At 36.8% G+C, this 72089-nt stretch overlaps 1 protein-coding gene, 1 long non-coding RNA gene and 1 pseudogene across 2 annotated transcripts in view; all 3 read left to right on the plus strand.

Annotated features, from left to right (window-relative positions):
* Positions 1–14697: 14697 nt before the first annotated feature.
* On the plus strand, positions 14698–55093 carry CD163 (CD163 molecule). Its single transcript, XM_037846541.1, has 17 exons — positions 14698–14840; positions 15862–15948; positions 16984–17304; positions 19869–20189; positions 21716–22036; positions 22543–22863; positions 41541–41855; positions 41953–42267; positions 43184–43273; positions 43355–43669; positions 44815–45135; positions 45921–46229; positions 46584–46619; positions 46823–46930; positions 48067–48162; positions 49142–49195; positions 54876–55093. The coding sequence occupies exons 1-16, from the start codon at positions 14795–14797 to the stop codon at positions 49162–49164; spliced, it is 3345 nt and encodes a 1114-aa protein (XP_037702469.1). The 5' UTR covers positions 14698–14794; the 3' UTR covers positions 49165–49195; positions 54876–55093.
* Positions 49173–52722, plus strand: LOC119542925 (annotated as a pseudogene).
* An 8160-nt stretch (positions 55094–63253) lies between the features above and the next one.
* The window catches only part of LOC119542056, an 8975-nt gene continuing 139 nt past the window's right edge, over positions 63254–72089 (plus strand). Inside the window, exons 1-2 of the long non-coding RNA XR_005218413.1 lie at positions 63254–63352; positions 68330–68402. This is a non-coding gene — a long non-coding RNA (uncharacterized LOC119542056). The remainder of the gene's footprint in view (positions 63353–68329; positions 68403–72089) is intronic.

Consider the following 72089-nt stretch of genomic DNA (forward strand, 5'->3'; position numbering starts at 1 on the left):
TTTTTTACTTCATTTAGCATATTTCTTTGAAAATCTTTAATGCATTGTTTCATTAAAGTGAAACAATATCTCAACTGTATCTTGATTAAGGTGCAAGTTTATTCCTTTGACTGGGCCATATCTTCATTTTTCCTAGTATAGATTGTAGTTTTCTGTTGTCTAGGCATCTGGTTCCCTTGGTTACCCCAGTCAGATTTTCCCAGAACAGAATGGGTTCAGGTCTCAGAATGGGGTTATATTCAGGGTGTATCTTAAAAGAATGGCAGGCTTTCCTGTGAGGCCTCTAGCTGCTGTGCTTTTCCTAACTTGCCTAGCAGGTGACACCTGTCAGCCTGTCACTCCTGACTGGTGTAAGGAGGTGTGGTCCCTTCAGTGTCTGTTTTGGTTGTTTTCCCCCAGGTTCTGGGGTCTGAGTTTGAAGGGAAAGCTGGGCTCCACCTCCTTCCTCTTAGGGAAGATACACCCCCTAGGGAATTTTCAACTGCATTTGAATTGTGGTCACTCTGACTCTGTTATCTCCTCCCCTGTCTGGGTCAGAGCACTGCAAACTGAAAATGGCTTTGGCTCTCTCTTCTGAGCCCCTCAGATTGAGAAATAAAAAGGGACAGAAAGCTCCCTTTTAGAGTCAGTACATGGCCCCCCAGTTTCACTCATCAACCAGAGGTAACACCCAGTCTTCTGGGCTCCCCCTCCCAGGACAGATGAGTCTTCTGGTTCAGTCATCACTAAAGCCTCTGTCTGCTTGTTGAGGGTTTGTAGCTTGTATTCAGCAGTCCACATTTGTTAATTAAAACCCTAGTTGGAGCTCAGCTGAGCTATATTTGCTTGCTCAGAGAGTGCTGTTAATTTCTACCACAGCGAGGTCTTGCAGCTCAGTCTGCCATGGGAAGAGTGGACTCCCAGCTCAGGTCCACAGTTTTTAATTACATATTCTATGCTGCAATCTCAGACATTCCTCCAAATCCAGGCTGGTGCATGATGTGTGGACAGTCATGGTTGTCCCCCAGCAGTTATTCCAAATTATTTACTAGTTGTTCCTTGATGTTTATTAGTTGTTCTAGGGGACTAACTAAATTCCACTTCTCTCTATGCCACCATCTTGCTCCTCCTGTTCATTTATTTTTGTCCCCATTTTTCTACTCATCTGTCTATACACTGGATAAAGTGAGTATGAGCCACAAGGGTGTTGCAGTCACACTGTCACATCATATAAGCTATATGGTTATATGATTGTCTTCAAGAATCAAGGATACTGGATGGCAGTTCAACAGTTTCAGGTATTTCCTTCTAGCTATTCTAATACACTAAAAACTAAAAAAGGATATCTATACAATACATAAGAATAGCCTCCAGAATGACCTCTCAACTCCGTTTGAGATCTCTCAGTCATGGAAACTTTATTTTGTTTAATTTCTCTTTCCCATTTTGGTCAGGAAGGCTTTCTCAATCTCACAATGCCAGGCACAGTCTCATCCCCAAGGAGTCATGTCCAATGATGCCAGGGAGACTTACACCCATGTATGGGGGAGGGCAGTGAGTTCACCTACTGAGTGGGCTTAGAGAGAGACAGGCCACATCTAAGCAAGAAAAGAGTTTCTCTGGGGGTGACCCTTAGGCACCATTATAAGTAGGCTTAGCCTCTCCTTTGCAGTCACAAGCTTCATAAGGGCAAGCCCCAAGATCAAGGACTTGGCCTACCACAATGGCAGTTCCCAATGCTTGCAAGAATATCAGAAATTCCCCAGGTGAGGAAATTTAATGTTTCCACATTTTTCCCAAGGGTCTCAAGGGGACTTTGCAAACACTTTTTATGCTCTGCCCAAATTACGCTGGGATGTATCAGGGTTTCACTCTAACCTGTACAAACCAACTGTATCTCACCCCCTGTTTAAGGTTCCATGTAATTACAGTGTTTGAATAAACTGAATTTAACTGAATTAAATTATAAAATGTGCTACAGAAAGTATAGATTTTGCACCAAATAAACATCTCTTTCTTTGGTCTTGCATAGAAGATGAGAGTTAAACCCAGTCAATATCATCTCTTTCCCTTTAGTCTGGTTTACCTTAGTTCTGATCAATTCCATTTCATTCATATCTCAAATTGAAATCTGATCTCTTTTTCAGTTTTTTTTAACATTTTTTGTATGGGATAATGCTGACATTCATAGCTGCTGAACTCTGACTCTGAGTCTCAGGTGTCACACAGATATCTGAAGTTACAGGGACTGACCACACTAAACACAACAGTTCAGCATCTCAGAATTTAGAGATAACCATTACAACTTATGAATAGATGTGACTGCTGTAAGAGCGTGCAGTCGAGGAACCTTTACCATAAACATTCCCCTGATAACCTATGCTCTTAGATTCAATTCTCAGAGTTTGCACATTATAAATAGTCCATATTAGTGAGGCATTAAAATATTTGTCTTTTTGATTCTGGCTTATTTCACTCAACATACTTTCCTCAAGATCCATTCACCTAGGTGCATATCTCACATCATTTCTTCTTGCCACCACTTGGTATTCCATTGTATGTATACACTCCAGTTCACCATTCTGTTTAACAGTTTATGTACCCTTAGGCCACCTCCATCCATTGCCAATCATGAATATGGATGCCATAAACACCAATGTTCAATGTCCACTCATGTCCCTGCTCTCAGTTCTTCCAAGAATGTACCCAATAGCAGGGTTGCAGGACCATATGGCAACCCCATAATTAGCTTCCTATGGAACCACCACACTGCCCTCCAGCTGGGCTGCACCATTCTACTTCCCTACCAGCAAGGAATAGATATATCACTTTCTCCACATTTTCTCCAGCACTTGTATCCCTCTGTTTATTTTGTTAACAGTTTTATTCACACGTCATACAATCCACCCTAAGTAAACAATAATCCCAGAGTAATCATATAATTATGCATTCACCACCGCAATCTATATGAGGATATGTCTATCTCTTCCCCAAAGAAAGAGGAAAAGGAGAAAAAAATTGAACAATAAAAATACAAAGGATAGAAGAAAAATAAAAATAACATACAATGAAAAGGTCATACAACATCACTACCACCAAGAATCCCATATCACTCCCTTATACTGCCCTCTTATAGACATTTAGCTTTGGTATATTGCCTTTGTGATAATTAATGGAAGCATCTTACAATGTTACCATTAACTATAGGCTCTAGTTTGCATTGCTTATATTTTTCCCCATACCTTTCAATTTTCAACACCTTGCAATGTTGACATTCATTTGTTCTCTCTCATTTAAAAACATTCTTATATTTACATATTTAATCACCATCATTGACTACTCTAAGTTTTGCTAAGTTATACAATACCAGTCTTAATCTTCTAACTTTCCTTCTGGTGTCATACATCCCCTTAGCCTTCCTCTTTCAATCATACTTACACTCATCTTTGTTCACAGTACTTACAATATTGTGTTACACATTATTATGCTATCCATTCCATTTCTGGATCTATACAACCCATCCTGTTGAACCTTCTATACTCATCAAATGCCTGATCCCTAACTTCTTGCTATCTACTGATAACCTGTGTTCTCAACTCTTAAATTGTGCTCATCAATGTTAGTCCATAGTAGTGAGATGATACAGTGTCTGTCCTTTTGTTTCTGGCCAATTTCACTCAACATAATGTCTACTATATACCATTTTGTCTTTTGGATTTTATTTGTTATATCTTATTTTATTTTTATTTTACTACTCTCTCTCTTTTTAACCTTACTGATAGTCTTCATTTCTACACTCTTCTCCAAACCTCTTTCTCCTGTCTTTTCTCATCTGCTTGTAGTGCTCCCTTTAGTATTTCTTGTAGAGCAGGTATCTTGTTCACAAACTCTTTCAGTGTCTGTTTGTCTGAAAATATTTTAAACTCTCTCTTATTATTGAAGGACAGTTTTGTCAGATATAGAATTCTTGGTTGGTGGTTTCTCTCTTTCAGTATATTAAATATATCATACATTGCCTTCTCACCTCCATGGTTTCTACTGAGAAACCCGCATATAGTCTTATTGAGCTTTTTTGTATGTGATGGATTGCTTTTCTCTTGTTGCTTTCAGAATTCTCTTTGTCTTTGACATTTTCCCCCTTTATCTACTCATTCATCCATACACTGGACAAAGGGGAGTGTAGTCCATATGGCTTCCCCAATCACATTGTCACCCCTCATAAGCTACATTTTTATACAATCATCTTCAAGATTCAAGGGTTCTGGGTTGTAGTTTGATAGTTTCAGGTATTTACTGCTAGCTATTCCAATTCAGTAGAACCTGAAAAGGGTTATCTATATTGTGCATAAGAGTTCCCATCAGAGTGACCTCTCCTGCCACTGAAGCTTATTTCATTTCATTTCACATCCCCCTTTTGGTCAAGAAGATGTTCTCCATCCCATGATGCTTGGTCTATATTCCTCCCCAGGAGTCATATTCCATGTTGCCAGGAGATTTACACCCCTGGGTGTCAGATCTCACGTAGTGGGGAGGGCAGTGATTTCACCTGCCAAGCTGGCTTAGCTAGAGAGAGAGCCACATCTGAGCAACAGAGGCATTCAGGAAGAGACTCTTAGGCATAATTATAGGCAGGCCTAGCCTCTCCTTTGCAGCAATAGCCTTGCCAAGGGCAAGTCCTGTGGTAGAGGGCTCAATCCATCAAACCACCAGTCCCCTATGTCTGTGAGCACATTAACAACCATCAAGGTGGGGAAGCCCAACTTACCTGCATTCTCCCCCAGTTCCTCAGGGGGGCTCTGCATATTTTTCCATTGTTTTTTTTAATTAACTCTTTTTTTAAAATAACTATTAACTATATAAAAAATTTTTTTTAAACTTACAAGAAAAAAACATTTCAAACAAACCATAACAAGGGAGTAAGAAAAAGACAACTAACCTAAAATAACTCCTTTACTTCCAATGTGTTCCTACTCTACCCCAAGAAAATAACCTAATATAGCAACATCTCTGTGAATTTCTTCCTACCATACCCATCAGAAATTAACAAACCATAGTCATTCCTGGGCATTCCTAGAGCATTAAATTCACCCATGATAGCTTATCTGTTCTTATTGGGTTATCATTTCTCCTTCATTAATTGCTCTCTATCACTAGTTCCCCTACATTCTACATTATAAACCATTTATTTTACATTTTTCAAAGTTCACATTAGTGGTAGCATATATTTCTCTTTCTGTGCCTAGCTTATTTCACTCAGCATTATGTCTTCAGGGTTCATTCATGATGCCATATGTTTCACATTGTTCCTTCTTACTGCCACATAATATTCCACCATGTGTATATACCACATTTTATTTATCCACTCATCTGTTGAAGGACATTTGGGTTGTTTCCATCTCTTGGCAATTGTGAATAATGCTGCTATGAACATTGGCTTGCAGATGTCTGTTCATGTCACTGCTTTCAGATCTTCCAGTTATATACTGAGAAGTGCAATTGCTGGATCAAAGGGTAACTCTATATCTAGATTCTAAGGAACTACCAGACTGACTTCCAGAGTGGCTGAACCATTATATAGTGCCACCAACAATGAATAAGAGTTCCAATTTCTCCACATCCTCTCCAGCATTTGTAGTTTCCTGTTTGTTTAGTGGCAGGCATTATATTTGGTGTGAGATGGTATCTCATTGTGGTCTTAATTTGCATCTCTCTAATAGCTAGTGAAGCTGAACATTTTTTCACGTGTTTCTTGGCCATTTGTATTTCCTCTTCAGAGAACTGTCTTTTCATATCTTTTGCTCATTTTATAATTGGGCTGTCTGTACTATTGTCATTGAGTTGTAGGATTTCTTTATATATGCAAGATAGCAGTCTTTTGTCAGATACATGGTTTCCAAAAATTTTTTCCCATTGAGTTGTCTGCCTCTACACCTCTTTGACAAATTCCTTTGAGGTACAGAAACTTCTAAGCTGGAGGAGTTCCCATTTATCTGTTTTTTCTTTTGTTGCTTGTGCTTTGGTTGTAAGGTCTAGGAAGTGGCCACCTAATACAAGGTTTTGAAGATGTTTCCCAACATTATCTTCTAGGAATTTTATGGCATTGTCTTTTATATTGAGGTCTTCGATCCTCTTTGGGTTAACTTTTCTGTAGGGTGTGAGATAGGAGTCCTCTTTCATTCTTTTAGATATGGATATCCAACTCTCCCAGCCTCATTAGTTGAAATGACTGTTATGTCCCAGTTCAGTGGCTTTGGGGGCCGTATCAAAGATCAGTCAGGCATAGATCTGGGGGTCTATCTCCATTTCTCAAGTCAATTCCATTGATCAATATGTCCATGTTTGTGCCAGTGGCATGCAGTTTTGACTACTGTGGCTTTATAATAAGCTTCAAAATCAGGGAGTATAAGTTCTCCCACTTCTTTTTTCTTTTTTAGAGTGTTTTTAGCAATTTGAGGCATCTTCACTTTCCAAATAAATTTGATAACTAGCTTTTCCAAGTCTGCAAAATAGGTTGTTAGAATTTTGATTGGGATTGCATTGAATCTGTAGATGAGTTTGGGTAGAATTGACATCTTAATGACATTTAGCCTTCCTATCGATGAACATGGAATATTTTTTCATCTTTTAAGGTCCCTTTCTATTTCTTTTAGCAGAGTTGTGTAGCTTTCTTTGTATAAGTCTTTTACATCTTTGGTTAGGATTATTCCCAGGTACTTGATTTGTTTAGTTGCTATTGAAAATGGTATCTTTTTCTTGAGTGTCTCTTCACTTTTCATTTCTAGCATATAGAAGCATTACTGACGTATGTGCATTAATCTTGTATCATGCTATTTTGCTAAATTTATTAGCTCTAGTAGCTGTATCATCAATTTCTCAGGGTTTTCCTGATATAAGATCAGATCCTCTGCAAATAAAGACAGTTTTAGTTCTTCCTTTCCAAATTGGATGCCTTTTATTTCTTTGGCTTACCAGATTGCCCTGACTAGCACTTCTAGCACAATGTTGAATAACAGTGGTGACAGCGGGCATCCTTGTCTCATTCCTCATCTTAGAGGGAAGGCTTTCAGTCTCTCACCATTGAGTATTATGCTGGTTGTGGGTTTCTCATATATGCTCTTTGTCATATTGAGGAAGTTTCCTTTAATTCCTACCTTTTGAAGTGTTTTTTATCAAAAAGGGATGTTGGATTTTGTTTAATGCTTTTTCAGCATCTATTGAGATGATCATTTGATTTTTCTCTTTTGATTTGCTAATGTGTTGTAATACATTGATTTTCTTATGTTGAACCATCCTTGCATGCCTGGAATGAAACCCACTTGGTCATGGTGCATGATTTTTTTAATGTGTCTTTGGATTCAATTTGCAAGTATTTTGTTGAGAATTTTTGCACCTGTATTCATTAGGGAGATTGGCCTGTAGTTTTCCTTTTTTGTAGCATCCTTGCCTGGTTTTGGTATTAGATTGATGTTAGCTTCATAAAATGTGTTAGGTAGTGTTCCATTTTCTTCGATGTTTTGAAAGAGTTTAAGTAAGATTGGTGTCAGTTTTTTTTGGAATTTTTGGTAGAATTCTGCTGTGAAGCCATCTGGCCCTGGGCATTTATTTGTGGGAAGCTCTTTTGATGACTGATTGGATCTCTTTACTTGTGATTGGCTGGTTGAGGTCTTCCATTTCTTCTCTGGTCAGTCTAGGTTGTTCATATGTTTCCAGGAAATTGTCCATTTCCTCTACATTATCCAGTTTGTTGGCATACAGTTGTTCATAGTATCCTCTTGTAATTTTCTTAAATTTCTTTGGGATCTTCAGTAATGTCACCTTTCTCATTCATTTTGTTTGTTTGTTTGTTTACATAGGTCTTCTCTCTTTTTGATTTTGTGAGTCTAGCTAGGGGCTTGTCAGTCTTGTTGATCTTCTCAAAGAACAGACTTTGGATGTTATTCATTCTCTCTATTATTTTTTTGTTGTTGTTCTCTGTGTCATTTATTTCTGCTTTAATCCTTGTTATTTCTTTTCTTCTACTTGGTTTAAGATTGGTTTGCTGTTCACTTTCTAGCTTCTTCAGTTGCTCCATTGGTTCTTTGATTTTAGTTCTTTCTTCCTTTTTGATGTATGTGTTCAGTGCTATAAATTTTCCCCTTGGTACTGCTTTTGCTGCATCCCATAAGTTTTGATATGCTGTGTTCTCATTTTCATTCATCTCTATATATTTAGCAATTTCTCTTGCTATTTCTTCTTTAACCCACTGATTGTTTAGGAGTGCATTGTTTAACCTTCAGGTATTTGCAAATTTTCTAAATCTCTGATGGTTATTGACTTCTAATTGTATTTCATTGTGGTCAGAGAATGTGCCTTGAATAATTTCAATTTTTTTAAATTTATTGAGGCTTGTTTTATGTCCCAGCATATGATCTATTCTGGAGAAAGTTCCATGAGCACTAGAGAAGAATGTATAACTTGGTGATTTGGGATGTAATGTTCTATATATGTCTGTTAAATCAAATTCATTTATCAGATAGTTTTGGTTTTCAATTTACTTATTGGTCTTCTGTCTGGTTGACCTATCTACAGGATAGTTATGTGTTTCAACCTCCCACAATTATTGTGGAAACATCAACTGCTTCCTTTAGTTTTGCCAGTATTTGTCTCATGTATTTTGTGGCACCTTGATTGGATGCATAAAAATTTATGATTGTTATTTTTTCTTGTTGAATTGCTCCTTTTATTAATATGTAGTGGTCTTCTTTGTCTCTCATAACATCCTTGCATTTAAAATCTATTTTATCTGAGATTAATATTACTACTCCTGCTTTCTTTTGGCTGTAGCTTGCATGAAATATTTTTCCATCCTTTCAATTTCAATTTCTTTGTGCCCCTGTGTCTAAGATGAGCCTCTTGTATCCAACATATTGATGGTTCATATTTTTTAATCCATTCTGCCAATCTCTATCTTTTAATTGGGGAGTTGAATCCATTTACATTCAACATTATTACTGTGAAGGCATTTCTTGAATCAGCCATCCTATCCTTTGGTTTATGTTTGTTGGATATATTTTTCCCTCTCTCTCTTAATGTCTTTTAATGTACCCATACTGAATCTCTTTAATTCTGAACCTTTCTCCATATCTTTCTCTCCTTTCTTTGTTTCTCCATCAGTAGGGCTCCCTTTAGTATCTCAAGTAGGGCAGGTCTCTTATTAGCAAATTCTCTCAGCATCTGTTTGCCTGTGAAAAACTTAAGCTCTCCCTCAAATTTGAAGGAGAGCTTTGCTGGATAAAGAAGTCTTGGTTGGCAATTTTTCTCTCTCAGAATTTTAAACATGTCATGCCACTGCTTTCTCACCTCCATGGTGGCTGCTGAGTAGTCACTACTTAGTCTTATGCTGTTTCCTGTGTAAGTGGTGAATTCCTTTTCATATCCTGTGCCATGCTGTCATTGTTTGTCTTTAGTTCTTTGATTAATTGCTCAAGTACTGTGTCTCCTCTGATCTTTTGATTTGGGTATTTGGGTTTGGGTTATCCATATCATCTAGTTTTTTTCCTATGCTTTAAAATTTTCTGTTGTTTTTGGCCTCTTGGCATTTGCTTAACTTGATAGGGTTCTTTTAAGATATGTACAGTGACTCAAACACTTATCTCTAATTTGTCAGATCTACAGCTTGGTTGAGTACACTTTGACTAACCAGGAGGGGATGTCTGCGAGCCACCTATTCCCCTCAGGCCAGTTCTCCCCAACTTTGTCTTTGTGGTGAGTGGGGGTCTGAGTCTTGTGGGGGTCCAATTGGAACACCAAGTTTGCATGTGTAGTTGGTGCTGCCCACTCTGAATGTGGGGCATGTGTCTGAGTGGTTAAAGAAGGAGGGTGGCTTTAATAATCAAATCTCCCAGGAGTCCCTGGAAATTTAAAGCTGCTGCAATAGTCTAATCCTTCAGTTCAGTCTTGCCACAGTTTGTCTCTGTCACTGACCCACACATCCTTGGTATTGCCATATGGTCCCTGGAACTTGCGAGTGGGTCCCTCTTCCAAGCTGTGCCCTCCTAGGTACTTTGCTGAGTGAAGACTGTGCTACATCACAGGTGAGCACCATCCCTCAGGGAATTTCTGGGCCACAGGGCCATGTAGGGGCATACCCAGCCTGCTGAAAGGATGGCTGTATGGGGCATGTTAATTTCCCCCTTTTCACACAACTCCACCTTCCTAGCTCCAGGACAATTAGCTGAAGGTGTGCAAAAGGCTATTGTCCACACCAGATATTGTGGCATGTGCACATGCTGCTGGAAACACTTCCTGTCACACTGGGTTGTTGGGCTGTGGCACTAGCACCAGGCAGGAGTGTTCCCAGCCCACCAGGAAGATGGCTGTAAGAGGATGCCCCCCTTTTCTTGGAAAGTTATGGTGTTTAGCAAATTTTCTCAGCCACTAGACTTACTGCTTTGCCTCTCAGAGCTATCTTAGCTCTGCTCTTGCATGGGCCCAAATTGCAAGTCTTTGAGGCTTTCTGTAATGCACTTTTTAGAGTAATTGCTTTTAGAAAAAGAAAAAAGATTTTAAAAAAGAAGGAAAGAAAAAGAAAAAGAAGGGCCCTCCTTGCAGATCTAATGGGCTGTTGAAATGCTAAGAGACAAGGAGTTTAGGGCCATTAAGGAACAATAAAAAGCAGAGAAAATGGCTCTTCAGACAAGGGGCTTTGCCCTCTGGATTTGCATATGTGCCTGATTCTGTTTGAGCCCTGCCCTTCTCCGTATTATATTCACCCAAACTCCAAAAAGTCTCTGTTTCCATTTTTGGGTTTTTTGTTTGTTTGTTTGTTTGTTTGCTGTGTTTGCTAGCCCTGTCTCCTCTCTGCTGGGCTGACTGCTCCCAGATTCTCTGGTGTCTGGTCTCAGTCTATCTATGCTTGGAGTTTTTGATCAGAAGTCTGAGTTTTCAATCAGAGCTGCAACAGTAGTTCTTCCTCCTGGTTCCCAGCACCGATGGCCCCTCCTCCCATGGGACTGTGAATGGCAGGGAGGGGTATGGGTCCCCTGGCCACAAGAACTTACAGATTTCACTGACCTCAACTGTTCCACAAATTCCTGAGTGTTGTATGAAGTATGCCCAAAGTCAAATTGCTCTGTGGTGTCTGGTCCATGCAGTTCCTGGCTTTCTACCTACTGCCCTGGAGGAATAACTAAAACCCACACCTCATTACCAATAAACAGGTTTTAAATGGCCTATCTTTGTCATTTGATAATCTGATTATTAAGTGTCATGGAGTCAGTCTACTCAGATCTATTCTGTTTGGAGTATGCTGCACTTCTTGGATCTATAATTTTATGTCTTTCATAACAGATGGGAAATTTTCTGTGATTATTTCCTCCAATATTCTTTCTGCCCCTTTTCCCTTCTCTTCTCCTTCTGGGATACCCAAGACATGTATATCCATGCACTTCATGTTGTCATTCAGTTTCCTGAGAATCTGCTCATTTTTTTTCCAATCTTTTCCCTATCTGTTCTTTTGTGTGTAAGATTTCAGATGTCCTGTCTTCTAGTTCACTGATCCTTTCTTCTGCCTCTTGAATGTCTCCATTGTGTTTTTCATCTCTTCTATTGTGCCTTTCATTCCCATAAGTTCTGCCAGTTGTTTTTTCAAACTTTCAAATTCTTCCTTATGTTTGTCCAATGTCTTCTTTATATCCTTCATCTCTTTTGCCATATCTTCCCTGAACTCCTTGATTTGATTTTGAATTGATTTAGGAGATCAGTTTAATTAATAGTTAGTTGTTTCAATTCCTCTATCTCATTTGAAGTGTAAGTTTGTTCCTTTGACTGGACTGTATCTTCATTTTTCTTAGTATGATTTGTAATTTTTTGTTGTCTAGTATTCTGGTTTCCTTGATTATCCTAATCAGATTTTCCCAAACCAGACGGGCCCAGATCTCAGAAAGAGGCTGTATTCACTATCATGTTTCCCTGAGGGTGAGACCCAGCAGAATGTCAGAGTTTCCTCTGAGGCATCTAACTCTGTGTTTTTCCTATCCTGCCTAGCAAGTGGTGCTTGTCAGCCCACAGACCCCCACGGGCATAAAGAGGTGCAGTGTATTTAATTCTCAGTGGGCCCTGTCCCAGCCAGGGGCCAAGGGTGTCAGAAGCCAAGCTTAAGCTGTTTCTATCCATTCCAACCGCATACCCTGAGGTCTGAGTTCTCTGAGGGAGTGCCACCACTTGAGCTGGGCCTCACTCCCCTTTTCTTAAGGAAGATAAGCCCTTTAGGGAATTTTCTCCTACATTTGAATTTTTCCTTTGACTCTATCTTAACTCTACCCTTGCCTGGGTCAGTGCTGACAACTGAAAATGCCTGAGGCTTTCTCAAATGAGATACTTAGAATGAGAGAAAAACAAAGGAAAAAAGCAAGAAGTGCCCTTTTCAGAGCCAGTCCCCAGCCCTCCAGTTCACCAGGCAAGAACTGGAATTGATTCCTGGTTCTGTGTGTCCTTTTTCTTGGGACACAGCCCTTTTCCAGTATTCTGATCTCAGCAGACCCCAAAAGCCTCTGTTTTTATTTATTTTTGTATTTTTTCCATCAGCCCCACCTCCCCTCTGCCAGGATAAACCTCCAGGTTCCTTTCCTGCTTACTCTGGGTTTATCTGTGTTCAAAGCATGTATTCAGTAGTCCAAATGTGTTACTTAAAACTGCAATTGGAGCTTGGTTGAGCTACATTCCCTTACTCCCTTCAGGAACTGCTTCTTTTTCCCACAGCAAAGTTTTGCAACTCAGCCTGCCATGCCAGTGGAGGAGTGGCACCTGAGACTCAGAGTTAGAGTTCTGCAGCTCTGAAAGTCAGCATTACTCTAGACAGCAACTGTTAAAGTAGCTGAAAAAGAGATCAGACTACAATTAGAGATATGAATGAAATGGAATTGGTTAGGACTAAGGTAAATTAGATACAGGGTAAAGGATGATATTGACTGTATTTTAAAACTCCAACTTCTGTGTGAGACCAAAGAAAAAGATGTTTATTTGGTACAAAATTTATATTTTCTGTAGCACACTATCTAATTTATCCTGTCTGTTCAGTTTATTTAAACAAAATAATTACGTGGAATCTAGAATAGGGAACTGTGAAAGAAGGGGAGCACACTCCGTCTTCAGTGTTCATGAAAAAGAAAGTTTTATTCTACTCATTTCTACAGGTCTTCATAGAATACAAGGTAGTTCCCTATGTGACTGTTTTCAGGTATTTCAGGGAGGGTACATTTTTTCTGAAGCCATAAGGTGTATTTACATATCTTAGTCTCAAGGGACAATTTCTTTGGGGGCTAGATGGGAAATGGCAGGGGTGGGAGACAGAAGCACGGAAGGAGCCCAGCAGGAGCTCAGAGACTATTCCCTCATCTAAACTGCAGTCTGCTTTATGCAAGGGTTTTGGCCTTTTCCTAGCCCAATGTCCACTTTCAGCTTTGGGAAGGCCCTGCTCTATAGTTTGTTAAGCCAGGGGAATTTCCATGTCTCCACAGGGAACGAGTTCTTGTTCTTCTCTACAGGCTAATATAATACATCTCAGAATATTTTGGGCAGAAAATAAAAATGTATTTGCAAATCCCCTTGTGTGGCTGGGAAGAAATTTGGAACTATTAAACTTCCCCACCTTTAGAATTCCTGCTATTCTCTTAAGTGACAGGGGCTCTCAATTTAATAAGCCAAGCCTTCAATCTAGAGACTTGCCCCTATGAAACTTATCTCTCTAAGGCAAAACTAAGCCTACTCATAACTATGCCTAAGAGTCATCCCCAGAATACCTCTTCTACTGCTTAGATGTGACCTTTATCTCTAAGTCAACTCTGCAAATAAACTCACTACCTTTCCCCTAGGTGGGACATGACTCCCAGGTGTGTAAGTCTCCCTGGCAACATGGGAATGACTCCCAAGGATGAATCTGGACCTGGCTTCATTGGATTGAAAAAGTTTCCTTGACCCAAAGGGGAGAATGAAATGTAACAAAATTTCAGTGGCCAAGAAAATTCAAACAGAGCCTAGCGGTTATTCTGGAGGTTATTCTAATGCATTATAGAGATATTCCTTTTTTGTTTCTAGTATATTAGAATAGCTAGAAGGAAATACCTGAAATCTCTGAAGTGTAATGCAGTAGCCTTGATTCTCGCTGATGACTGTATAACTATATAGCTTTTATCATGTGACCATGTGATTGTGAAAATCTTGTGACTGACAATCCCTAGATTCAATGTATGGGCAGATGAGAAATAAAAATAAAGACAAAAACTATAAAAATAATAGGGGGTGATAAAAGGTATGGGGCGTTTTGGGTATTCTTTTTTATTCTTTTTATTTTTATTATTTTTGAGGGGAGTAAAAAAAATTTTTTGTGGATATAGTGATAAAACATTATCTCATTATGTTTATGCCTATTTTATTTTAGCTTTTTGAAATAATTTAACTGCTTAACAATTACTACCTTTTTGAGTGCCTCATATATTAGTCCAAAACAAAGTGAAGAAATCAGAAATATTTAATTCAACAACAACAGTATGCAAGTTAATATTTTCACCTCTTCTTTGTTAATCTGTGAGGAATGTTTGTAAATTTCCTTTGGTTGTTTCATGTCCTTTATTACGGAAAACATGAGTATGACAGGGATCACAGCTCTTTTAGGAACTTCCCTTTTTGATTTGACTCCACCTCCATTATGTAGCCTTTTCATTTCTTGTGGGGTGAAGTGATTTTCAGAACTCTTTGAGTTCCTCTCCTTTTGGAAAGAAAATTTCCAGCCAAAAAAATACAGCAAGATTTGGGAATCACTGAAATCATAAACATTGGAATGGACAAACCCAGAATGGTGCTACATGAAGACTCCGGATTTTCTGGTAAATGCTTCTCATTTTTTCTATATTTACCCTTTAGTGGAATACAGAATTATTCTGTCAGTGGATATGAGTTAAAGGTGACTGGTATCAGGAAATTATGGAATGGGAAAATGTCATTAAGCTTATATGGCAGTTTCTTTCATCTGCCATAGATTTAAAATTGAAAATCTGAGAGACAGATCAGAGTTGGCATCAATTTAGTACAACTGCTGAGGTGAAACTAACTGAGGAACTGAAAGCAACTGAACTGTATTGGGTATAAAGAGAATAGTCTTTCAACATGATTGAAAATTGATCACCTACAAGAAATTTAGAATAACAACCCTGAGTGCTGAGGTCTGCTTCATGATGTTTACATGTTAAATTCTTGTGGCATTTTTACCCTTATATTAGTGTTGAGTTAGAGTAATCAGGGGGAATGAAATGAAAACAGCATTAAAGAGTGTTTTATGCTATCTCTGAAAATGATATGACCCAATATTTTGGTCTTTCAAATACAAATGTTGTCACTTTATTCCATGAATATGTTGTCCAGCTACTATTCAGCTACTGTACCACATACTGCTGAAACCATGGTGAACATAAAAGATATAATCCATCCCTCATGAAATTAACAGGGTGGACCAGGTGAGCTTGGAGATAAGGATATCTATAGTTGAATATTGAAGAATTAAGGGACTGTAGGAATCTCAAGGAAACTGCCCAATACTTGCAGGGAGAACTACCCATTCTAAGTTTCATTAGGTTTTAAGCAGTGTACTTGTAATTCTTGTTTTCCCCCAGTTTTCTTCTAATCTCCTACCCCTAAGTTGTCTATAAACATGAGCATTTTCAAGTCTATTTCATTGAGACTATACGATCTTGGATATGAATTTTTCCTGTCTGCCTTGCCATTTAAAAGGAAAGGTTTTCTGTCTTGGTTTGACCTTCTTTGTCAATCCCAAATCTCTGGAACAATCTGTCTTCTCCAAAATCTCTTTCTGGAAAAATTGTACTTCTGCATTCTTTTTTTGTCTCACAGACTTTAGAAGACGTTTTGTCCATTTGAGTCCTTTCACTATTGTTATGGTCTTACTTCTCAGTGACTGTTCCGTCACTGGTTCTCTTGGTGAGTACTTTGTGAAATTTACTTGCAACCGTAGCCCACTCTGACATTAATTATTAAAAAGCAGATAATCCTCCTAAAGTCTGGATAGATAACATGCACTATGGATTCAAAGGATCAGATATTAAAAACATACAATACGAACCTAACCATGTGACATTAATTAATGAGCAAAGTATTAGTATGGTTTCCCCCAATATAAAATAAGCTCTCACAGGGGGAAAAAAAAGCATTTTACTTAAAGAATGGAAATAATATCTAGGTGAAAAACAGGAAAGAATACACAGTAACAGAAACTTCAGAATTATTGGGGCAAAATGGACCTTTAGGAACACATCAATAAACTCAAGTGCAAAAATTTATCTCAAAATGTATTGAAAGAGAAATAAGACCAGGTATATATTGGTGGAACCACTATGTTCCTAAACCAAGTTAAAATAATGATGAAGAGGTAGCTGAGACTTTGAGGGGCAGAGAATAGGGATTATTTTATGATAAAAGACAGAAAAGTAACTACATATTAATTTCCATTTAAGTAGATAAGTCAGTCAGATTTCAACTAGTGTTTTTAAAAATCATGCTATGTTACCTATATGTGTGAAATGGTGTTAAATTACTTACAATTGTTCTTTTCATCCTCACAGATCCACTATCAGCCTTCAATCTATTGATCTCGGGGTTTGGGGGAAACTTATATAGCTCATTCCTATAAAATTTTGTTGTATCTTATTTAAATAGTAAACTCTCCATGGACATTATGTAAATTGCCTTTCACAAAGATTATCAGTCATAAAATGGAGATATCATTAGCATTGTATTACTTACCTTTACTGATTTTATGTTATTGTTTAATTTGAATACTCTGGTGCTGATGTTTACATTTAAATGCCTGTGAAATGTTATTATGAAATGGTGAATGGGGCCAAGAATGGTTCTTAAATCTGGGTTTGAAAGATAAATAAGTAATCTAAGGAGCAATAATTCTCTATTTGCTTTTTTGTGACTGTAACCAATTGCTGTCTTGACCAATTGTTGCAGGAGGAACAGACAAGGAGCTGAGGCTTGTGGCTGGTGAAAACAGGTGTACTGGGAGAGTGGAGGTGAAATTCCAGGAAGAGTGGGGAACAGTGTGCAATAACGGTTGGGACATGGGTGAGGTCTCTGTGATTTGTAGACAGCTGGGATGTCCAACTGCTATCATGTCCACTGGATGGGCTAATTTCAGTGCAGGTTCTGGAACAATTTGGATGGATCATGTTTCTTGTCAAGGCAATGAATCAGCTCTCTGGAATTGCAAACATGATGGATGGAAAAAGCAAAACTGTACTCACCAACAGGATGCTGGAGTGACCTGCTCAGGTGAGATTTGCATAAATCAAAGCTTCAACATGAAATATTTTGTGGGAAAAAATGTGCAGGTGGACTAAAGACCAAAAGGAACCCTTTTTTTGAAATAACCTAGTCTATGTATAAAATTACCTGATCCATTGCTAGGAAATCATAAAACACATAGCAGTCCCCAAATTGAAAAATTTTAAAAGTCAAAAATTCTGGACACTGATCAGTGAGGTGACTGGTCTGAATTTATATTCACTAACCCTCCTGTAACCTCCTACTCCTATGTAAAAATATCACATCTAAGTTAATTCCTTGTCTCCTTTCACAGTTACATGCTGCTTTTATGCATCAGCCCTTAAATCATTACCCTTTTGTACATTCATGTATAATCAATTTATTGAATCAAGAAACAAATGTTCCTGGGACTATTTCCTTCCTTTGCTGCAGGAAGGATGTTTTGCAAAGTATAGTTCCTTTTTCTGGACTTCAGTGCTGTTCATTTTATTTATACAGTGGTTTTAAAATACAAAGTATTTCATAAGTTTATCTCAGTTGACTTCACAATAATGCAGAGCGCTGAATTTCTGCTGACATATCCCAAAAGTCATGCCTCTGATCCTATTCAGACTTCTGGGCTCCCCATTTCTCCTTTGCTCATTTTATTGGCTATTACACAACCCTCTTGCTTTCCAACTTCTCTGTCTTACAAACTATCTCTCCCAGAAGACTGATTACAGGAAGTCTGATTCTCTGCAATATTGTGGTATAATAGGAACAACACAGACTAGTACCCAGAAAGATGCTGAATGCAATTCCAATGCAGCAATTCTTTAGTGCTATAATTTTCAGCAAGCTGTTAAATCTTTCTAAACTTCATTTTCTGAGGACTTAATGATATGATCCATGTAAAGCAATTGGTACACTGTCTGGTGTATAATAGGTATTGAAAAATATTAATTCGTTCATGGATTCCTGCTGACGACTCACAAAATGCATTCTCTTTCCCCTCCTCCCCTCCCCTTTCACTTCCTCCTTCTCCTCCTCCTTCTTCTTGGTTTTTATTGTTAATCATTATGGAGGGAAAAGATAGTGAAAATCAAAAGTAACATCCATGGCCAATCAAAAATCACAATAAATCTTGCCAGGCTGTTATCAAAATTATTGCTGTCTATAGAGCTGCGTGTTTAGCTTAAAACACCATTGTAGTACTTTTAGCTCTACTTTTCTGCCTTTTATACCTAAAGATGGAACTAATCAAACTTGCTTCCTACATCTGTACACCTAAAGCTCCAACTAGAGCATAATAATAGAAAGGAACTTATAGCCATTCAATGACTCATGACTTCCAGGAGGTTACAGAGTCTGCATTTCTGATTCTCCACACCATTTGACACTCAATCTTCCTAGCTTCTACCTCTTGGGAGATTTTATTATTATCACATGCATTGAGGCATTATAGCATAACAGTCAAGAGCATAGACTCTGGCACTACACTGCATTTTTTTTTCAACCTGGCTCTGAAATTTTCTAGCTGTTTTACCCTGGGCCAATTACTTAACCTCAGTTTTGTTATCTGTAAAGTGGAGATAATGATTATAGTACATGATGCTTAAAATACTTGTGAAGAATAAAATCATTAGCATATATGTTACATTTGGAACAACATGTGCATATTTGTATTGTGAGCTATTATTATTAGTCTATAATCCAAAAACTTGTTAAGTGGAGGTTTTTTACTGTTAAGTTTAGAGCCTTCAAATTCAATTACATTTTCAAGGAAGAGTTCTAAACATTTTGTTCAACTACAAAGAGGTTTTGTTTTTCAGGTATAGCAAAATCACAGCCAAAATTTCTTTTTCCTATGTATTTTAGTCCTCATAGACAATCTAAGGGATAATGTATAGAAATCATTTTATTTATGAAAAAGTTATTTGTTGCTGACAGTGGCTTTTTTGGGGGAGAGCTTTGATTGAAACAAAAAATTGGTAAGAAATGAATTATTTTGATTGATATTTTTCCCTAATTTGTTAAGAATTTGGTGTACCGCAGGGTGCTTTTGCAAACTATTATGTATGTTTATGCATTTCTATGTTTGCTTTCTTCTATTTTCTAATTTCTAATTCTACTTCAAGCAATTATTCATACTCTTGTATGTAATAGAAAAAGATCAAAGTAGAAATTTTAAATGTTCAACAAATTACTAGTTTGTCATTTTTACTATTTTGTTGTAACAACCAATTTTACTTTTTCCTAGATTTTTCAATAAATAATGTTAGTCCAGTTATCTATTTGTACTTGAAAGAGTGTTTACTGCTGTCCCTGAAGTGGAAGGAAACAAACAAAAAACCCAGAAACATATTTAATCTGTAGTCATTGTCCTTGTTAAGTAAATAGTGATGAAAGTCCCAATTGTTTATTGGGTGGCAACAGATTAAAATTCTCCAATACATGGAGCTGGACCACATCCAAAATCAGGACACCCTTCAAAGGATAACACCAAGTCCCAAATATACAGGGAACTTTATTTTGTAAAATAACTTCTGAATGAATATCACTTCTGATCAGTGCTCTTTTCTCTACTCTAGATGGATCTGATTTGGAAATAAGGCTGATGAACGGAGGAAACCGTTGTTTAGGAAGAATAGAGGTCAAATTCCAAGGGCAGTGGGGAACAGTGTGTGATGACAATTTCAACATAGATCATGCTTCTGTGGTTTGTAAGCAACTTGAATGTGGAAGTGCTGTCAGTTTCTCTGGTTCAGCTACTTTTGGAGAAGGATCTGGACCAATATGGTTTGATGATCTTGTATGCAATGGAAATGAGTCAGCTCTCTGGAACTGCAAGCATGAAGTATGGGGAAAGCATAATTGTGATCATGCTGAGGATGTTGGAGTGATTTGCTTAGGTAAGGACCAATCTGAGTTTATTCTGTTCTCTATGAGGGTATAAAAGAAAAGAGGTCTTCCTTGGTCACCTCGATATTACTTCATTTCAAGTTCAAGTTCTGATACACAGGAAGTCTTAACCTTAACTGAAATTAGGATAAATAGTGTAGGGGAGGATGGATGAACAGTGAAATTGAGATTCAGGTCATAAGAGTAGAAAGAAGTATGTACAGCAGAATCCAGACCCCCCCAAAAAAATGGTTTAACTAGGACATTTTGCTTTCAGGGTGAGTTTTAAAAGCGCATACCACCCCCCTCATCTTCCTCTAATCCACAAGTCTTTCCAGTCACATTAACCGTTAACCCAATCTTCCAAAACCATTAGTTCAAATTCAATGAATCAACTGATAGAAAATGGTTTCCTATTCAAACTTCATTTCTAATAGATCTGTAATATGAACACATAACAGGTCTGTCTAGAGAATTTGAAGTTCTGCACTTAGAGACAAGTGTGTGTGCAGGGATATCACTCCCCTCTTTTTCTCAAGTTCTTATTTGAAAGAATACTAGTGGGTCTTGAACTCAAGGAAACATTTAGGAAAGAAATTTTTAGAATGAAAATGCCCCTATCTTCACCACGTATGTTTTTGTTACCAAGGAAGAAAACCCAATTCAAACTAATTTTAAAATAAGGGAACACTGGCTGACAAAACTGGGAAATCCAGGAGGGGACATTTGACTTCAGGTATAACTGGATTCAGACACGTAAACAATGTCTTCAAGACTCTGTCTTTCTCTATGCCTTGAGTTGGCTTTTTTCATGTGGATTAACATGAATAATTATAGCCTGAACCACAAAGAATGACTTCCTACAAGAAAGAAGGATTTTGTTAGCTGAAGAAAGCGAAAGAGATTTGGAATAGAAAAACCACAGTGTGTACCTTCAAAATCTCTCTAGGCCTCCAAACAGCACATTTCTTCTCAATATATTTTGCACAATCAACAGTATTGTGGCAACAAAAACTGAAACTGCCAGGAGAAAAACGTTTATTTATCAGTGGATATCACTCAGAACTGAGGTCTGTTCTTTGAGGCGTATTGATTAGGAGAAGAAAATAGTAATGGTGAGGTGTGTTTTCTCTTGGTCTGCTTATAACCAAAGGAAGTGGCCCCAGACAGAGACAAAAAGAGTGTTGAGTACTGAGGCAAACAAGTATGTGGTCACCACCTAGACATGCCAATATATTTTAACAAGAAAAATAAACAATTCCAACAAAAACTCTGTGGTGGTCACACAAGCATGTCTCTAGATAAAATTCAGCCCCTGGACTTCCTGTTAGGAACTCTTCCTGTAGTAAGTGCTCTCTATACCAAAAATTCCTGTCTTTTTGTCTTACCCACTCCTCCCAACTTTAATGATTTTCAGTGGTGGCATATCATTCTTTTTTCCTTATTCTCTTCTTCCTTACTCATCTCAGGTATAACAGCTTATAGTACCCTGATGCTTGTTTCCTTATCACTGACTTGTTTTCTGTCCCTGTTACAGAGGGAGCAGATATAAGCCTGAGACTTGCAGATGGAGTCAGTGCATGTTCAGGAAGATTAGAAGTGAAATTCCAAGAAGAATGGGGGACAGTGTGTGACGATAGCTGGGACAGTAATGATGCCGCTGTGGCATGTAGGCAACTGGGATGTCCAACGACCATCACTGCGATTGGACGAGTTAACGCCAGCGAGGGATCTGGACACATTTGGCTTGACAGTGTTTCCTGCAAAGGGCACGAATCTGCTCTCTGGCAGTGTAAACACAGCGAATGGGGAAAGCATTATTGCAATCATAATGAAGATGCTGGTGTGACATGTTCTGGTAAGTCAAAAGGAAACAAAACGAGTGAAAAGAAAATCAGATAGGGAGAGACGATTCCTGTGTTCTTTAGGAAGAAGAATAGGAGCGAAGTGAGAGGTAGAAAGATCTAATAAATTCCTAGTTGGAAATGATTTCATAGATGTGAGGAATCTTTATTTTCCTTGTTTGGAGGATTGTCTGACTCTGTTCTCTGGAATAATCATTCCAACTGCTATTAGGTAGCACACAGACTTCTAAATCAACCCAGAGCTCAGAGAGACAAAATTTTATGGATTACTCATATCTGACTGACTCATTTTTTCTGCCACTAACAATTTTTATTAACCCTTGAAACTGCATTCCCATTTCTAACTAAATTGATGGTCTATACTTGTTCCTAAAACAACCAGGAGATAGGTAAACCATGATTTCCAGTATCCCAGCATCTGAGGAGCAAGGTAAAAAAAATATCCTTCGGGAGCTAACCTCCATAGTATTGATGGCCTGAGTTTATGTCTCTTTTGCAGATGGATCAGACATAGAGCTGAGACTTATAGGTGGAGGCAGCCGCTGTGCTGGGACAGTAGAAGTGGAAATTCAGAAACTGTTAGGGAAGGTGTGTAACAGAGGCTGGGGACTGCGAGACGCTGATGTGGTTTGCAGGCAGCTGGGGTGTGGATCAGCACTCAGAACATCCTATCAAGCTTATTCCAAAATTAAGGCAACAAACACATATCTGTTTGTAAGCAGCTGTAATGGAAATGAAACTTCCCTCTGGGACTGCAAGAATTGGCAATGGGGTGGACTTAGCTGTGATCACTATGAAGAAGCCAAAATTACCTGCTCAGGTAAGACTTTTTTTTTTCTTTATCCCTCCCCACTCCCCTTTTTTTAAAGAGAAGTTGTAGGTTTACAGACAGAAAATGCAATTATTAACACCTGTATTAGTGTGGCACATTTGTTGCAATTGATGAATGAATATTACTATAATTGTACTGTTCACTACAGTCCATGGTTTACATTGGGGTTCACTGTTTGTGTTGTACAGTCCTATATTTTGTTAAACTTTTTATTCTAGTAACATATATACAACCTAAAATTTCTCTCCTATTAATCACATTCAAATATATAAAGCAAACCTATTAAGAAGAAATTTCATTCCAAGAGGGTAAATTTCCAGTAATCAATGGAGGTGTAAAAGATGAAGGGGGATTAAATTTTTTAAGGGAGAACTTAAATATGTCTTTCATGGGTGTGTCAGTAAAGGATTTAACAAATAATTACGTTGGATAGACTGACGTAACTGAACCTTAGACTCCTTCCATATTACTGTGAAAGAATTTTCTTTTCTCTGAATATATGCCTATATTTCACTGCAACCCATTTTAAAATCTCAAAAATAAGCTAAAAGTTGACTAGGCTTGTTGATAATCTTTAGCATTTGATGCTAATCATACTTATGCAAATGCTAACTTTAAAGTGATGCCTTTTCAAAAACTTTAAGGTAATTTATTGACACAGCTTATTCATATGGTGTCTTAGTTTCCTAGGGCTGCCATTAAAAAAAAATACCACAAACTTGGTCAATTAAAACAACATAAATGTGTTGTCTCACAGTTCTGGAGGCTGGAAGTCCAAAATCAGAGAGTGGGTAGGACCACGCACCCTCTGAAATGTGTGGGGAAGGATCTGTTCTATGTCTCTCTCCTGCCTTCTGGAGAAGCCTGCAATCCAGGGCATTCTCTGCCTCAGTCTTCACATGGCCTTCTCCCCACTGTTTGTCTCTGTGTCCAAATTTCCTCTTCCTATAAGGACACAAATCACATTGGATCAAGGGCTCACACTACTCTGGTGTGATCTCATTTGAACTTGACTAAATTCATCTGTAATGACCCTACTTCCAAATAAGGTCACATTCTGAGGAACTGAGGATTATAACTTCAATGTATTTTTTCAAGGGACACAATTCAACCCATAAAATGGTGAAAGGCCATAGAGAAAATAGCATAAGAGCAAAACCAAGGATTAGGAATTTTTGTAATCAAATTTGTTATAAATTTCTATTTTATTGCATTTATTGTAAACAGACAACATTATCCATATTACTTTTCCTTTTAGGAAATTTTTTGGTCAACTTTTGTGAATGTTCCATAGGCAGATGTATTCTTTGTTTGCAATTAGATACCTTTTAATAAATTTGCACCTTCTATCCTTTACTTATTTTTTTTTTTTTTGTCCATGTAATTGGACAAAAAATTGGTTGAGACAATTTGGTTGAGACAAATTGGTTGAGACAGGGAAATTAAAGTGTTCTACCACTAATATGTTGTTGCCTGTTTCATCTTGTATCATTGTAATTTCTACTTTGTCATTGTTTACGCTTTATGTGTGTATCTGGTACATAGATCTTCCTGTGACTCTCGTGTTCATTGTGAATTGCTCTTTTTAGAATTATGAAGTTTCCATCTTCTTATGGGTGAATGGTTTTTGTTCTGAATCAAACTTGCCTGATATATCATAACTACTGCTTTATTTACCTTTTTCTAGTCTCTTATTTTCAACCTTTATGAATCATTTTTGCTTTAGGTACATCACTCTTTTTTTAATGCGATTTTATTGAGATATATTCATACACCATATAGTCCATCTGAAGTATAGAGTCAACGGTTCATAGTATGACCATATAGCTGTGCATTCATCACCACAACCAATTTTAGAAAATTTTCATTACTTCCCCCAAAATAATAAAAATAAAAATAAATAAAAATAATAAAAATAAAAAGAACACCCAAACATCCCATACCACTTATCCTTCCTATTATTTATATGTATTTTTGTCTTTATTTTATTATTCATCTGCCCATACACAGGATCCAGAGAGTGTCAATCACAAGATTTTCACAATCACACAGTCACATGATAAAAGCTATATAGTTATACAAACATCATTGAGAATCAAGGCTACTACATTACAATTCAACAGTTTCAAGTATTTCCTTCTTGCTATTCTAATATACTAGAAACAAAAAAGGAATATCTATATAACGCATAAAAATAACCTCAAGAATTACCTCTCAACTCTATTTGAAATATCCTAGGCACTAAAACTTCATTTTGTTACATTTTTTTTCCTGCTTCTGGTCAAGAAGGCATTCTCAATCCAATGATGCCAGGGCCGGGCTCATCCCTGGGATTCATGTCCCACATTGCCAGGGAGACTTACATACCTGGGACTCATGTCCCTTGTGGGGGAAGGGTAGTGAGTTTATTTGCAGAGTTGACTTAGAGATACAGGCCACACCTGAGCAACAAAAGAGGTTCTCTGGGGAACAACTCTTAGGCATAGTTATAAGTAGGCTCAACTTCACCATTGGAGAGATAAGTTTCAGAAAGGTAAGCCTCTAGATTGAGGGCTTGGCTTATTAAATTGGGAGCCCCTGTTGCTTAAGAGAGTAGCAGGAATTCCCTAGGTGAGGAAGTTTAATAGTTCCATATTTTTCCCTAGTCCCTGAAGGGAACTTTGTAAATACTTTTTTTTTTATTTTCAGCCCAAAATATTCTGGGATATATTACATTAGCCTGTACAGAAGAACAAGAACACATTCCCTATTCTAGGTTCCATGTAATTATATTGTTTAAATAAGCTGACCAGACAGGTTAGATAGTTTCCTACAGAAAATATAAATTTTGTACCAAATAAACTTCCTTTACTTTGGTCTCACACAGCAGTTGAGTTTTAAAATACAGTCAATATTCTTACCCTGTGTTCTAATTTACCTTAGTCCTAACCAATCCCTTTTCATTCATATTTCTATCTGTAGTCTGATCTCTTTTTCAGCTTCTTTAACAGTTGTATGGAGTAATTTTGACTTTCAGAGCTGCAGAACTCTAACTCTGAGTCTCGGGTGTCACACAAATACCCAAATTTTCCAGGAACTACCAGGTTATAAACAAAGAGCTCAACATCTCAGAATTTAGAAATAACCATAACACCTCAGGAATAGATGTGACTGCTTTAACAGCTTATAATCTAGGAACTTTTACAGTAAGCCTTATTGAACATTCTGTACTCATTAATCATCAGTTGCCCAATCTCTGCCTCATTCTATCCCCAGATAGCCTATGCTCTCAAATTCAATTCTCAGCATTTGTTCATTATAGTTAGTTTATATTAGTGAGGACTTACAGTATTTGTCCCTTCATTTTGGGCTTATTTCATTCAACATAATATCCTCATGACTCATTCACCTAGTTGTATGCCTCACAGGTACATCAGTCTTACTCAGCACAGAATTGGGAGTTGTTTTAAAAAGAATCTGATTGGATTACTTTTTTGAGGTGCAAGATAGATTTGATTTTTTTTAATTTTGAAGTATTAATTTGTGTGTGTGTGTGTCTGTGCTCTTTTTTTAAAATTCAGTTTTATTGACTTATATTCACATACCATACAGTGAGCCACAGTATACAATCAATTGTTCACAGTACCATCATATAATTTTGCATTCATCACACAATCAGTTTTTGAACACTTTCATTACTCCAAAAATAAATAAAAATTAGAATAAAAGTAAAAGTAAAAAAGAACACATGAAATATCCCATCCCTCCATCCCACCCTATTTTTCATTTAAATTTTGTCCCCATTTTTCTATTCATCTATTCATACGCTGGATAAAGGAAGTGTGAGCCACAAGGTTTTCACAATCACACAGTCACACCATGTAAGCTAACTAATTATACAGTTGTCTTCAAGAAACAAAGCTACTGGGTTTCAGTTTCACAGTTTCAGGTATTTCCTTCTAGCTCTTCAATACACTAAAAACTAAAAAGGGATATTTATATAGTGTGTAAGAATACCCTCCAGAATGACCTCTTGACTCCATTTGAAATCTCTCAGCCACTGAAACTGTTTTGTTTCATTTCTCTTCCCTCTTTTGGTCAAGAAGGCTTTCATAATGCCAGATCCAGGCTCATCCCCAGGAGTCATGTCCCATGTTGCCAGGATGATTTATACTCCTGGGAGTCATGTCCCACGTAGTGGGGAGGGCAGTGAGTTCACCTGCAGAGTGGGCTTGGAGAGAGAAAAGCCACTACTGAGCAACAAAAGAGATTCTCTGGAGGATACTCTTGGCACAATTATAAGTAGGCTTAACCTCTCCTTTGCAGTGGCAAGCTCCATAAGAGCAAGTCCCAATATTGAGGGCTGGGCCTACTACACTGGTAGTCCCCAATGCTTGTGAGAGCATCAGTAATTCTCCAGGTGGGGAAGTTTGATATTTCCGCATTTTTCCCTGGTTCCTCCTGGAGGCCCTGCAAATACATTTTTATTCCCTGCCCAAATTACTTTGGGATATATCAGATCATCACAGTAACCTGTACAAACTTACCATATCTCACTTCCTATTCTAAGTTCCATGTAATTATAGTGTTTGAATAAACTGACCATACAAGTTAATTTTGTAATGTGCTACAGAAAATATAGATCCTGCACCAAATAAGCATCTCTTCCCTTGTTCTCACACAGAAGTTGAAGTTTTAAAATATAGTCAATATTGTCCTTTACCCTTTCACCTGATTTGCCTTAATCCTAACCAGACCACTTCCTTCATGTCTCTAATTGAAGTCTGAACTCTTTTTCAGCTTCTTTAACAGTTGCTGTATGAAGTAATTCTGACATTCATAGCTGCCAAACTCTAGTTCTGAGTCTCAGGTATCACACAGATACCTAAAGTTCCAGACACCAACCAGGTTATGCACAAACAGTTCAGCATCTCAGAATTTAGAGATAACATTACCACTCAGGAATGGTGTGACTGGTCTAAGTGCTCACAATCTAGGGATCTTTACAAGGACTGTTCCCCTGATAATCTGTGCTCTAAGATTCAATTCTCAGAGTTTACACATTAGAGTTAGTCCATATTAGTGAGGCATTATAATGTTTGTCATTTCATTTCTGGCGCATTTCACTCAAAATGCTCTCCTCAAATCCATTCACCTAGTTGCATATCTTATAATGTCATTCCTTCTTGCCACTGCTCAATATATATCACAGTTCACCATTGTGTTTATCATTTGATGTACCCTTAGGCCACCTCCATCCATTGAAAATCATGAATACTGCCACCATAAACACCAGTGTGCAAATGCCCATTCATGTCCCTGCTCTCAGTTTTTCCAAGAATATACACAATAATGAGGTTGCAAGACCTTATGGCACCCACATACTAAGCTTCTTGTGGAACCACCACACTGTCCTCCGGATAGGCTGCACCATTCTACTTTGCCGCCCACAGATAATAAGTACATCCCTCTCTCCATGTTTTCCCTGCACTTACATCCCTCTGTTTGTTTGTTTTCCCCTGCAATCTTATGGAGATATGTTCATATACCATACAATCATCCATGGTGTACAATCAGTTATTCACAGTATCATCATATACTTGTGCATTCATCACCACAATCAGCACTTGAACATATTCATTACTGCAAAAAAGAAAATATTTTAAAAAGAATAATAAAAAAGGTAAAAGAAAAAATAAAATAAAATAATATAAAATAAAGATCAGACAACAACATCACCACCAAGAATCCCATACCCCTTACTTATATCCTCCTCTTATAGACATTTAGTTTTGGTATATTGCCTTTGTTACATTTAATGGAAGCATATTATGATATTACTGTTAATCATAGACTCTAGTTTATATTGATTATATCTTTCCCCAATACAGTCCTTTTTCAACACCCTGCAAAGTTAACATTCATTTGTTCTTCCACATGTAAAAACATTTTTATATTTGTAAATTTAGTCATCATCATTGGCAACTCTAGGTTTCACCAAGTTATACAGTATCAGTCTTTGTCGTCTAACTTTACTTCTGGTGTCATACGTGCCCCTAGCCTTCCTTTTTCAACTTGACTCACAGATATCTTTATTCAATGTACTTACCATATTGTGCTACCATCACATGCATTATGCTATTCATTTCTGAATCTATACAGTCAACCCTGTTGACCATTCTATACTCCTTCAGCATCAAATGCCTGATCTCTACCCTCTATCTCCTGATAACCTGTGTTCTCAGCTTTAACTCTCTAAGTTTTCTCATTAATGTTAGTTCATATTAGTGAGATCATACAGTATTTGTCCTTTTGTTTCTGGCTAACTTCACTCAACATAATATCCTCAAGGTTCATTCACATTGTTATATGCTCCTTGACTTTGTTCTGACTTACAGCTGTATAATATTCCATCATATGTATATACCACAGTTTGTTTATCCACTCTCAGGTGATGGACATTTGGGCTGTTTCCATCTCTTGGCAATCATGAATAATGCCACTATAAACATTGGTTTACAGCTATCCATTTGTGTCTTAGCTTACAGTTCCTCTGGGTATATACCTAGCAATGGAATTGCTGGATCATATGGCAATTCTATACTTAGCTTCCTGAGGAACTTCCACACTGCCTTCCAGAGTGGCTGCACCATTCTACATACCCACCAACAATGAATAAGTGTGCCTCCTTCTCCACATCCTTTCCAGCACTTGTAATTTTCTCGTTTTTTTTTTTTTTTTTTCCATAATGGCCATTCTAGTAGGTGGGAGATGATATCTCATTATGATTTTGATTTGTATTTCCCTAATAGCTAGTGAAGTTGTGCATCATTTCATATATTTTTGAGACATTTGTATATCCTCTTCAGAAAAGTGTCTGTCCATGTCTTTTGCCCATTTTTCATTTGGGTTTCTTGTCTTTATGTTGTTGAGTTGTAGGATCACTTTACATATTCTGGATATTAAACCCCTATCTGGTATGTGGTTTCCAAATATTGTCTCCCATTGAGTAGGCTGCCTTTTTACTTTTCTGAAAAAATCCTTTCCTGTACAAAAGTGTTTAATTTTGATGAGATACCATTTATCTATTTCTTCTTTCATTGCTTGCATTTTGGGGATAAGGTCTGGGAAACCACCTCCTATCTCAGTATCTTTAAGATATTTCCTTACATTTTCTTCTAACAATCTTATGGTCTTAACACTAATGTTTAGGTCTTTGACCCATTTCGAGTTGATTTTTGTATAAGGTGTGAGATAGGAGTCATCTTTCATTCTTTTGGATATGGATGTCCAGTTCTCCAAACACCATTTATTGAATAGGCTGCTCTGTCCCAGTTGTGTTGGCTTGACTGCCTTATCAAAGATCAAGTGTCTGTAGATGAGAGGGTCTATTTCTGAACACTCAATTCTATTCCATTGGTTGGTACATCTATCTTTATGAGAGGACCATGCTGTTTTGACCACTGTAGCTTCGTAATGTGCTTTAAAGTCAGGTAGTGTGAAACCGCCTACTTCGTTCATCTTTCTCAAGATGTTTTTGGCTATTTGGGGCACATTGCCCTTCCAAATAAATTTGGTTATTAGTTTTTCTATTTCTGCAAAGTAAGTTCTGGGGATTTTAATTGGTATTGCATTAAATCTATAAATTAGTTTAGGTAATATTGACATCTTAACTACTTATTCTTCCAATCCATGAACGTGGTATGTTCTTCCAGTTTTTTAGGTCCTGTTTGATTTCTTTTAGCAGTTTTTTGTACTTTTTCATGTGGAGGTCTTTTGTGGCCTTGATTTAATTTATTCCTAAATACTTGATTCTTCTGGTTGTTACTATAAATGGTATTTTTTTCTTGATTTCCTCCTCCTGTTGCTCATAACTTGTGTATAGGAACACTGCTGATTTTTGCATGTTGATCTTGTACCCTGCCACTTTGCTGTATTCATTAGATCCAGTAGCTTTGCTGTAGATTTTTCTGGATTTTCTACATATAGGATTGCATTGTCTGCAAACAGTGAAAGTATTGCTTCTTTCTCTCCAATTTGGATGACTTTTATTTCTTTTTCTTGCCTAATTGCTCTAGCTTGAACTTCCAGAACAATGTTTAGTAACATTGGTGACAGTGGGCATCCTTGTCTTGTTCCTGATCTTAGGGGGAAAGCTTTCACTCTTTCCCCATTGAGTATGATGTTAGCTGTGGGCTTTTCATATATTATCTTTATCATATTGAGAAATTTCCCTTTTGTTCCTATCCTTTTGAGTGTTTTCATCAAGAAATGATGTTGAATTTTGTCAAATGCCTTTTCTGCATTGATCAAGATGATAATGTGGTTCTTCTACTTTGATTTATTGATGTGGTGTATTACATTAATTGATTTTCTTGTGTTGAACCAGACTTGCATATCTGGAATAAATCCCATCTGATTGTGGTGTATAATTTTTTTAATGTGCTTCTGGATTCTATTTGTGAGTATTTTGTTGAGGATTTTTGCATCTGTATTCATTAAAGAGATTGGTCTATAATTTTCTTTTTTTGTAGTTATCTTTGTCTGATTTTGGAATTAGGGTGATGTTGGCTTCATAGAGTTAGGTAGCTTTCCCTCCTCTTCAATTTTCTTGAAGCATTTGAGCAGGTTTGGTACTAATTCTTTCTTGAATGCTTGGTAGAATTCACATGTGAAGCCATCTGGTCCTGGGCTTTCCTTTTTGGGGAGCTTTTCAATGACTGACTCAATCTCTTTACCTGTGATTCGTTTGTTGAGGTCATCTATTTCTTCTCGAGTCAATATTGGTTGTTCATGCTATTCTAGGAAGTTGTCCATTTTGTCTAAGTTTTCTAGTTTATTACCATATAGTTGCTTATAGCATCATCTCATTGTCTCCTTTATTTCCACTGGGTCAGTAGTTAGTTCCCTTTCCCATTTCTGATTTTCTGATTGTATATATTTTCATCCTTTCTCTCTTTCTCCCTCTCTCTCTCCCTCTCTCTGTCTTTCTCTCTCTCTCTCTGTTAGCTTAGGTAAGTGTCCATTGATTTTATTGATTTTTCTCAAGGAATGAACTTCTGGTTTTGTTGATTCTCTCTATTGTTATCCTCTTCTCAATTTCATTTGTTTCTGCTCTAATCTTTGTTATTTCTTTCCTTCTGTTGCTCTGGGGTTAGTTTGCTCTTCTGTCTCTAGTTCCTCCAGGTGAACAGTTAATTCCTTAGTTTTTGTTATTTCTTCTCTTTTAATATAAGCATTTAGGGCAATAAATTTCCCTCTCTGCACTGCCTTTGTTGCATCTAGTAAGTTTTGATATCTTGTGGTTTCATTTTCATTTGCCTTAAGATATTTACTAATGTCTCTTGTAACTTCATCCTTTACTCACTGGTTGTTTAAGAGTGTGTTGTTTAGCCTCCATCTACTTGTGAATTTTCTGACCTTCTGCCTTTTATTGATTTCCAACTTCACTCCATTATGATCCAAGAAAGTGTTTTGCTTAATATCAATGTTTTTAAATTTGTTGAGACTTGCTTTCTGACCCAACATGTTGTCTATCCTAGAGAATGATCCATGGGCACTTGAGAAAATGCATATCCTGCTGTTGTGGGGTATAGTGTTCTATAAATGTCCATCAAGTCTAGTTCATTTACTGGACAATTCAACATCTCCATTTCCCTATTGATCCTCTGTGTAGATATTCTATCCATTAATGAGAGCAGTGTATTGAAGTCTTCAACTATTATTGTATAGGTATCTACTTCTCCCTTCAGTGTTGTCAGTGTTTGCCTCATGTATTTTGGGGCACTCTGGCTCAGTGCATAAATATTTATAATTGTTACTTCTTCTTAGTGAATTGTCCCTTTTATTAATATATAATGATGTCCTTCTTTTTTGCTTTTAATTATTTTACACTTTAATTCTATTTTGTCTGATACTAATATAGCTACCCTCACTCTTTTCCAGTTGTTGTTTGTGTCAAATATCTTTTTCTAATCTTTCACTTTCATCCTATTTTTTTCCTTGTGTCTAAAGTGAGTTTCTTGTAGATAGCATTTAGATGGGTCTTGTTTTTTAATCCAGTCTTCCAGTCTTTGCATTTTTATTGGGAAGTTTAATCTGTTAACATTTAGTGTTTTTACTGTAAGAGCAGTAATTTCTTCTACCATTTTGTCTTTTGGATTTTATATGTAATATCTTATTTTTTTATCTCTCCCTCTCTCCTTTTACCTATCCTGATAGTCTTCATTTCTACACTCTTCTCCAAACCTCCTTCTCCTGTCTTTTCCTGTCAGCCTGTAGCACTCCCTTTAGTATTTCTTGAAGCACAGATCTCTTATTCACAAACTCTCTCAGTGTCTGTTTGTCTGAAAATATTTTAATCTCTCCCTCATTTATGACAGACACTTTTGCCAGATATAGAATTCTTGGTTGGCAATTTTTCTCTTTCAGTATCTTAAACATATCATACCACTGCCTTCTCACCTCCATGAGTCTTATAGAGCTTCCCTTATATGTGATGGATTGCTTTTCTCCTGCTGCTGTCAGAATTCTCTCTTTGTCTTTGACATTGGACAATCTGATCAGTAAGGGTCTTGGAGTAGGTCTATTTGGGATCTATTCTGTTTGGGGTATGCTGCACTTCTTGAATCTGTGATTTTATGTCTTTCATAAGAGTTGGGAAATTTTCAGTGATTATTTCTTCTCTTATTCTTTCTGCCCCTTTTCCCTTCTCTTCTCCTTCTGGGACACCCATAACACATATATTCATGCACTTTATGTTGTCATTTAGTTCCCTAAGACCATGCTTATATTTTTCCATTCTTTTCCCTATCTGTTCTTTGTATGTAGGATTTCAGATGTCCTGTCTTCTAGTTCGCTGATCCTTTCTTCTGCCTCTACAAATCTACTCTTATATGTCTCCATTGTGTTTTTCATCTCTTCTATTGCACCTTTCATTTCCATAAGTTCTACCATCTGTTTTTTTCAAGCTTATAAATTCTTCTTTATGGTCATCCAGGGTCTTCTTTATGTCCTTAATCTCTTTTACCACATTTTCCTTCAGCTCATTGATTTGATTTAGAAGATTTGTCTGAACATATTTAATTAATTGTTTTAATCCCATATCTCAGTTGAAGTGTTAATTTTCTCCTTTGGCTGGTCCGTATTTTCATGTTTCCTTGTATGGTTCATTGTTTTTAGCTGTCTGGGCACCTGATCTTGATTAGTTTATTCTAGAGCTCATTTTCACTCTAGCATTTTCTTGTTGGCTTCCTTTGTTGTCTATCTGTTCTTTGGCATTCAGTTCAACTTATTCTATACCTTTAACACAGCTTCTGTTTAGTTGATCAGAATTTTTCAGCTCTTGTTTTTCTGGTGCTTGCTCTGCCTCTATGTAATGTTTTTGTGAGAGGGTCTTCCCAGATATGATTGACCCCAATCAGATTTTCCCAGTCCAGACAGACCCAGGTGTCAGGAAGAGAGTGTAAGCCATGTGAAGTTTCCAGTTCTTCACTGCAATCTCAACTATCCCACCCATTCCAGACTGGTGTATAATGCGTGTCCAGTCACAGAAGTACCCAAAACAGCCATTCCATACAGTTCCTGGCTATTTACCAGCTGCCCTAGAGAAGTAACTAAATTCTGCACCTCACCACTCTGCCATCTTGCCCTGCCCCCCTAGATTTGATCTGAACAACTATATTATGTATTGTTATGTAGTTATGATATTTATACATGACACATGTTGTCATATTAGGTGCTATGCTACAACTAAAAACATATTTCACTGTATGTGTTTTAGGGTGCTTTACAATGGGTGGTCATGTGTAAACATACTTGTATGTCTAATTTTTCCTAAGTTTAGAAAGATTTGTATTTTTTCCTATTAATTTTATTTTATATTAATTAGCTTTAAGTTCAGTTGCATATAAAAGAAAAAAACAGTAATGACTTAAGAAAGGTGAAGTTTACTTTTCACTCTTTTATAATAAGTCAAAGAGGTAAAATTTGAAGGCTGTTTTGGTGGTTCCATTTTCTGCAGCAGTCATCAAATCTCAGGGCAGAAAGAGTGAGAACTCACTGCCCTGAAAATGAGTTCATTGGCAAGCCAGTCTGCCAAACCAGGTTCTGTCCTCAGGAGGTGCCCTCTGTCCATTGTTCTTCCCAGGCAGGTGCTGCTTTTTTGGGCATTCTTCCTGGTGCATTGTTCTCCATGGCCACATTTGAAGTTGTTGTGGAGAGAATGCCTATCTGGGGGCTGCACACCTTTCACAGCCCACTTTCTGCTGATACTGATTTAGGGACCCTTGGATTGCATTAAGGATTGAGTAGTCATTGGCTTGTTCTAGCTGCTCTCAAATCAGCAAAACAGTTCTCTCAAACTTAGTAGGCCTCTAATCTGTTTGCTGTAATCCAATGCCTTGTGTAATAACCATTGTCAGAGAGCATATTTACATATTCCTATATGGCCACAGCCTTGAGATCATGTGAAACCAAGATTTGGAAGAAAAGGCAAGACCTAAGTCCTAGCTGGTGGCTCATTGCTTTTTTAGGTGGGCCACCAAACTTATCTTCTGCTAAGGCTGCAGTTTTGTAACCACATCAGTTTTGGAGGCAGGATATTTGGGGTTTTATTCTTTCCAGTCCTGCAAGTTCCAAATTTCTGAGCTGTTAATTAAGTGCATATAGCAGAGCACACCTCCCTTACAAAATTGGTATTTCTCCTCCCATTTCTGCTTGTAGTCTGTCTTCTTCTGCTGTGAATTCAACTCTCTTTTTAAGTACTAAAAGTGGCAAGGGAGATTCAGGTCATTCCAACATTCTGGGTTTTTATTTTCTATTTTTTAGAGTTTTTCCACTATGCTCTCTAATTTTGCAGCTTTAGTGATCATGTAGTTTGCCTTTCAATATTTTAACTATCAATCAGTATTCTCTAGTTAGAAATAAGGATAGAAGGGATATAGTGTAGCCCATATTTATAAAATGTTTATAACTCTATGTCATTTCCATAATTTTATATCTTATTAAGAGAGTATCTATTGCTATCATATGAAGATTAATAATGATATAATTATAATTTCTCTTTCTTCCTCCTCTACTCTCTCTTCTTTGTCACTCAATATTGGTAAATTATGTTTTTAATATATACCTCCATTCTCTTAAATATACTTCTAGCATCATTATTTGATTTTTAACCTTTATATGGTGACTTTTTAAACTGCAACTACTAAACTTAAGGGAATCAATGTATTTGCTCTACCTATCACCTTCTTTTCCACTTTCTCTCCTAATTTTTTAAAAAAAAAAGCTTAGTATGATTATATCTGCATTTTCAGAGATGTCATTATTTGCCATCTGGTCTTTCACCCTAATCCTCACATTTGTTTCATTACAGTTAAATTGGTGCAAAGCTTGCCACTAGTCCCTTTACCATAGTTTTTCTCTTCATTTCTTGGTTTGTCTCTAGTAAATTCTTTGAGAACCCATGAGAACTGCATTCTCTTACTTCTCACATATTCATAACTACCTGATTAGCTGGGCATGGAGAAATTAGGTCTTATTTTTTAGTATTGTAGATGTTTCTCTTTTTTTTAACCAGTGAATGGAGCTATGAAATCTGAAGCCACCTTGGTTTTTTCTCCCTCTCAGAAGTAACTTCATTTCTTTTTTTACTTTACTTCAATAGATCATCTATGTTGTCTCCTTTTTTTTTGTTTGTTTTTTAGACAGGCTATGCACTTTCAATATACAGATTCAAATCATTTTTTCCTTGAATTATATCATTAAATATTTGTTTTATTCTATCATGTATGTTTTCTTCTTAGGAAATCTCAATTATGCATATGTCAGATTTTCTTTATCTCCATGTTATTTTAACTCAATTGCATTTTAACAGTTTTTATTTTTATTTGTTCACCTTTCTCATTTCCATTCTCTCTCTTCTCTCATTTCTATATTTTGTTCAGCAGAAATCATACCTCTCTGTACTCCTTCTAGTTGTTTCCCTTTCAATGATGGTTTAATTTTTCTTCATACTCTTTTTGTTCCCAAAGACTGACAGCTCACATTTCAATTTTGCTTGTAGTCTTACCATCCATATTCTGAGCTTCTTCTAATTTGTATGCTTGCTTCAAAGAGGCAATTGCTTATCAAGTTTTTTAAAATCCGTATGAAATATTTTGTTACAATTTTCATCAGTTCTGTGGCACCATGTTTCTTTTGTTTTTTTCTGGCTGCCATTTATTTTTCCTAGTTTTATCTTCCTTTGGACTCATGGTTTCCTTCAGACAGATCTCATAACAGTTCCTTTTGTTTCTTACTCTTCAAGTAATTTTTCTGGAGCAGCCATTTGCAGGCAGGTCATGCTCCAGGTTAGTAGGAAATTTTCCTATAATCTGTTGTTTGTTCACATGGATTTCAAGTTTATTTAGCAATTGGGATTTTCATAATGCAAAGACCACCTTTAAATGTCCTGTCTGTGTGATTGCACATTTACTTCTGCCTTGTGGTGATCCCCGGTTCCAGCCAGGAATTTAAATGCTACAACCTAAAGCAAGTCCTTTACCTTATAGAAATATAGTTTTAAAATTTTTATTCTATTTATGTTTTGGCTACTTGCCATATACCCTCTTTGCTTTATTTTGTAGACTCTTTCACTATATATAGCTTTTGAAGTTCTTCTACTTATGTAAAGTTCTGGGTTTTAGGTCTCTCATCGTTTTGCTGAAAAGATTGTGTGATTTTGTTTCTTGATTTTCTTGATACTTTCAGAAGATTTCCTGAAAGAAATGATGGATATGCATCTTTGTTCCTGCCAAGTTCAAAATACAAGTTCCATAATATGTTGAACTTCTTGGAGTTTACTGTAGCACAAGACTATCTGGCTGAAAGGGGCTAGAAAAGTTCAGTGAAACCAGAGGATTAAAAATATAAAGCAACAATTTGTCTCTGATGTTCAGGTTAGACAAACCAACCACAAAGAGGTCTAGGAAATTTGGGTCACCAAATTACTTTGAATTCCAGACATTATGTTTCTTGCATGTGCTGTGGAGGACATCTGACCTTAAGAAACAGTTCATTTTGAGTTGTGCTATATTTTTGCTTAGGTTTGGGGAGGAATTCTGGGACTAGAATGAGCTACACTTCTTTGGAGTCTGGAAATGGCTAAATAATGAAAATCTACTAATTCTTCTTTAAATCATACTATAAGGTTTATCCATTATTAAACAAAAGGCAGTAATTCTGATTAATTATTTCTTATATTCTTCATTTATTCATTTTTTAGTGAAAGAAATGAATATAGATTCAATTACTCATGCCTGGGGGAAGCTTCACTTGTTGATCAAAGGAGCTAAATCCAGGCACAAAAATTCACTTCATGACTTTTTCGTAAAAATGCAGTCATGAATCTTGGAGATCTAAATTTTCAATATTTTAACTATCAATACATAGAAAATGACACAAGGCAGCCAAACCATGGTATATCAATATTTTACCAGTTGATTCATGAAATAAAAGCTGAGGGTGAAGTCTTCAAGTCCCTAATACTTAGGAAGAAAAGTAGATTCTATTCCTTATCCATCACTTCATGGATGGGAGGACTTTCCCTTGCGCTGAACTCAAATATTTTAGGACAAAGTAATCAAGAGGATATTTATAAAAGGGATATATTTTCAAGTGCTTAACAGCTTTCAACATGTAAGAGAAAATAGTTTGTTCTTGTTTTGCTTTTTATTTTGTTGGGCTTTGTTTTATTTTGTATAATATGGATCAAGATAAGAGAGCCATAGTTGTAGGAAAGCTGAATTTTGCTTGATCTAAGGAACCATCTAAATTTAAATATTTGGGCTGCCCCAAAATGGACTGGAACCATATGAATTCTAATCTTAGTGGAATTTTGCGCTTAAATAACTGTTCAATAGGAAGAAATTAAGGACCTTCCATCACGAGAGTCTTCAATTGTTTGAGTTGAGGCATTATTTGATTAAACTCTGAGCTGTGGTTAGAAGACCATGTGTTCTCCATCTCAGATTTGGATGGGGTCTTGCATTTTTGCAGATTTAAGGTGAAATTTTGACATGCTGAGGCACTCTATACTTCCATGATAGAGCTGATGGTCTGTCTGAATCATCTTGATAGTGATGCTGAGGGACCATAAGTATTGATGATGTTTGACAGGGGCATCTGTGAAAGATTTTATGCCCCTTAGAAAGTCCAATTTCAAGTGTATTTCCTTTCCTAGGATAAAATGACTTAAAATAAATAATTTGTATTCCTCAAGTAATTTAAATTTTCTCAATTATTTAAAAATAAACACTTATCTTGATTTCTGCACCTTTTGGCATAAGAACAGCTTCTGAGAATAATCTAAGACTCATTTCTTTTGCTTAATTTCTAGCATCTCTTTATTTTTTAAATTCCAGACACACTGAATTACTTATAAGTCCTCAATTACATTATGATATTTCACAACTGTTCTCTTAAAATACTGCCCCACACATTTACTTGGCAAACTACTCATTTTTCAGAACCTGGTTGAGATTTATGGTACTTTCTGCAGTTTTCCTACATAGCTCCTGACAGAGTTGATGACTCTTTCATTGGTTAGTTTTGTGTGTTACACATAGTTCTGTTTATGGACTCATCATATCATTATGTGACTATGCATATCTTTTACTAAACTGTTCTGGAGAAAGGGACCATAAATGAGAAACTGAACAGCCTTGAAAAGAAGAAACCTTTTCCCAGGTACACCAGGGAAATACATTATCAATAGAGAGATAAGTCTCTTCAAAGGCATAGAGACATGAAAAACATGGTTTGCCCAGAGATATCAAGGCTGGGGATTAGGGTACAAATAAGTAATAGATTTTGATGCTTTTAAAGTAAGATCATAAAGAGTTTTTTTTAAGTATGCTAATGAATTAGTGTTTCTCATCATTCCTTAATTTTAATAGCTGGGTAATAATGAGTAAGCTGCTCAAGCATAAAACACTCTGTACATCATTTGCTTCAAAAGAAAAATTGAGGTAAAAATGAGCTCTGACATACAGGGATTGCACAGCAAATGATCAATAAATGCTAGCTACTAAAATAACAACTAGTACTGCCATAGTAATAATTATTACAATTATTATCTATCTTCTCTGACAAATTGAACTCTGTGACAGACTTTTTACACAACTCAACCTCAAGTGTTTAAAACAATCAGGTAACATGGTAGGTGATTAGTAATATTTGTTGAAAGGATAAATTAATCTTGTAAGTGGTAAGGAAACATCTAATTATCTTGAAGATAAAAAAATCATATGGAAATGGTTAATATTTAATAACATATTTGTGATCATGGCATAAATTTGTTGGAAAGAGGACTTAGAAGGCAGGTAACCACTTAGGAAATTATTCCAAAGGTCTACATGAGAAAGGATGACAAATTACATTAAAGAGTATCAGTAAATATGAAGAGGAAATATGCTGGAGGGCTGACAGGCATTGGTGGTCTCCTACTTGCTCAGTGTGTTGTGATGGTCAAGATTCTGGGCTCTGGAGTATGTGGTCTGGCTGCCAGGCCTTGCCCCTCACCAAGTAGCTTTGTGAACATGGCTAATTACTACACCTCTCTGCAATTCAGTTTCCTTGTCTGTAAAATCAGAACAATATTGTAAGGATTAATTATAAGGATTGAGTGAAATATGTTTGTTAAATATTTAGTAAAATGTCTGATATGTATTAGGTGTTCATTTAATGTTCATTATTATTGTTGTTGTTGTTGTTGTTGTTGTTGCCATTATTGATTGTTTTCCTGCATAGCTCCTGACAGAGTTGATGACTTTCATTGGTTAGTTTTGTGTCTTACAAAGAGATAAGGACATGGTTCAAATTCAGGTGATTTCAATTTGGGCTAGATATTGTTAATTGAGATTTTTAAAAAAATACAGTAGGCTTGTCAATACAATAATTCATGTGATTTTTAACACTTTAATTCCCAGACATCCAAGTAGATATTTTTATGAATATAGAATTCAAGAGAAAAGTTCGGTTGAAAACATATTTATTGGCAGTTGAGAGGGAGAACCACTGAGAAGACCAGAAGGTTGAAGACTGAACCTTGGGTCAGGGAATAAGTGAAGGATTCTGATAAGGTGCTGCCAGAGAGAAAGGAGGAGAAAACAGGAAAAAGGAAAGTCACATCATCAAGTGTCAGAGCTGTCAAAAGGAAGAAGGGGTCTGATGTTCAATATGAAAGCTGAAAGTATATTAAAAAACTTTGCATGGAATCATTCAAAATGTTCGTGGCAAATCCAGACTGCAGTGCGTGCAGGTCTCATGGGTTGAGGCAATGGATACACTCTATCTTGACCTCTAATGGTGTGACTAGTACAGGAGGAAAGCAAGAGATGTGATCTTGCCTCAGGGATGGCTGGTCTCAGGAGGTGAAGCTCCAGAATTCTCTCAGATGAGTTGCTCCAATGAGGAAGTGGGAGGCCTAGAAAAAGTACTAGCAATTTGACTAGATTAGTACTTTAGTACTAATAATTTTACAGGAGTATGCCCACCTCTAGGAAGAAAAGCTAATAAGAATGAGTGTGGGAAATCCTTGGACACCCTGGCCTCCCTTTTCTACACTTTGCTCCATCCTCACCCCATCATGAGGAAAGATCTGGAAATCATGTTATCTCTCACTGAAGTGTTATTTATTTTTTCAGCCCACAGGGAACCCAGACTGGTTGGAGGGGACATCCCCTGCTCTGGACGTGTTGAAGTGAAACATGGAGACACATGGGGCTCTGTCTGTGATTCTGACTTCTCTCTCGAAGCTGCCAATGTACTGTGCAGAGAATTACAATGTGGCACAGCTGTCTCTATCCTTGGGGGAGCTCACTTTGGAGAAGGAAATGGACAGGTCTGGACTGAAGAGTTCCAGTGTGAGGGGAACGAGTCCCATCTGTCACTCTGCCCAGTAGCACCCCGCCCAGATGGGACATGTAGCCACAGCAGGGATGTCGGAGTGGTCTGCTCAAGTGAGACGCAGAGAACGCCTTCAATTTGATCCTATACTGTGCAGGGGGTGGGTTAGGTAGTCAAAGCCTTCTTTTCTAAAACACTGTCTCCTTCTAGGATACACAGAAATCCACTTGGTGAATGGCAAGACCTCATGTGAGGGAAGAGTGGAGATCAAAGTGCTTGGGTCCTGGGGGTCCCTCTGCAACTTTCGCTGGGACATGGAAGATGCCCACGTCCTTTGCCAGCAGCTTCAATGTGGAGTTGCCCTTTCTACCCCAGGAGGGGCGCATTTTGGGAAAGGAAGCGGTCAGGTCTGGAGGCACGTCTTTCACTGCACTGGAACTGAGAAGCACATGGGAGATTGTCCCGTAACTGCTCTAGGCACATCACAGTGTTCCATAGGGCAAGTGGCCTCTGTAATCTGCTCAGGTAAGTGGAGAAGGGAGGCCAAAGATGAAACTCTGCCATGGTGATAACATCTCAATAGCAGATGTACCTGTAGAGATGAAGAACAAAAGTAAAGAGGATGACATTATTTCATCTATTGGGAATAAATTTAAATATTTAAAAACACACCTTTTAGTGCATATTTAAAATCTTTGTAATCTAATGAAGAAATGAAGATCAGTTTATTTGTTATTTAAAACTTATACAGACTACTGTTAAAATACAGTTTTTAAAATATTTATTTTTTACTTATAAATGAAAATGGATCCAACTCAGTTTTGACCACTGAAGTTTGTTCACTCCAGTACTTCCATGATCTTTCAATGTCACTGTCTATGTGAATACAATCAAATTCTATTTTTGCATATGTTTCTTATAATGGAAAATGCTGCTGTTGAAGAAACAAATGACCATCTTAGAGAATTGGAACAATGCTCCATAACATTTTATTCGTTTTGAACATCATAAGTCATTAATGAAGGGAAAGAGAAGTACTGGCAAATTTGTCTTCTCTGTTATTCAGATGGAACTGTTACATGTACTAGAACACCCTTCCTTTATTTTTTTCTCCTTCAGTAAAATTACTTGGATAAAAAATAATGTAAAGGGGATTGGTCCATTTTGAGGGATCCTGAGAGGCAAGCCATAATAATACCCTCATTTGTCTTTTTGGAGGATTATTGAACTTCATTTTTATGGACCATATGTATCTAGTGCTTACTGTGTGCGAAGCTCTTCTCAAAACAACTTATTCATTCCCAGTCTGGTTGATCCATCCACCTCCTCTCTCTCTAAAGCTATGATGTACCCAGCTCATCTGGCCAACACTCTGTTTGTCCTTTCTTCTTCAACCTTAATCTTCTGTATCTTGTATGACTGAGGAATTTGGTGTTTGTAGGAAACCAGACCCAGACGCTACCCCCATGCAATTCATCTTCAGATCCAACAAGCTCTACTGTTCCAGAAGAAAGTACTGTTGCCTGCATAGGTAAGAATCAGTGAACAATCTATGACAATTGTTTCAATCCTTAGGAATGCATTTTACTTATATTTTCCTTTCCCTTCTCAGAGAGTGGTCAGCTCCGCCTGGTAAATGGAGGAGGCCGCTGTGCCGGGAGAGTTGAGATCTATCATGAGGGCTCCTGGGGCACCATTTGTGATGACAGCTGGGACCTGAGCGATGCCCATGTGGTGTGCAGACAGCTGGGCTGTGGAGTGGCCATTAATGCCACTGCTTCTGCTTATTTTGGGGAAGGTACAGGGCCCATCTTGCTGGATGAACTGGACTGCAATGGAAAAGAATCTCATCTTTGGCAGTGCCATTCCCATGGTTGGGGACGGCATAACTGTAGGCATAAAGAGGATGCAGGAGTTGTCTGCTCAGGTAAGTTCTGCACATACCCTCTGGTCATAGTTATGTAAGAAAGGACTGAGGTGGGGCAAAGGGTAGTGAGAGATAGTCATCAGAGGGAAGCCCCTGAAAAGCAGGTTCAGCGGTAACAATTGTGGGCACCAGAATCCCAGAAGTGTGAATTTGATGAGTTAACCCTACCTCATGTGCAAGCTAGTATAATATTAGAAAGAGAAAATTCTAGAAATGGGCTTGCATATCATGAAAATGGCAACAACGTTAATAATGAGAAATTCTGTTATAATTTCTTTTTAAAAGTTCATTATAGATACGGAGCTGGAAGTTGGATAAGGATTACATTAATAATCATATTATCAATAAAGGAATAGATTAAAGGGGAAGAGAAGAAATTCATTCAATGCACCCTTCTCCAAAGGAAAAGATAATGACCATTCCCAAGTAATTTTTTATGGCAGGCAAATAAGACTTTCTTGTAATACTTTATTGTAAGAGTCCACTGTTCTTGCTTTGTAGGCATAGCAAGCTTTAGAAAACATTGTGAAATAGAAAAATATATTCAGTTGTGATATATTGGGGAAATAGTATTATGACTCACTGACTAGGGAAGTGAACTGTAAGCCAGAAGGGTTGCTAATATCATTCTTATTTAGTAACATAAAGCTGGTAGAGGACATGCACAGCAAAACCATGCAGAGTCAGAAAAGCAGATATTGCATTTTAAGGTAATGCACACAGACATTCAATTTGGTGCCTCGGTACCACAGTGCCTACTCATTCAATTTTAACTATCAAGGATAGTTGTAAAAAATAAATGAGCAGAAAAGGACTCTTGAGGCTAAAATTACAGTAATTTAGGGAGAAAATCCAAACTCTGCATTTCAAAAAGGCTCTCAGCCTTTGAGATCTGGAAAGTATCTTAGAATCTTTGATGGCATTCTAAAGAGGTCTCTGAACTCAAAATCCAAGATTAGAAAATCATAAGGTATTTTATAAAATAAATGCTAAATTTTACTAAAATTTACTACATTGTCCCGAAGCTTCTAAAGAATTACTAGTAATCGGCATACTGTACCTATATTTAAAGTTAGAGAAAAGGGAGGGAGTCCTCTGAGTCTCCTGAGAAGATGTGAACCTACTTACTCTGTATTTTACCCCAGAGTTCATGTCTCTGAGACTGACCGGTGAAAGCAGCAGAGAGACCTGTGCAGGGCGTCTGGAAGTTTTTTACAGTGGAGCTTGGGGCAGCGTTGGCAGGAGTAACATGTCTGCCACCACTGTGGGGGTGGTATGCAGACAGCTGGGCTGTGCAGACAAAGGGAGCATCACTCCTGCACCTTCAGACAAGATAACGCCCAGGCCCATGTGGGTGGACAACGTTCAGTGTCCAAAAGGACCTGACACGCTATGGCAGTGCATGTCTTCTCCATGGAAGCAGAGATGGGCCAGCCCCTCAGAGGAGACCTGGATCACATGTGCTGGTGAGTCTCCACTGACCTCTGTGAAAATTTACCCTGCAGCTACACTCTCATCTTCTGAGAAAAAGCCTTAGGTTTTATTTTCCTATTCTTGAGCTTGCTTAAATTGTTAGATCTAATTAAGTCAAGATGGGTAACTTCTCATTAATGCCTATCCTACTTGAATGGCATAATTAGTCTTATTTCATTTTGGCCTGCAGGAATTCAGGATCAGAGATTGTTATTCCAAATAATTTCATATGCCCCATGGTTTGCTTGATAGTTTTATTCAATTGCTTTCTCCATGATCACATGAAGGGCAGAGAATATGTGATTCAGTGTTTAACTATTAAATGGTTTACCTTATTCTTTAAAATATTATCTTGCCATGCTTATATAAGTGGGGAGGCAGTCAGAAACATCAATCTTGCAGTAGTTCCCCAATCTACATATTCTTAAAGTAGAAGATTTCTATCTACTTGGCAATCTTCCAGCCTATTTTCTATTTGAGATAATTTAATATTATATCTTATACAATGTTAACTTTATCCAATTGAAATTTCTTGAGTCACTGTGATTCCAGTGTCCAGGATGGAATATATCCAATTTGCTGAAAGGATATATGCTTTCTTAAAAGATAAATCTTGTAAAAATAAACATTTTTAACTGCATATTAAATACCCAAAATTTTAAAGCAGAGATTTTTTTTTAAAAAAAAAAAGCATGATTTCAAGTGTCTGCTTTCCCTGTGACTCTTAGAAGTTTTGTCTTCTCAGATGAAGAAATAACCTAAGTGTCTGATTTTTCAGACAAGATAAGACTTCAAGAGGGAACCACGAGTTGTTCTGGCCGTGTGGAGGTCTGGCATGAGGGCTCCTGGGGCACGGTGTGTGACGACTCCTGGGACCGGGCAGATGCTGAGGTGGTGTGTCAGCAGCTGGGCTGTGGCTCTGCTTTGGAAGCACTAAAAGAAGCGGCATTTGGTCAGGGGACTGGGCCCATATGGCTCAATGAAGTGATGTGCAAAGGGAATGAATCTTCCTTGTGGGATTGTCCTGCAAGACGCTGGGGGCGCAGCGACTGTGGGCACAAGGAGGATGCTGGTGTGAGGTGTTCAGGTGAGTACCAGGAGCCTGGAGTCTCTGGCTGCAACTAGGGTGTGGGCAGCAAAGCACATTGTGTAAAGACTGGATGTATCGGCACGGGGGTCTGGTGGAAAGAGAACCATGACGTTCCTACCTGAAGGAATAGTTCAAGCATTTGTTGTTATATATTGGTCTTCACCAAAGACAAGCATATAGCCTGTATGTAGCCCCTACAGAGGGAGAAAAGAGTACATGTAGAGGACTCATTTTAGGTGGGAGGGGGTTTTTTACCCAGTTAAGAAGCACTAAGGGCTCAGACAAGGAAATAGGAATATTTCTTCTATTTCTTATTCCCAGAATTAAGCCTCCTTCTCTTTTCTCCCGCAGGAAATGCAGCAACCAAAGAATCATCAAATGCCACAGGTATACTATAGGGTTTACAAATACGGGACCAGTTGTCTCCATTATTTGGAATCTCTCTTGTTTAGGGAATTTGGGTCACAGGAAATTCTGAAGGTTTGCAATTTACTTGATGATCCTGTATCTGACATAAAGAGCTAGTTACAAGAGAGCTAGGTGTTTTAGCTAAGACTTCATTACCTCTTCTGATATTTCCTTTTGCTTAGGTCACTCATCCCTTGTTGCACTCGGGATCTTTGCGGTTATTCTGTTGGCCCTCATCATTGCATTCCTTTTATGGACACAGAAGAGAAGACAAAGACAGCAGTTTACAGGTCTGAGCTAAATTGTGGTCCCTACAGCATGTCTACAGGATAAGGGGGTTCTTGGGATTAAAAAGAAAAGTTAGACTCAAGTATCAAATGGACAAAGAGATGGAGCCTAGAAGAGGTTTGAACAGTTTTCCAGGATAGAGGAAACAAGATTTCAGAGCAGAATAAAGAGCTTTGGATGCATTGATGATTCTTTTGTTCTATCTGCATGTTTAATTGGGCATTATAGAACCGATAATTCAGAATGAATATGCTATATATGGTTATTTGCAAAACATTTATTTGCACTTACTATACTATCCTTATCACTAACTTTACTGTCTGTTGTCATAGAACTTCAAGTCTAGTGGACTGTATTGTACTATTACACATTAATACAAATAAGGGGAAAAGGTAGCACAGAGAAGAGAGTAATTAATAAAAGGGGAGGGGGAGTGTTGGACCTTTCAAGGTGGGTTTCAAGACAAACTATAAATATAGGAGTTCAAGGTCTGAGTGAGGTACATTCTAGGGAAGGAGAAGAACAAATGTAAAGGATGACACATTTGTTGTTTCTGGTGGAAGTGAAAGTTGAGTGTAAGGAGAGAAGCTATTAATAAAACTAGAGAAGAGGGAAGGATCACATTATGAAGGTCTTACATTAAATAGTAAGATGAATGGTCATTGAAGAGTATTATGTAGGAGAGAGAGATGGTCAGGCTGTGGCTGTCTTTTAGAAAGATCTTTTTAGCAACTGGATGTCTGAAAGAGTGAAGAAGGACATTATTAACAGGAAGATCATTTTGAAATAGTTGAGATGAAAGATGAGAAGGACTTGAGCTACAGTGAGAATAGAATGGGGAAGACAGATTTTAGAGAGATTTTAGAAAAAGCTACGGTGAATTGGAGAACACTACTGGCTTCCTTGGTGTAAAAAACTGTGTTGTGAGATGATGGTGATGGGAAAGGTTTAGTCACATGTCTATTACATTTAGATGTGCTACGTTATTAGGAAAATCTTGGTAGTAGAATGAGATGGAAATAAGACGATAGCATGGATAAAGATTAGCTATGTTTATACTGCTGGGGAAAAGCACATATAATAGAGGGAGAGTTTTATTATGGTCTGCTGATCCCTAACCTAAGAACTTTCTTGTCAGTTTCCTCAAGAGGAGAGAACACTCTCCACAATGTTCAATACCGGGAGATGAATTCTTCCCTAAAGGCAGATGATCTGGACATGCTGAACCCCTCAGGTCTGTGAATTCTTGGAGGGTCTCTGAGTCCAGGGGTTCAGACCAGTAGCTGCAATTGAGGCTGAGGCATTCTACTTTGCTAAGTAAAAAAAAATATTAATAATAATAATAGGGAGTTTATGATACCTATAAGAGAAAAAGGTGAGAATGAACTGAAAATTATTCTTAGAGAACATAAAACGTGCAAACATGGAGAAGCCTCTGGATTAAGAGGACTATAATTATTTCTGACAGAGATAAAAAGAATCATGCAGCAGAATATTATGACTTTAATCTTATTTTATTAAAACAGAAATTAATCTTCTAAAAGGTTATCTTCAGTGACCATTTAACTTTTCATATATTTTTCCATCTCTTCCTTTACCATTTCCTGTCACTCCCCTTTCTTTAACTTGATAGTTATCACAGTTTTCCTAAAAATCTAAAAGCTTAAACTTTCTTTATGTTTATCCTTTCAGGAAACATTATTATTCACAGGACTAGCCTTATTTCCCACTACACAATTTGTTTTATTTTCTTCCAACTTCTATTTAGCACCAAGGCACTAGTCCTGCCTCTGGACAGTGTAACTCTACTGGGTTGGAAGAAATATTCCAATACTCACTGTCCTTATTAGATGAAGGCTTGACATCTCAATATTCCATCCTTCTAAGAGGAGTCTGCCTCACTTCTTTAACCCAAGGGATTTAATATTTACTGCTACTGTGTCAGGAAAACATATTTGAGGGATGGGAAAGACTTTTTATGACACCTAAATCACACTTATCCACTTTCCTAATTGTGGACAGTGGTTTTAGATACTAAAAGAGTTTCTGAGGCACTGTGAATTTATTTTGATTTATTTCTGATATATTTATTTCTCAGTAATGATTTTCTTCCTTTAAGAAAATTCCAGTGAATCACATGGTTTTAACATGGTTTTAATGCTGCTGAACTAATTTCTGTGTCTCAATCTCTTTCTATTTTTGGAATGAAAAAGGAGACTGTTCTGAGGCACACTGAAAACGAAAATGGGAATTTATAACCCAGTGAGGTGAGTGTGCAGAATTTACCTATCATTATTCAAAACAGGTACATTTCCTTTTGAAGACTGACACCTCCTCTGGTCTTGACTCAATAGTTTGCCTAAAGCTGTAGGATATAGTGGCTTCATGATGCCTTTGGCTTAGTAGTAGGATGGGTGACCTACTCTTGAGTGTTGTGCCAAGGGATAATAAGAAAGCTCTCCATAGGAGGAGTGGATAATAATTTCTGATATTCAGATATATGAGATTTCTCCAAGGATCATCATTGGGACATAGATAAGGTAGTTAAATGTATCCTCACAACCTACTTGTGTTAAATATATCAAACTTTCTTATAACTGCTCAGTATAGATTACTAGCAAAATATAAATGAGCAATAGCTTCACACATCATGCTAGTATTTAAGGCTCAAGATATTCAATAATGTCCAAAATGTTAACACATCAAAGAACTACTCCATTAAATGAACCTGATATTACAAAGCTGACCAGAAGATTAGGGGATTATCTATCTAGCGTCGTCAACATCCATTGAATAAAATAGATTTAAGACCTCAATACCAAAACAATAGAAGTTATGAAAATCAACTCATTTGTCCAGTTATTTAGAAATGACTTATGTATAGAATATGTTGATATGCAGAAAATAACATGATGACATAAACTCTGATCTTACATTATACTAGAAAATTAAAACAAAAAATGAATATTATTTTAGAAAAGCAAATTAAAGAGCAATCTGTGAAAAAAGTACAAGTAAATCTATTTAGCAAATATATATAATGATTAAAAATTAAATGTGCACTTAAGATAATGAACATTCTAAAGAAGTTAATCTATTTTAGAAAGAATAAAATATTTTTTAAAAATCACATTTGAAGAGAGAGAGAATCTGTGAAGCAAGAAGCTGAAAGTAACAAAATCTGGAAGAGGAGGGAGAGTCCAGCAGATGCGCCATATGCTTTGATTTGTGGCAAAGGAGCCAAGCATCACCGGCAACCAGTCTTTGGGAAGCATGCATTGTCTTGAATTGGACATTTTCTGAGCCTCTAATTGAAACAAGATTATTGACCAGGAACAAAGGGGCATTAGCCTCCTCCAACAAATGCTGGCCTCAGCCACTGGAGTTGTGGTCACCTCCCTCTTCATGACACCCCTGGTGTAGTGAAGGGAAAACTTGTAGTCTCAGTGTCCGTCAGTGCCCAGTGAACTGATACCTTCCTCCAGACACTGGCGCCTGTCCTACGCCAAATGGAAGTGCCTCCTGTGCTGCAGTGGTGTCCCTGAGCCCCTGTACCTGTGCCCAAATGGTGCCCGCTGTGCCACCTGGTTTCAGGACCCCACCTGCTTCACTGGTACCACGGATGCCTTTGTAAAGATCGCAAGACACAAGGGCACCTGGACCTTGTGGAGTGCCCTCCTGGCCACCCTGGTGATAACCATGCCAGCCACTGCCATCTACCGTGTATGACCAACTCAAGGCCTTTTGTGTAGCCGAGCGCTGACCTCTGCTCTCTATACATCCATGGTGGCTGGCGCACTGGCCCATCTGTGTAACATGACCATGATCAGCCCACTGGAGCTGATATGGACAAAGCCCCCAGCTTAGCATACTGTGAGCTGGGCACTTGTGATCAGGCTGTGGTGGCTCACGGTAGCTGGCACCCCCTGTGGCTGGGCTGGGGCCCCACTGCCCTGTGGGATGTGCCCTTTTCACCCTGTACTGGTTCAACTATGAGCTGGTGAGATGCTGGCTGAGTGGGCTCAGGCCAAAGGACCAGACATCTATGGGCCTCACCTTTTGGCTGGTAGCATCTCAGGGACAGTGGCAGCCATCCTGACTCTGCCCTTCAATTTGGTGAAGATGCAATGCCAGGTCCCACTGGGAGCAGTGGAAGCCATGTGAATCCACCTCCATATGTTGACTCCACCTGGCTGCTGCTGCAGAAGATCTGGGTTGAGTCAGGCACCAGGGGCCTCTTTGCAGGCTTTCTCCTGAAGATCACCAGGGCAGCCCCCTTGTGTGCTATCATGATCAGCACTTAGGAGCTTGGCAAAAGTTTCTTCCAGAGGCTCAGCCAGGAGTGGCCTTGGGCCCTTGAAGGAGCCCAAGGATAAGGACCCTAACTCTTCCAGGGATAGGGTGAGGAGGGCAGGAGGAGATTGAGCCAAGTGCCTTTTCCTCAGCACTGAGGGAAGGAGCCTTGTTTCCCTTCCCCTCTAATCATGAGCCCAAGGGGCTGCTGCCCCTCCAGGCCCCCTCTGGTCCTCCTCAGACAGCTTTCTTCCTGCTGCTCCCACCCCCCATGGATTATCACTTTCCCACCCATGAGTTCAAGACCAAATCTGCCAATCCCCTTACTTTAGTTTATCTCTGTGTTTACTGTAGCTTGGCCTGCCCCCAAGTGCCAAAAATCCTAGGCCTGTTTCTGTCACTCTCCACTCTACCTCTGCTAATTCCTTAGGTCTAAATATTATGAACTGCAAAAAAATTCGTGTTTGAAAATCAAGACAGCAAAATATATGACTGTCCACTTTAGAGGTATATATAGAAACATTTATGAATGATAGAAATGTTTGACAAAAACAAAATTTGCCTACCGAAAGTTCATATAATTGGGAGAAATATTGGAAAGAAAGAAAATACATGGACTTATATTTCTGTATACATGTACAAATGTATGTATGTAAATATAAATGGAACATATATATATGAATACATATTGGAAATATATAACAGCTTTTTGTAAAGATAACTCTTGTTCATTTCTTAATTTCATTTATATGTTAGGCATTACAGTGATACATCTATGCAACTAAGGAGAAATTGGGTAAATAAATATGAGTAAATCTTTTTAAGAGTTTATAGGGGTAATGTTAAGAAAGAGACAAGAATTACATCTGCATAGCTATGGTAAAGATTGCACAAGACAAAGAAGTAATTATATTTGCCTAAGAAAGTTTGCATAGACTGTGAAGGTGTGATGTTCAAGTTAAACATTACAGATGACTGAAAGATAGACTATTACAGGTAAAGGATACAGCATGTACACGATATGGAGGCATAGAAGAGAGCCACACCTTTAGAGAACAGTAGAAGGTACTCATTTGAAAATATATATTGAGCAGAGCATATTTATGGTGATGAGTAGCATCCTGAGCACTGAAGATATGGATTTGGAAGTTATTAGTGTCAAACACATGATTGCTTAATGGAAGATCTCACAGTCTGTGGGTAGAAGTAGGAGAGATTGTGTGGAAAGATGGGTAGTGATGATAATCTAAGCTGGAAAGACTGCATAGGGCCCTATTACAAATGGTCTTATCTGTTATATATCAAGTTCATTTTTAATTTGGGGGACTTTGGGGGAGCTGGTGGGCTTTGGCAGATTAAGCAGGAGCAAGAGACAATCAAATTTTCACTTTATAATTTGTTTTAATGAGGAAAGCATGATAAAAGAAAAAATTCAAAGGCAAACAAAGCAAGAAAATTTGATGAACTATATATATCATATATAGAGAGGCAGTGAAATGAGTTAGTAGATAACATTTTCTGGGTTTTTTAAAAAAATTTTGTAAGCTGGCATACATTTAAAAATCATATGTAGTGAAAGTATGTATTTTTATTGTAGAGATAATAAATGGCATAACCATAAATATGGATTGGGACAAAGGATAAAAGTTGGAACTCTATAAAGTATACAAAATGTAAAGTGTTAATATCCCTAAAATACAAAGCATTAATAATAAAATGTGTACATGAAGCTCTTATAAATTGTACCCAGTATAAAATGGGTTAGTTAATATATATAAATTGTATGTGTATATATAGAGAGATGTACAAATAGAAATATATGTAATATGTCTTGTCAATTATTAAGACAAAGAAAATACCCAATGGATAACTGGTAAAAGGCTATGAAAAGACAATTCTCACAAAAGGAATTTCAAGTGACCAATAGACATAAGAAAAAATTCTCAAATTTGCCAGTGTATCTGGGAAATTCAAATTATAGTTAACAATGATACATATATATATCAGACTAACAAATTCAAAACCACATCAGGGAAATGCAAATCAAAACCACAGTGGGATACCATTTCACACTCATTAGAATGGCTATTATTTAAAACACAGGCACACACACACAAAGAAAATAACAAGGATGGACAAGGTTGTGGAGAAAGTACAACTCTTAAACATTGTTGGTGGCATTGTAAAATGGCGCAGCTGCTGTGGAAATCTGTTTGGCATCCTCTGAAAGCTGAAAATGGAATTACCATATGGCCTAAGAATCCCATTTCTTGATGTATACCCAAAAGGAATGAAAGCAGGAACTCAAACAGATACTTGTGCACCAATGTTCATAGTCAAAAGATGGAAGCAACCCAAGTGTCTACCAACCAATGAGTGGATAAACAAAATGTGGTGTATACACACAATGGAATATTAGTCATAAAAAGGAATGAAGTTCTGATACATGTCACAGTATGAATGAACCTTGAAGATATCATGTTGCATGAAATAAGTCAGACATAAAAAGACATATAGTGCATGATCTCATTGATATGAAATACCTAAAATTAGCAAATTCCATAGAGAGAGATAGTAGATTGCAGGTTACCAGGGGTCAGGGATAGGGGTAGAGCAAGAGGGAGCTTTTGCTTAATGGGTGTAGAGTTCCTGTCTGAAGTGATGAAAAATTGGGAATCATGGATATTGGGGACGGTAGTACAGTGTTGTGAGTATAATTAATACCACTGAATTGTACACATGATAGTGGTTAAAAAGAGACAGGTTGTGTTATATATATGTCATTACAATAAAAAGGTTTAAAAATAGCAATAATATTCATTGCTGGTGGGGATATAGAGAAAAAAGTAATTTCAGATATTGCTATTAGAAATGAGAAGTGTGGTAAACTTTGGAGAAACCAACTGGCAACTGCTGTTAAAATTTGAATAGATAGATAGATAGATAGATAGATAGATAGATAGATAGATAGATGTAGGTAGATATGCCTTCACAGATACTTGACCCAACAATTCTATACCTGAGAATTTTTCCATACAAATAAAGCCACAGTATCTAAGAACATATATTCAAGATTTTGTTGTTTTTTTTTTTTTTTCCAGCATTATTTATAGTGGCTAAAGCTGGAAACAAATTAAATACCAGTCAGTGGGGTAGTAGAAAAACTATGGTGCAGCCATTGAAAAAAAGGAAAAATCATCCACAGAAATGCAATAATATGATTGCATTTATGTAATCATGTTACTAAAAATAATAATTTTTACATCTGCAAAAATATATTCATGTGAATATGTATAAATAACATTAAAAATTCTACCAGCATTTTAAACTGAGGTGGACTATGAATGACTTGATTTATAATCTCAAACATATGAATATTATTCTGATGTAAGAAATAATGTTTAAACTACTTTTTCTTTAAAGAATAATTAGAGCAGAATCCCTGCTTCAGAATCAATTACATTTCTGGGTCCCATTGTAGTTCTATGGAATAGAAGTAATTCCTGTGCAAATTGAATTTCAAAAATCATTGAATTTAAGTTTTCTATTCAGGAAAGTAATATATGTGAGTTTTTGTGTTTGCTGTAATGTAATTCATTCTTCCATGTACATATTTTCATGAGGAAAATAACATTTTTCTATTTATGGTTTTAGTTCGGCCTTTAAACACCATGATGAAAACCTGGTCTATTGAATGGAGCAAAAACCCACCAAGTTCACGCGAGATTACAATTGTGTTTCCATGGAGCTCTTTGTTTCCCAGTATGCCAAGACTGCTGCTGAAATTATAAAAATGAAGTTGGTGAATGTGACTGCTAATGTTTTAAAAAGGATTTTCAAGGAACTAAATAAAATGAGTATTGCTGATGTGAGCTTGTCTTAACTGATTATTCTTAATTTTATGAATTTTTGAAGGAGCATCCTGACATTTTAGGGTTTTCTTCATTTGACAGTATTTTCATTTGCATTTAATATATATTTTCTTGTTTCATTTGAATTATAATTTCCTTCTCATAACCAAATCCAAATCAATTTATTTTTCCTTTAGAGAGAGAGATTCCTTCTCTCTATGCTGCTCTCATATACCACCTGATGTTTTCTGTTCTGACAGTGAAGACCAGTTATTCCTTCTGATATAGAAGCATATTTAACAGCACTTTTACCTAAAAACACTGAAGTACAGTTTCCAAATGATAAAAAGTGGAAAGGCCTTACTATAATAATTGGGACAGATGATACATATCCTTTAAGTCCTATATTAGAAGATTATACTGAAGGAAAAGCTAAACAGTTAAAAAAGCTGTGAATATTTTCAAGAAATATTTCACCATGACCCTATACTTCCAGACATTAAGAATTTACCATGGCCTTTGTTAGAAGATAATATGCAGCTACTCACAAAATATGATTTAACTTCATATACAACAGTATATTATACTGACAGGTCAGCTATTAAAAATCCTAATCATCAAGACACATTCTGCGGCTATAGGAATAGTGAAAGTTAAATTTGGCCCTAATTTCACCATTATTAAACAAGGGAGATTTCCCTTAGGGGATCTTACTGCACCATATGCTGAAATAAGTGCCCTAGAATTTGCTGTCAAAGAAGCTATGATGGACAGAAGGCCAATTTTAACAGTTACAGACAGCATGTATTTAGTTAAAAGCTTTAATGAACAATTGGATATTTGGATATCCAATGGGTTTGTTAATAATAAGAAAAAACCTCTGCAGCATACAAGTAAATGGAAAGTTATTTCCAATTGCAAGCAAAATAAGCCCAGCATCCACCTGGTACATAAGCCAGGACACTAGAAATAAGATACTTCTATTCATACTGAAGGTAACCTTTTTGCAGACCAGTTGGCTATACAAAGCAGTCATGTAACAGGAATGGTTACAAAATTACCAAGCCTGGACAAGGAGCTGGAACAAGTCTTAGACTCAAAAAGTCCTAACCCTAAGGGGTACCCTGTAAAAAGAAAAAAATTTATTTATACATACTATATATATATATATATATCTTTTGGAAAAGGTAATGTTATTATTGAATGAGATGAAGGGAAAAGAAATCTTCCTCCAGGTTTGGAAAGAGTAAAATTGGCCCAACAGGCCCACAATACACTTGGAACAATTCATGGAGGACAGGAAGCCACTAAATTCTGGTGGCCTAATATGATTAAAATAGTCAGATCCATTGTAGCCAATTGTGAGGAATGCCAAATAACTAAGGTTTCCTCCCAAATTCCTACTCTTCCAAAAACAATTATTCATCCTGATAAACCTTTTGAAAAGTTTTATATGAATTATATTGGTCCTTTACCCTCATTTCATGGTCATGAACACACTATTGTTACTGTTCATGCTGGAACAGGATACTGTTGGTTATTCCCAACCAAGGTCCAAAACGCTAATGCAATTGTTAAAGCTCTCAACTTTTTATCAGGTATGGCAATTCCTAATGTGTTGTATTCTGATGAAGGGTCAGCATTCACTTCTTCCATCTTGAGAGAGTGGATGAAGGACAGAGGTATACAGTTGGAATTTAGTACCCCTTACCACCCCCAAGGTTGTGGAAATGTAGAAAGGGAAAATGGCAAAATAAAATAAGTCTTAACTAAACTGTTGTATGGACAGCCTAAAAAGTGGTATCCACTTATCCCTTTTGGTTCATCTTTCCGTCAATAATATACCATCCTCACAGATGCATCAAACACCTCATAAGTTAATGGTCCCAAAATATCATTGAGAACAATGAACCATTCATCTTTCACCTAGGAATGTTCATTTAGAAATACATGCTCTTCAACAAGATATGTTTTGGAACCATTCTCTAAGCCTATTATACACAAGAAACAAATTTGGGGTATCTCACAAATCCTCTTGATAGATACCTCTAGTTTGGCACAAGATAATCAGTTATATACCACTCAAGGACAAAAAAATCTTGACTCAGTTAATTGATAATTAATTTGCCCAATTGCTAGAAATTTTCTTGCCTTTTACTTTACCTCTAGATCAGCCACACACTCAAGAACTGTATCAACAAAAGAGGCATTTTCAAGAATTTGGGCATTGCTATTTGGTAAAACATAATTCAGACAGAATTTGTCCATCTTCTGAAATTATCCAGGATCATTGCCTTATACCTCCATCTAGTGGTGTCTTTGATAACACCAGGCTGAATGCCTGGAAGTATTACATTCAACCACAAATAATGAGACCAAGAAATTGGACTATTGCAGATTAAAATTATGCACACACTAGTGGATATAGTAAGCCTGGAGGCAAAGCTACATATAAAAAGTCTATCTTTTGATCTACCAATATGTATGATAGTTGGTGGCAGGTTGCTAAAACTACAACTGAACAAAAACAAGTTCGAAATAAGAAATTATTCCAATGATTGAAAATAATCTAACTGGCCTATTGAAGGATTGTGCCCTACCTTCAGAGTGGAAAAAGAATAATAGTTCTAATGGAGAATCTTTAGATAGGTTATTCAAAACTTCCACTGTTAATTTTGTAATCATCCAGAGTTAATTTACTTCCTAAATACTACATAATCTACCCATTCCTTATTGGAAGGAGATTGTGGATATTATCAAAAGAATAAAGGCAGCATATTACCTGAATGTGTTAACTTTATTAAAGCTAAGAATATTCATCCTTATGCATGTCAATTTTGGAGACAATTCCCTGACCCAAACAATAAACAAGAAGAACAAGTTAAATGTCAATATGAATCACAGCCTTCTCCAGGTGAAGTCTGCCTTTACTATCCAAAATGGACTGTCTCTGAAATTAAAAGGAATTGGGGACGATTAGCATATTCTAAAATGTTCCCTGCACCAATATGTAAACAGGAAAGGAAAATTGTAGGGCCTAAATATAAGGTACACTCACTCTATCAAAAATGCATAGCAGAAGCTAAGAAGCATCACGTAGACAGCATGGTTAGCTCATTAAATGAACTTTTTATAACTCAAATAGAAAATCATACTATTAATATTAAAGAACTTCCAACTGAAGATAAGATATGGGGATTAGTTAACAAAGTTAATATGTCTAAATACAAATAAAGAGTAACAAAAGGAAATAAATCTTTGCCCCTTAAAACAAGGATGAAGAAAGCCTCACTAACACTCAAAGACTTCAGAAAGTCAGCCTTATGACGAATAATTCAATAGCAACAGAATCTAAACTTTCTGACTTAAATGATCATCAGTTAGCTGATGGATTACATGGGTTAAAAGATCATGTAGTGACCCTCATGGAAGCCACCATAGAGGACACTCAGCATATAGATGAATTAACTATAGCCATGTTGATAATATCTTATTTACAAAATTTCGGAACACTCTTGTGCCAGTTTGAATATATTGTGTCCCCCAAACGCCATTATCTTTGATGTAATCTTGTCCAGGCAGATGTTATCAGTGTTGAGATTGGATTGTAATTCTTTGAGTGTTTCCTGTGGAGATGCACCCCACCCAGCTGTGGGTGATGACCCTGACTGGATAATTTCCATGGAGGTGTTGCTCTGCCCATTTGGGGTGGGTCTAAGTTGATCACTGTAGCCATATAAAGGAGATGGCAAACAGAAGGAACTCAGGGCAGCTGAGAGTGAACTTTTGAAGAGGAGCTACAGCCAAGAGGGACACTTGGAGGAACGCACAGGAACTGAGAGAGGAGCTGCAGATGATGGGACAGTTTGAAGACAGCTGTTGAAAGCAGACTTTTGCTCTGGAGAAGCTGTGAGAGGAAAAATGCCCTAAAAGCAACTAAGAGTGACATTTTTGAGGAACTGCAGCCTAGAGAGGAACGTCCTGGGAGAAAGCCATTTTGAACCCAGAACTTTGGAGCAGATGCCAGTCACATGCCTTCCCAGCTAACAGAGGTTTTCCGGACACCATTGGCCATCCTCCAGCGAAGGTACCTGAATGCTGATGTGTTACCTTGGACACTTTATGGCCTTAAGACTGTAACTGTGTAACCAAATAAGCCCCCTTTTATAAAAGCCAATCCATTTCTGGTGTTTTGCATTCCAGCAGCATTAGCAAACTAGAACAACTCTCCATAGAAGGGAGAATTGGCTGGAGAATATTAAATGGAACATGGATTAATGAAAGTTTTAATATTTCTCAACATGGTATGCAAATAGTTAAACAAACAGCACACAGCATTATATATGATAAAAAGAAAACTTACATATCTCCAATTAAAAGTATCTGGGAAACAGGGATATATTATCAAATAACTCTACCTAACAAACTATACGACACCAACTGGCAAGTATTAAACATTGGACATTTAGTAAAAACAGGAACTCAACTCACTTTAATAAAGATACATCAACTTTATACCCACATTAGTCAAGAATGTTCTGAATTATATTATTTAGAACCTAGAGGATGTGAAGAAAGAGATTATCTTATTTGTGAAGAAATTAATCTACATTAACCTTGTGGCAGTAGAACTGGGAGTAAATGTCCAGTAACTGGAAAAGCAGTTTCTTCTTCTTACTTAGAATTCATTCCTTTAAAGAATGGCAGTTATGTAGTTATGTCGGACATATACACTGTAATGTACCTGCATATCAATCCTCAGTTGTCACTGTCCATGATACAATAACATCCTTTGAACAAATATTAAAGAAACCTTTGCCTAAAGAGCAAACTGTTGTTTTGGGTAACTTTCATATACCAAAAATACAACTGAGGTTACCACACCTGGTTGTAATCTTAGCTAAACTGAAAAATATTGAAGTCAAGGTCACTGATACATGAGCTAGCATAAAGAGCAGATAGAAGATATAAAATCTGACGTTCTCAGGCTGGATTTACATGAAGGGGATGCTCCAGAGTGGGTCAAGCAACTGGTAGAAGCATTGGAGGATGACTGACCTACTGCTGCCTCAGCCACTAAAACACAGCTATCAAAGGCATCTTTGGTGGAATAATTTATACATTAACTTATGCTAAGCCCATAGTCATCCTAATAATTATTACTATACTTATAATATTGATTTTCAGGATTCTGGCTTGGCTTCCAAATTCTTGGAAAAAGAACAGTAAGTGATCATGGAAAAGGACAAGGAAATTCTGCTGTTTTACAGCATCTTCATAAAATTGTACTACAAGACCTTAGTGAAGAATGTAAGTGGAAATTTCAATCTGCTCTATTAACTCTGTACACTACTCATACTGTTAGGAATGCAATACAGTCATTTTGAGATTATTTTTATTGGAACTAAGACTAACAAACTTACTCTGAAATATATGTGTAAAATATGTGCAGAAGAGTTCCTGGATAGAAAATATCTGTTTTATGATACCAATTCAAATTCTGAGTGCTTCCTTCCAATAGAAACAGGATACAGAACCTAGGTTACTGTTCAAGAGTTAAAGAAACATTTAATAAATTTTCATGGTATGTGCTTTGCCTTGCCATAACCTATTCCTTCTAGTAAGAGCTCTAGGACATAGAAGAACACCCAACCAGGCACAGAGCTTTGCAAATGAGCATGTCTGTCACCTGATATAAAGCCTGTATGTCCCAGCAGCACCATTTCCTCTGCCAAGCAAGCTACTACATCTGCTGAGCATTCAGATCTGCCAGATCACCTATGCACCCAGGAAGGAGATACTATACCCATTGCCATGGGGGAGATTTTCCAGGATGAAAATTTCAATAGACTTCAACTCACTAGGACTTGGGGATGTGGTAATGACTCTGACCCCACATGGAACTTTAATTTTTCATTGCTGTAAAAATGCCACATGATGTGTCGGTAAGTTTAAATCAAAATGTAATCCTAAACAATGTTTTGCTACATACCATGATTAATGGTTTTGGAGCTTCCCCAAAGAGGGGAACAAAGCAATTATATGGTATTTGGATTTTGATCACCCTGAATTAGATAAACCAGTAACAGAACACTGTAAATATACTTTAGATTTTAATCCAGGTATAAGAACTCTACTGTCAGAACATATGGATAATGCAGTCTCTATTTTGAATAAATGGGCTACTGACCCTAATTGAATATATCCTACCCTCAGGTATGGCCAATTTCTGAAAGGGCAAGAATTTCAGAGAGCAACGTTGATTAGCCCTTAGGGAATGAACATAGGAGAACAAGGAGAGGCAGATACTAATCAAATTAATGATGGAATGAGTTACACAGTATTAGGAGAGAGAAATCAGCAGGAGATGGTATCACAGAATAATATCTCTTCTGAGGAATCTGATAATGAGAATGATGATTCCTTCTCACTATGCTGCTCTCATATACCACCTGATGTTTTCTGTTCTGATAGTGAAGAACCAGTTATTTATTCTGTTATAGCAGCATATTTAATAGCATTTTTACCTAAAAACACTCAAGTACAGTTTCCAAATGATAAAAGTGAAAAGGCCTCACTGTAATAACTGGGACAGGTGATACATATCCTTCAAGTCCTATATTAGAAGATTATACTGAAGGAGAAGCTAAATAGTTAAAAAAAAAGCTGTAAATATTTTCAAGAAAGCAGAAAGGTCCTCTCAACCTTCTTAGATATAGATAACATATAATGATCTGGTCCTCTGTGAAAACAGGTTGGGGCTGCAGCTGTTACTTTAATCATAGATAAGTCATAAATAGTGTGGCAAGGTTGGATACAGTCCTAATCAAATGTGTATTTATCAATATGATATAATGCCTAAACTAATATAGAATAAAATGAGAAAACACTATTAACAAGTTAGAGACAAGTAATAATCTCTTCTAATTTTCAGACTTTATGCAAGTAAAAGTATGTTATATTATTCTTACAGAAATCATAGCTTAATTAGTAAAAATATTATCAGTAGAGTTTTACAGGTGTTCAAGGCTAAGTCTCTGATAACACAGATACCCTCCTTTGATCTTTAACCATCGTGGATCAAGACATTTTGCTTTGAGAGTCACTTGTGTTCATGATGCATCATTTAATGTAAAAATAGAATATGCCTTAATTAAAGGTACTCTAAATCAAGATGCTATAAATTTTCTGTAACTCAGGTAAGCAGGAGCTCTCTGATCTCAGGTCCAGTGGCATTGGAGGAGTGGGGAGCTCCTGGGCTTGATAATGTACCAATTAATTTTTACATTGTAAACTTGTTCCTTTTACCTATGTGCTCCTTTAGTAAAAATGTGTTAAATTGAATTTTTGTCTTGAGTGCTCTTTACTTTTAAACTATTGTCTGTCCCTATACTCTTAACTGAGTGGGAGGTTACTTGATGAAGCCCAAACCCACTGAATCATGACCTGATGAGGCTCAGGCCTTTTCTAGTGGGCATCATAGGTTTGAGGTGTAAAGAGATGAACCTGCGACAACACAGACTCGATGGCTCAATTCTTCGTTTCTCTGGACAGTATAACTGAAGTAGAAATGAATGCATCATTTATGTCTTTTCTATCTAAATATAACTATTGTATTGAAAGGACATATTTTACAATGAATAATTACCCAGGTTACATAGTAACATAAAGAAATATAGCATTTAAAGATTTAACTTAATTCAACACTAAGCTTAGATTAAAAACTATCTTGTTTAATACCCCAATCTCAGATGCAAATTGATTTTTAATCCTTTCTCAGTATCCAGGTATTGCATTCTATTTTCTCTGGAAATTAGGGCTTCAAAGAAACTATCTGTGGAAACATGCCATTTGGCATAAATTAATTGATCACATTATTTATTCATGTAATCATTTATTCAACAAAATTCATTGAGCACTGTGATAGCTTGAAGCTGAATGAACCCAGGAAGATCATGTTCTTCAAGCTAACCCATTCCTGTGGGTAAAACTAATGTGGGTGGGACTCTTTGATTTGGTTATTTCCATTGGGGCAGGCCCCATGTGGGTCTTAATCTTCTTTCTGAAGTCCTTTATAAGAGGATGAAATATAGAGAAAGAGACCAGACACTGAGGGAGAAGGACACAGAAGCTGAGAGAGAAAGCCACACAGAGGAAGCCACTGAAGACGGAAGCTGGAAGCAACATAACCCAGAAGAAGAGGGTGAGACCAGCAGACAGAGGAGTCCAGGTATCATCTTGATGATGCCTTGATTTGGACATTTTCATGGCCTCAGAACAGTAAGCTTGTAAACTAATAAATCCCCATTGTTAAAAGCCAGCCTGTTTCTGGTATATTGCCTTTTGGCAGCTTTAGCAAACTAAAACAAACACCTATAATTTGCCAGGTATTGCACTAGTGTCTTGGTATTAAGTAGATGATAAGAAATGAGCCTGCCTTCAAAGATATCACAGTCCACTGGAAGAGGCAGAATGTTATATTCCTAAGTATTAAGTAATATGTTAAGATCAGTAATGGATATAGGTGCCACACGTTATATGAAAGCATATACTGAATCCAATGGAGCTTGGAGTAGATGGGTGCCAGAAAAAAAGATTCTTCTAGGAAAATCTGATGCTATCTCTTCTCATCCACACAACTCACTCTTTAATTGTTTAAAAAAAAAAAAAAAAGGAGAAATTGATCATTTGAGGTAGAGGAGAACAATTCAAAAATATATAAGAAATTCAGTATAAGTGTGTATGTAGATGTTGGGAGTTAAGGACAAACATTAAGGTGGATATTACTCATGTAATTAAGTTTATTTTGCTTGATCTTGAAGGATGAGACTGAGGTGATAGGTACCCCTGTGTGATTGAACTTAATCTACAGGCAATGTGATTATAATGAAGGTTGCAATGTGATTCACTTGGATTTTATATACATCTCTCTGATGATTATGTGAAGGAAATGTTTCAAATAAAACAATTGTACTTATTCTGTGTTTTCTTGTGGGACAGATGTTAATTTTTTTTCACTTCCCAAAACTGGACTACTTCCATGAGGTCTATCAAAAAGTTAGCTCTGATTTCCTTCAATAAAAAGTTTAAAAGAAAAATCATGTTAAATAAGATAAACAATTGATACATTATAGAAAATGCAGCTTGTCTCATTACCTAAACTGTGACCCATCAGGCATGCATAGATTCTTTCTGATAAATCACTGAACATAAAAAAACTACAAGTAGAGTAGTTTTATATATTTTATAGCAGCCTTAATGAGGTATAATTTACATACCATACAATTCACCTATTTAAAGTGTGCAATTCAACAGTTTTCAGTATATTCACAGAATTGTGCAACCGTAACCACAGTTAATTTTAGAACATTTTCAGCCCATATCTGTTAACTGTCACTCCCCGTTTTCTCCCAACTGCCCCCAAGCTCCAGGCAAACATTAATATACTTCCTGTCTCTATACAACATGTGGCCTTTTAGCATAATATTTTCAAAATTCATCTATGTTGTAGCATGTATTAGTACCCTATTGCTTTTTTATGTCCAATAATATTCCGTTATATGATATGTTAGTTTCCTATTGCTACTTCAACAATTTACCCAAAATTTAGTGACTGAAAGAAACACAAATTTATTACCTTACAATTCTGGAGGTCAGAAGTGTAAAGTGGATCTGCAGAGCTGCATTACAACTGGAGGCTCTGGGGAGAGTCAGTTTCTTTGCCTTTTCCAACTTTAAGGGGCTACACAGGTGATTTGGCTCATGGCCCTGCATCACTCTATCCTCTGCTTCCATCATCTCTGTCTGACATTCCTCCCATCCTCTTCTAAGAACCTTTACAATCGCACTTGGCCAACTTGTTGATCCAGGATAATTTCCCCATTTCAAGATACTTAATTTAATCACATCTGAACAGTTTCTTTTGCCATCTAAGGTAACATATTAACAGATTCTGGGAATTAAGACATCTTTTGGAGATGATTTTTCTGCCGACTACAAATGAATATGCCACATTTTATTTTTCTATTCATCAAATGTTGGGCATTTGAGTTGTTTCCACTTTTGAGTTCTGCTGAATAATACTGCTATGAATATTGGTGTACAAATTTTTCTACAGATGTACGTTTTCACTTCTCTTGGGCATATACCTAAAAATGGAATTGCTCTAAGTTTAACCTGTAGAGAAACTGCCACACTATTTTCCAAAGTGGCTGCACCATTTTGTAAGACCACTAGCAGTGTATGAAAGTTCCAATTTCTCCACGTTCTCACCAACAATTATTTCCTATCCTTTTTATTAAAATCACCCAAGTGTGTATGGAGCAGTATTGCCTTGCAGTTTTGTTTTGCATTTCCCTGTTCAAGCATCTTTACATGTGCTTATTGGTACATATTTTGAGAGATATAAACTTATAGTAGCTTTGTAGGGCATACTTCTAGGCTTAAAAGTAGACATTGCTGACCAAGACAACTACATATAAAATAAACAAACAGAAAACCTCCTAAGAGAAATTTAGTCATTGAGATAGAAGTGTGAGACTTATGACAATCTATGCTCTTTTATCTTCTTTGTAATCCACTGTAACATATATCTGAGATCTCCTTAGTAGTTGTGCTATTTGCAAAAAAACATTAGCCTCTTTTTATATTTTTAGTAAAGAAAATAAATATTTTGAGAATTAAATACAGTGCATATGAAAATTACTTTGTAAAAACTTAATATTACTAGTCACATTATTGCCATTATTAATGGTAACTTCCATGCATTGAATATCCAGTTAGATGCCAGGTACTATATATGTGTGTGTGTAAATATGTACAAATAGTCAGATATATACATATACATACATATATAGGACCTCCACCTATATAATAAACACAAATCCTTATGTATACATTTTAATACTATACATAGTAGGAAATAGACTTTTTTTTTCTTATTTTGCCCTTCTTCTCTGGCTTACACCTCCACTACTCCATTACCAAGCCAAATAGAAGTTGTGATAGTAGACATCCCTTTCTCTTGTCTTAATATGAAAATAAAAACTGTTAAAATTTCACATTACATCTCATCATTGCTGAAGAATTTTGGTAGATAACATTTTATCAAATTAAGGAAGTTCCCATGTGTTCTTAGTTGGCTAATGAATTGATGCTTTTATCAAATTTTTTGTTTCATCTATTACTATTATAATATGACATGGACTTATAAATTGAAACACCATATTCCAGAAGAGAAGTTGTGATGGTGAACTAGGTTCCTGGCTGCAATCACAAATATCACATTTCTGGACCAAAGAAATGTGATGCAATGTTTCTAAATGAGTGAAAAAAAAATAAAAACAAAATTCAAGATTTTTTTCCATCTAAGTCACCCAATTTTAAATTCATTTCCAAGCAAGCAAGGATTCAGAGAATATCTTTAAAAGAGCTAAAGCAAAACAAATAATAAGAACAAGAAAACAATCATTTTATGAGGATATCAAATCAATAAGATATTAATCAAAATAGCTCAGGGATGGAGATGACCTACAAATGACTGGTGATGAGCACTATAACCATTTACATATGGAATTATGACTAAAACACTGTGGGCATTGTGATTATCAAACAAAAAATGTGTTATAAAATGTGATATAATAATAGTTTAAAAATTATTGAAATCTCTGACATTGGAATAAAGTACAAAAAACTAATTTATTCACTTTTTATAATAGAGATCATACATTGAAAACTATCATTAAAATATGCAATAATTTCTACCTCCTAACATTTTTTCATTGTCATTTTTTAACCTTAGAAGGGCATTTTGATAATGATATAAAATTGCATATAGTTTTAAAGGGCAATTCTAAAACATCTACTATTGTCAATACAAAGGAAGAAACATCAGTCAACTAGGACATCTGGCATGAAAAGAGCATGCTTTTTCTCAAATTCTAGGGTGGTCACTTGTTAGGAAAACAGATTGCTGGTACTTTTTGGTAAAGTAACAAGGAATTCCAAGGCTTAATAAGACATGATTAATCATTACGTGCCCTCAGGATAGAGTGGGTGGTCCAGGTGTGAAGGAGAAAGGAATTAAACTTGATTAATTAACAGGTCTAGAAGGCACAGTGCTCTGTAAGTAGCACTGAGAAATCTTGTTTAATTTCCAGCACGAGTGAGCTAGCAATTCTGAAAAGAGTATTCCAATCCAGAGCCAATTCTGAAGTTTTTATGGGAAAAAAATGCCTAGATGTAGGCAGAAGTAATATCTCCTGATTTTTATTGCAGAATATTTAGACATCAGCAATACAATATTGCTTCAACATTGACCAAAGGATCCCAAGTGAATGGGCTTGAGTTTCTCCTGTTTTCCCCAAAGCTATATTAAATTACCAAAGTAACAAGAGAAATGATCAAAAAGTACAAGAAAAACAGTCACATTAGTAACTAGCCCCAACATATTCTAATGGTGACTGCTCTCAGTAATAACTGACCTTATTTGGACTTATAGCTGAAGCCTCCTTCCTTTTCATAGGTCACTCCTTAGTTATTAATAAAACTACTAATTTCTCTATCTGGAAAAGTTCAGTGAAAACCTTGAACTACAATATAACCTTTAAAAGTGTACCTTTATGATGTTTTTGCATGTGTGATGTTAATAACAAAGGATCAAGTCTAGATTATTATAAACTAATTTAAATAAAAAGTAGTTTTTATTAGCAAAATTATTCTTTGCAAATAGATACTATAAATTTTGTTTTACAGTATTAAAACCAGGGCTCTGTATTAGAAAACATTTCCACACAGCGTGTGTTTAGTTTTATTACTTTGCTTAGCAAATCTATTACTGTAGCTACAAAGGAAAAATTTTACAAAGACTAAATCTTATTTACCATAAATCCTGAGTTAGCAGAGTCCAAACTAAAGACTTGAGAAAGATTAATTTCCACAGGTATTCCAGAAACAGAACCATATGCAGTTTTACCTTACTTTTTCATTCTGATGTTATTTAACTCTTCTCCTTTGACAAATAAATTTTGCTATTACTTTTGGGTGCAGGAAGAAAATTGCCTAGCATCTGGGAATTTGCACAGAGAGTATTGGGAGATACCACTGGCTACCACTGTCCTAACTGAGCAATTCTTTGTGGGGGTTGTGTGTGCATGTGTGTGTGTGTGTATGTATGTATGTATGTATCTTTGTCTTCACATAAACCAGTAATTCTATTTAAAAAATAGAAATTTATTGCCTCTTGTTTTAAAATTTCAGATAAGCCCCTGTCGTTGAAGGGGACAGCAACTTTAAACTGAATGAAGAGGAAGTCACATTGCCCTATGGAAAGGTGGTTCAAACAATGTTTCCAACACAAAAGGAAAACAGCTGAATTGATGGAGACTGGTGATAATAAAGTTAAATTAAGTGTATTACTAAGACAGTCTTGCTGAAATAAACTGAATAATGAAAACAATTTGGGGGGACTAACATGCTTATGGCTATTCTTATATTTCAAATGTGTTTAATTCCATAGAGATTTGAATCTAGAAAGCAGCATTTTCACAATTGAATGTCAAAATTGTCATCCTTATTTTTGTCCATGTTTCATTTATTTGCAATGGCTTTGCTCAATTGCCCCTCTTCTAGCTTGGCTTGCTCATATTTTGAGTATATTGTTGTTCCTAGAGGAAATACAACAAATACTTTACAGTAACAATACCTATCTCAAAAATGAAATAATTTTGGAAAAAGTAGCAGGTCTAATGAGATCTTTTAAGGGATGTAAAATAGAAAAGAGGCCTTATTATAATAAGGGAAATTTAAAAATCATTAAGCTTCCATTCATTTGGGATCTCTGTGTTCATTTAGGATCTCTGTCCTCAAATAGTTGGAAATTTGCAAATCAGGAGATGCTGGCTCCTAGTCTGATCAGAAAGAATAATTATCCCAGTGTTGAGAGAACTTTGTTTTTAAAGTTTCTTATCAAGAAGAAGCAAGATCTTAGATTGTTCTTCACATATTGAGAGCTAGTCATCCATTATTGTTTGCAGCAAATATGAGGAAATGTAGCAGAGAGTTTAAATATTAAAATTTAACTCTCAAAAATTGTATGTTTAATTAATATTGTCCCTCAGTGAGATTATTATAGATTCCTATGTCAAAATGCAGAACTATCCCAATTCCTATATATTGTACCTTTAGTTTGGGTTTTTTTTTTAAATTAGAAAATAAAAACCTGTTTCACAAAGCATATGGAAAATATTTGTGTTGGTTTGAATCTATTACATACCCCCACAAAACCCTTGTTCTTTTAATCTAGTCTTGTAGGTGCAGACTTATTGTGGGTGGGATCTTTTGATTAGGTTGTTTCCCTGGAAATGTGACCCACCCAATTGTGGGTGGGACATTATAATTAGATTATTTCCAGGGAGATGTGACCCCATCCATTCAAGGTGGGTCTTTATTCATTTACTGGAGTCCTTAAGAAAGCTGAGAGTTGACGCAGACCCAGATGCTAGGAGAAACAGACAGAAAGACATTTGCAAATTCTAAGCTAAGAGATGAAGCCCAGAGTTTGCCCCAGAGAAGCTAAGTGAGAATGCAGAGACACTAAGAGAGAAAACACCTAGAGATACTTTGGAGACAGCCATTGAAATCAGAACCAGGACAGAAGCTAAGAGATGAAATCCAGAGTTTGCCGCAGAGAAGCGAGGAGAGGACCGCCAGACATTTAGAGAGAAATGCCTGGGAGAAACAAGCAAGGGTACCTCTCACTAAATTCATGTCAATATGCAGGTTTTGTTCTTTTTCTGCAATTTTTAATATGTTCTTAATATTGGATAATTTCTATTAATTTATCTTCCAGTTTACTAATTCTTTCTTCTGCAACTTCAAATCTGCTGTAAAATTGCTCTGGCAAATTTTTCATTTCCATTATTGTATATTTGAACTCCAGAATTTCTATGTGGCTACTTTTTATAAATTTTATCCCTTCTAATTTGTTGGGACATTATCATCACACTTTCCTTTAATTGTTTAAACATGGCTTTCTTTAGTTTTTTAAATTTATGTACTTTGAAGTCCTTTTTACTCAATCTAGCATCTGAACCCATTCAGAGATGATTTCCATTGATTGCTTTTTTTTTCTTTTCAGGAGTATAAGTCACATTTTCTTGTTTCTACCATGTCTCATATAATTGTTTAAAACTGGGCATTTATATAACATATTTTAGCAACTCTGGCTTCTTCCCCACCCCACCTCCAAGGGCTGTTGTTACTTTTTGTTTATTAACTTGGCTGTACTATATCTGTGGAATCTGTCTCCCCCACACTGTGTGACCGGTGTTTTTGTTCAGTTTTTTATTCTCAGTTTTGTTTTGTTTTTTGGTTTGTTTTTTTGTTTTTTGCTTTTTATTCCACTCATTTTATTTAAAGGATAAATTACCAATTAAGGCACTCATATTGAGTATAGACATAGAATTCCTCAAATGTAATTTCTCTGGCTTGCTTATCCAAGTAATAGATAAGGACTTTCAACTTCCATTGGTTCATATTGTGAGTTCTCTAATATGGCATTTCAGACCAACTATTAAGGGTTTTGCTACAAAGATAACATTCATATGGATTCTTTCCTGTATAAGTTTCCTTATAGTAACTGAAATAGTACTGATGACTAAAGGTACTAACATATTGATTACATAGTGCTTCTTCAGTATGTAAGTTCTCTGATGTGTTTAAAGATTAAAGCTATGGCCAGAATCTCTTCCATATTCCAAATGTGTAGTGTCATTCCATCAAAATTCAGAATATTGACTGAAGGCTTCCCTACACTGATGACATTCATAGGTTTCCTCTCAAGTTTGAATAATTTCATGTTGTCTAAGGTTAGAAAACTTAAGGAGTTCCCATACAGATGACATTCTTACAGCTTCTATCCATTGTGCATTCTCTCATGTTGACTCAGGGCAGAACTATGAGCAAAAGATTTCCCACATAGATGACATTCACGGGGTTTCTCTCCAGTCTAAGTTCTCTTATGTTGTCTGAGGGTAGAACAATGACTGAAGGCCTTCCCACATATATGGAATTCGTAGGTTTCTCTTCAAGTGTGTGTTCTCTTATGTTGTCTTAGATGAGAATAGTGACTAAAGATTTTCCCACAGAGATGGCATTCATAGGGTTTCTCTCCAGTGTGAGTTCTCTCATGCCATCTGAGGGTATAGCAATGAATGAAGGCTTTCCCACATGTACAGCATTCATAGGGTTTCTCTCCAGAAGTAGTTCTGTCATGTCATCTGAAGGTATAGCTATCAGTGAAGGCTTTCTGACACTCATAGGGTTTCTCTCCAGTGTGTGTTCTCTCATGTTGTCTAAGATGAGAATATTGACTGAAGACTTTCCCACATATATGGCATTCATAGGGTTTCTCTCCAATGTGAGTTCTGTCATGTTGTCTATACTGAGAATATTTACTGAAGGTTTTCCCACATAGATGGCATTCATAGGGTTTCTCTCCAGTGTGAGTTCTGTCATGCTGTCTGAGGGGAGAACAACAAATGAAGGCTTTCCCACACATATGGCATTCATAGGGCTTTTCTCCAGAGTGAGTTGTCTCATGTTGTTGAAGATTAGAAGGTTGACTGAAGGCTTTTCCATATAGATTACATTCATCAGGCTTCTCCCCAATGTGAGTTCCCTCATGTCATCTAAAATCAATAAATCTAATGAATGCTTTCCCACACAGAAGGCTTTTGGATGGTTCATCTCCACCTTGAGTTCTATTGTAGTGTCTGTGGCCAGAGCTTTTAATAAAGGCCTTAGCACTTTGATGGCACTCATAGGATTTACTTCTAGTATGAATCTGCTTATGTTGATTAAAAGATGACTGGTCACTGAGGACTTTTCCAAGTGGTTTGCTTAAATATGGTTTCTTTAAGGGTGGAATCTTCTTGCAAATAATTACATTTTGAGGTATTCTTTTGAGTGTGAGATATCTGCAATGATATGTCATCAGAACTGTCATTCCTGTAGGTAA

The sequence above is a fragment of the Choloepus didactylus genome, chromosome 8, assembly GCF_015220235.1.
Source record: "Choloepus didactylus isolate mChoDid1 chromosome 8, mChoDid1.pri, whole genome shotgun sequence".
In the NCBI taxonomy this organism is placed as follows: domain Eukaryota; kingdom Metazoa; phylum Chordata; class Mammalia; order Pilosa; family Megalonychidae; genus Choloepus; species Choloepus didactylus.

Excerpts from the sequence above, each read along its gene's own strand:
- CD163 (XM_037846541.1), top strand. The coding sequence starts at position 14,795 with ATGGACAAACCCAGAATGGTGCTACATGAAGACTCCGGATTTTCTG. Across the intron at positions 43,274-43,354 it reads AAGTACTGTTGCCTGCATAG|AGAGTGGTCAGCTCCGCCTG; the intron begins GTAAGAATCAGT and ends TTCCCTTCTCAG. Across the intron at positions 46,931-48,066 it reads ACAAAGACAGCAGTTTACAG|TTTCCTCAAGAGGAGAGAAC; the intron begins GTCTGAGCTAAA and ends CTTTCTTGTCAG.